This window comes from Ovis canadensis, chromosome X (assembly GCF_042477335.2).
Source record: "Ovis canadensis isolate MfBH-ARS-UI-01 breed Bighorn chromosome X, ARS-UI_OviCan_v2, whole genome shotgun sequence".
Classification (NCBI taxonomy): Eukaryota; Metazoa; Chordata; class Mammalia; order Artiodactyla; family Bovidae; genus Ovis; species Ovis canadensis.
Window position 1 is genome coordinate 100202574 of NC_091727.1, and position 72089 is coordinate 100274662.

At 43.3% G+C, this 72089-nt stretch overlaps 2 protein-coding genes across 3 annotated transcripts in view; both read right to left on the bottom strand.

The window, feature by feature from the left end:
- Window positions 1–24062: 24062 nt before the first annotated feature.
- On the bottom strand, window positions 24063–47377 carry VGLL1 (vestigial like family member 1). 2 transcript variants are annotated; one of them, XM_070290686.1, is made up of 5 exons: window positions 47158–47377; window positions 42659–42877; window positions 31502–31921; window positions 29646–29705; window positions 24063–24410 (listed from the first exon to the last, which is right to left on the bottom strand). In XM_070290686.1, the coding sequence occupies exons 2-5, from the start codon at window positions 42858–42860 to the stop codon at window positions 24367–24369; spliced, it is 726 nt and encodes a 241-aa protein (XP_070146787.1). In that variant the 5' UTR covers window positions 42861–42877; window positions 47158–47377; the 3' UTR covers window positions 24063–24366. The 2 variants fall into 2 exon arrangements, with proteins under 2 accessions (XP_070146787.1, XP_070146788.1); XM_070290687.1 differs by having other exon boundaries at window positions 47148–47348.
- A 17616-nt stretch (window positions 47378–64993) lies between these two features.
- The window catches only part of HTATSF1 (HIV-1 Tat specific factor 1), a 17308-nt gene continuing 10212 nt past the window's right edge, over window positions 64994–72089 (bottom strand). The window contains exons 8-10 of the mRNA XM_070290688.1: window positions 68715–68804; window positions 67805–67942; window positions 64994–67276 (exon numbers count right to left, since the gene is read on the bottom strand). Coding sequence (XP_070146789.1) covers window positions 66014–67276; window positions 67805–67942; window positions 68715–68804 — 1491 coding nt within the window. The 3' untranslated portion in view covers window positions 64994–66013. The remainder of the gene's footprint in view (window positions 67277–67804; window positions 67943–68714; window positions 68805–72089) is intronic.

Genomic DNA, 72089 nt, shown 5'->3' on the forward strand with positions numbered 1-72089 from the left:
CGTGCTGCAGTTCATGGGGTTGCAAAGAGTCAGACACAACTGAGCGACTGAACTGAACTGAACTGCGGGAAAGGCTGCTCATATCTTCCCTGTGTATTTCTTTGCAACCTCCTATGAATTTATAATTGACTGTTCGTACTCAGTCATGTCGATTCTTTGTGACTCCCTGCACTGTAGCCCACCAGGCTCCTCTGTCCATGGAATTTTCTAGATAAGAATACTAGAGTGAGGTGCCATTTCCTATTCCAGGAGATCTTCCTGACCCAGAGATAGAACCCGACTCTCTTACGTCTCCTGCATTGGCAAGCGGATTCTTTACCACTGCATCACTTGACCCATTTTAATTATTTCAACATAAAGCATTATTTTAAAAAACATATAAAAGTCTCCATATATGAAATCCTTAGCCAACTGAGAAAGGCTGCATGTACTGCATGTGCTTACTTAGTGGCTCAGTTGTGTCCAACTCTTTGAGACCCCATGGACTGTAGCCCAGACTCCTCTGTCCATGGGATTCTCCAGGCAAGAATTCTGGGTCGGGTTGCCATGCCCTCCTCCAGGGGATCTTCCCAACCCAGGGATTGAATCCAGGTCTCCTGCATCGCAGGCAGATTCTTTACCTTCTAAGCATGCATGCCTATTATTAGTGCTGTTATTACTCATCTACCTTCCTGGTCCCAACTTTTCTCCATGTATAACAGCCTCAAAGAGGGTTTCCCAGGTGGCACTAGTGGTAAAGAACCCACCTGCCAATGCAGGAGACATAGGAGACACGGGTTCGATCCCTGGGTAGGGAAGATGCCCAGGAGGGCATGACAACACACTCCAGTATTCTTGCCTGGAGAATCCTATGGATGGAGGAGCTTGGTGAACTACGGCCCATAGGGTCGCAAAGAGTCAGACACAAGCGAAGCGACGTAGCACACACGCACAACAGCCCCAAAGAGTATTGCCAAAGTAAGCAGCTTTGCCCATCATGGTCGCTCCAGGGAAAATCAAAATCTTTTTGTTAACCTAGCTAAGGCATACAGTCCTCTATCACTCTGCCTCCTTCTAGTCCTTCCTTGATTCAAGACAGCAAGATTTCTGATTGGACAATAAAATTTATTTTTATTAACACAGTAAGAAGCACTTCAATAAGGGTGAGCTTCATGTCTAGTAAGAATAAGAGTTAACAAGAGCACCAGCATCTTCAGCTTTATATAACTGTATATGTATTAAATATAACAAGTGTGGTTTGTCATTAATTTATAGTAATTTAGACATAATAAAGACCCTCTGTTCTCTTGCTTTGGAAATCAGCTTATTATTAATTCAAATCTTTCCCACTTTACTGGCCTAGGTTAAGAACATGGGCACTGACATGAGGTAAATAATGTATGTTTATGTCCCAGCTCTGACACTTACAGGTTGTGAGAATGTGAACAATTTGTGTTGAATCATATAAGCCTGGCTTCCTCATCTATAGAATGAGGTCTTACTCACAACTAACCCAGATGGTTGCTGGCGTGAGCCAATGAGATTTTGAAAAAGTGGTCATCATGACACCTCCTGACATATAAAGTGAAAGTGTTAGTCACTCTGTCGTGTCTGACTCTTTGTGACCCTATGGATTGTAGCTCGCCAGGCTTCTCTGTCCATGGAATTCTCCAGAAGAGAATACTGGAGTAGGTAGCCATTCCCTTCTCCAGGGGATTTTCCTGACCCAGGGATTGAACCCCAGTCTCTGCATTGCAGGCAGATTCTTTACTGTCTGAACCACCAGGGAAGCCCAATACACAGGAGTATTTGTAGTAAGTATTATCATCATCGTGATTATCACTTCACCACCCACCTCTTGTGGTGGCCAAGGCCCAGAACCCATGGTTTTAGGTGTCACTCGTTATTGTAATTCCAAGTGAGGCTGGTTCTTTCATTCTGCACCCTCTCAAAAACTTTTGAGAATATCTTCAGGCTCCAAGTAAACCTGTACTTATTTGGGGTCTACATTGTGGTTTTGACTGAGTTTCATTCTGATATTTAAGTTCAGCCAGAGGTAGAGTTCAAAGTGAAATCTAAAGAGGAAAGGCTCTTTTATGCAATTATAACTGAAAAAAAAGTTTCTACAAAATGGAAAGTGCTGAGTGTTGCACAAATCTGAGGTCAGTTACTTTCTCAGGCCAGACAACAATTAAAGCTTTAATTCACTCAGCACTCCCACCACCTGTTAGTCACACCATTCCCATGACTAAGGCAATGCTTTTACCAATGGAAATTCCTTTCTGGGGTGCCTTCTGGGTATAGCATTATAGAGACACACATTTTACATGTCAAACTAGAGAGCATTTTGTCTGGTGCAGTAAAAAAATAAACCCCTGGGTGAATGGAAGATCCAGGAACATCTAGTTGAAGGATCCTGCCAACATAAAATAAGTTTGGAGGATTAGTCTTCCGCCTTGTTTATGAGTTTCACTGTTTCAATTTCCTTGCAGATTTTGGGATGCATTGCTTGATAAGAGAATTAGGAAGAAAAGCAGTTACCAGATATGCCTCGCTCATCCCAACTAATGGCATACTCCTGAGTGTTTTCGATACCATTTCTTTAGGAAGTTTTCTCTGACCTTTTCTCCAGCTCCATTAGGTTGGGGCCCTATGGAATCTGTAGGAGAGCAAAATTTGCCACCCCCAAGATATCTCTTTGTAATGGGGATTATTTCAAGCTGAAAATAATCAAGGCCCAAAATGACTCAGGAAGAAGCTCCCCCTAACTGCCTAAAGAGTGTAGCTTGAGGACCAGTTCCAGGCTGGGAGCTACCATCATTGGTAACTATAGTGAGAACTAAGTGTGCACACAGGGCAGAACCCAGCAAAGTCTCTTACAATTCCTCTTTGTATCCTATTATCTCCACATAAAGCAGCAAACATTTGTTTACCAAATATTTGCTTTTCCAGCTCCATATGAATTGCCTTTCTCCCCTTTGAAGCCCCAAACCACTACCCTGAATATCCTCTTTTGTCTTTAGCTGAAGTTAGTATTTAAGGTGAGAGTTTCAATCATTTGGGGAGTTAGTTTTCCTGGGTCTCTATCATGTATATATGTTCTTAAACTTGGCTTGATTTTCTCCTGTTAATCTGCCTAATGTCAATTTAATTCTTAGACCAGCCAGAAGAACCTAGAAGGACAGAGGAAAATTTCTTCCTCCCCAGTAGATCTCACAGTGTCTTGTTCCTTTCTTTCAGAGTGCTCATCACACTTAGAATTAAATAACAAATCACGTACTTGTGAGTGTAGTGTGGTTGTTTTTTTTTTCCTGCTAGACTGTACACTCTCTGAGGACAGAGCCTGTGTCCAATTTGGCCACTGCTTCTGGGACTCCTAGCTCACCACCTGGCACATAGTGGATGCTCAGTAAACATTTCTGAGTTAATCTAGTTTCCCCTCCATCCTTGATCTGAACTAGCTTGATGAACTTCTCTGCCTTGCCAACAAGAAACTTGAATAGAATACAAAGGAATCAATGAAAACTCAAAGCTTAGCCCAGGTTTTCTGCAAAGGGATTCCTTCCGTTTGTAACATGAAGGGCCCACATTTCTTTCCCAGGGGCTTGGATGAACTAGATCTATTTCCTCTTCTCAGGGGTAAAGTGTTAAACTACTCCTTCTTTCCTCACCTCCATTCTAGTTTCATTTTTAGCTTGCTAATCTGACCTTTAGTTTAGTTTTTTTTTTTAAAGGCATCAAACACAAAGAGTAGGTATTGTCCCCCAGTGATATTAACAAAGTGAGACCACATCTATTTCTTAGAGTCTCTGTCGTTAGAGACCCGTTTGCTGTTCAAGGTTCCTGTTCCCCACGCATATGCCAGAATGTGATCCATCCTTATCCCAAAGCCATTTTTTCTTGAAAAAGTTAGGCTGTGATGTTTATATGAATGTAGATCACTGAGAAAAGAATGGTGTGGTTTAAGCTTTGCTCAGGAAACCCAAGGACTTAGCAAATGCCAGACTTCTAAATATACGACTTAGGAATTACTCCCCCAAATGAGACATTTGCTCTCATTTCGTTCAGAATTTAATAAATGCACACAATTTCCTTCTCCACCCGGCTAAACCCCTATAACATTCAGGCAAAAATTGGAAGACCTCAGGCTGGCCTATGGTCAAGCAAAGCTCTGTACTGGGTAGAAGGCTGTCCTAGAAAATGAGGCCCCCTCACACCCACAAGGCAACTTATTAAGAATTACATAAGTTCAAAAAAGTCTGAGACATTTCTTGAGAACTCCTTTTAAAAATAATTATTATTCTTCACTCTTTTGCAGAATATCTTGGCAACATATTTTAAAATATAAGAAGATATTACTTTTCTGCCTCAGTTTCCAAGAGACATGGCTGTTCCTAATGATCTTTTGATCTCAGCTTAAGATGCCCCACCAAGCAGGTGTCTTCCTCTGTGCTTCGAAACCTGTCCTGGTGGGTCTGAGCTGAGCACTTAACCATGTAGTCCCTTCTGCCTGTTTCCTCCTGTCTCTCCCACTGGACTGAGATCCCCTGAAGGCAAAGAACACATCTTTTCCGGTCAGTCAATTCTGCCCTGGGCATTCCCTGGCTGTCCACTGGTTAGGATGTTGTGCTCTTACTGCTGAGGGCCTGGGTTCAATTCCTGGTCAGGGAACTAAGATCCCACAAGCCTCACAGCATGGCCAAAGGAAAAAAAAAATCTGCCCTTTCTTGCTTCTGGGCCTTCACTCGTAATTTTCCTTCAAGGCTTTTGTTTAAGCTCTTCTCCTCATACTCCCCACCCTAGACTGAAATCCTGTAGCCATGTGGCTTCCTAGAGTTACTGAAACCATGGATTTGCTACTCTAGCTCCAATGGTTATGCTGGTCAATGTTTAATAACTGGTTTTCTGGGGGAAAAAAAAAAGATTCCTAGTTACAATGATCGCTGATTTCCATGGTATAAATACTTCTACCATGGTCAATTTCAAGCCATCAGTGTGAGGTCACTCAACATTGACTTGGGAAAAAGTACAATCAAAAATAAAATGATGAGGACGTAATATACTTTGAGTATTTATTGCCTGTCTTAACTAAGTATATTTGATTTAATTGTAAGTTTATATAAATTAATTTTTAATTTTAACTTTTATTTGTTTATTTGGCTGTGCTGGGTCTTAGTTGCGGCATGTGAATTCTCAGCTGTGGCATGTGGGATCTAGTTCCCTGACCAGGGATTGAATCCTGACCCCCCTCAGAGTCCTAGCCACTGGATCACCAGGGAAGTCTCTATATAATTTAATTTTTAATAGCAGTGTGTTTAGTAATCAGTTTTCTAAATTTTTTAACATTTATCCACTCTCCCAAGCCAGCAGGAGCTCATACCAGCACAACCAAGCTCCCTCTTACTTCTTTTCTAGAAGGGACAAAAGTATGGATTTGCTGGGCTGTCTCCAGTGAAAATGGGTGAGTGTCTCCTCTGAGCTCGGTTGTGCTGTTTTACCACAAAGGTGTTGGAGAGGAAGAGAGTTTCCTCTACCCTTCTTGGTTCTTCCAGCTGGCCTAAGAATTTAACTGACATGAAACTGATGAATATCCAAAAATCACACAAAAGTTTAATAAGACATATACATGGGAGAGACCCAGGCAAAATCAGTAACTCCCCAAACTTATGAAACCCTCACCTTAAATACCATCTTCAGTTAAAAACAAAAGAGGATGTTGGGGGTAGTGGTTTGGGACTTCAAAAGGGGTGGGAAGGCAACTGACCTGGAGATGGTCAAGCAAATGTTTGGTAAGGAAATGTTGGCTGGGCCCTGTAGATGCAAGGAGACACAGAGTGGACTTTGATCTCTAGGCCCTGTTCTGCCTTCCACCCCCAGCCCATATTCTCTGCAGATGTCTCTGCTGATAGCTCTATTCTGGAACCAGGTCTCTGAGTAAATTCTTTTAGGCAGTTAGAGAGAAGGTCTTGAGTATTTGGGGCTTTGATTATTTTCAGCTCAAACCCCTGACACCTCACAGCTGTATAACACCTCACAGCCAACTTCCTACCCACTAAGCTCATGCGTCACTCCCTGCTGAGAAACTGAACGAAGCTCTTCTAAGCACCTTACCCTGGACTTGAGGGGCAAGCACCCACTTTCTTCCTAAGGAAGCAAGCAAAATAGTGCAGGTTTGATATTAATGCCAAATTCACACCAAATCCCTTACAGCAAAAGAAAATTCTTGCCTTTCCAAGCCTCAGACATTGAGCCAATTATTTCAAGACCCATTAGAATTCATTGAATTCCAACCCAATGGAAGAATTTAGACCTTTCTCTGAGGTTTCTTGGAATGGTTTTGACTATCCTAGAGCACCAGACCAGCTACCAACAGGGTGTGTGTGTGTGCGCGCGTGCGCGCGCTCTCAGTCGTGGCCAACTCTTTTGACTCCGTGGACTGTAGCCTTCCAGGCTCCTCTGTCCATGGGATTTCCTAAGCAAGAATACTGGAGTGGACTGCCATCTCCTTCTCCAGGGGATCTTCCCAATCCAGGGATCGAACCCATGTCCCCTGCATTGGCAGGCAGGTTCTTTACCTTTAGCACTACCTGGGAAGGCCCCACCAACAAGACAGAACTACAGAACAGTCACAATGTGTTTGAGACCAAATCCCAGTCACAGTAGACCTACTTTTCAGGCACTAGTGGAATGTTCTGGAAAAGAACTTTAAATAATCAAAGCAATACCTCACACACAATGGATGCTTCCTACCTATGTGCCAAGCACAGTATAAGGCCATCCTCACAGACTAACTCATAAGGCCTCATGTAAAGACCTCAACTGGGCGCACCCTCATCTAAGTTGTCAGCATGCTGGGGCTGTTGCCAATCCAGTGACATCAGACTGTGGTTTGGATCAAAAGTTTCTGCTTCATTATGTGTCAGAATGATGTCGTGGCTCTCTAAGAATTCACAGCTGGGGGGAAAAGTCTCTCAGGGACTATTCCTTTTTTGCCAAAATGGTGCCATTCAGAGTTGTAGGAGAGGTGGCTTCCCCAACAAGGTGCCCAAGTCGCCTTGGCTCACTCCTTTGAGAAGCACGGCAGGAAGACATCCCGTGGGCTTAGCTTTGCCCCTCTCTGACATCCGTTCAGAGAGTTGAAATCCGTTGGCTTTTCAGGGCAGTGGGTGACACTACCCACGGTCCTTACAGATCTTCAATAAGTTGACATTTCGCATCATTTGCATAAATCAAAGTGACGGAGGTGCATGAAGTTGCTGAGTTTGGGAGATGATCATACAGAAGAGAAAAAGACATTTCATGTTCTTACCGATGAGTGAAATAAGTAAATTTTGAAAAGGAAGTGAGAAGCTTTGTGGGAGGAACCTCTCAGGGAGAGGGCTGCAGTGGTACCTCTGTCTTGTACCCCAGTAATACACTGCTGGGGAAATGTTTCAAAACCACCCATTATGTGCACCCTAAAACCCAACATGCAGAATCCACATTCTCCCTGGAAACAAGAGAGTCTTGATTAGCTAAATCCTGATCTCAGAATAAAAACTCTCTGTGTCACATGGAAAATTGATCTGGTTTCCTCTAAATGAAACTTGAGTCTTGGTCCCCTATGGCTGTTGATCTTTATCTTTTCCTGCAAAAATAAGTTTTTTTTTTCCTTACTGTTGGTGTGCAGAAACAGCCTAAATCAGCTTCCAAGCTGCTTTCTTCAAAAGGAGTTTCAGTGGCAGTAAACTAAATGTCCATAGACAGAGGAAGGATGAAGGAGATGGAGTACATCTATACAATGGAATACTACTCAGCCACAAAAAGAACAAGATAAATGCCATTTGCTGCAATATGGATGGACCTAAAGATTATCACACTGAGTGAAGTCACTCAGCCAGAGAAAGACACATATACATGATATCGCTTATATGCGGAATCTAAAAACATGGTACAAACAGATTTATTTACAAAACAGAAATAGAGTTGCAGATGTAGAAAACTAACTTATCCTTCCAGGGTGTAAGGGGAGGGGGATAAATTGGGAGACTGAGATTAACATACACACATGACTATATATAAAAATAAATAGCTAATAAAGACCCACTGTATAGCACAGGGAACTCTACTCAATACTCTGTAATGTCCTATATGGGAATAGACTCTTAAGTAAATACATGTATACATATAACTGATTCACTTTGCTGGGCACCTGAACCTAACACAACTTTGTAAATCAACTGTACTCCAATAAAAATTAAAGAAAAAAAAAAAGAGTTTCAAGAGTTCAGTGAGTGTCCCAGTTCTCAAGTGTTTCTTATGCACACAATAAATCATTGTGAAATACAAAAGAAAAAAGAAAAAAAAGAGTTCAGTGAGTGAATAGAAGAGGCAAGCAAGCAAACAAACAAACAAAAACCCCAAGTGGCACAGCAATTTGGGTCAGAAGTTGAAAAACACAATTGTTAGGCCTCATTCAGGAAGGAAGATCTTTTTCATGTTAATCAACTACTAATTATAAAATAGGTGAGAGCAGGCGCTGTGAGGGACTGAAAAGGCGGGGGCTGGGGCGGTGCTACTTCATAATTTACTCACCCTGGATTGGAGAGTGGGCGTTGTAAGATTTGGCACCAAACCCCAGCGAGTCACTCTGTAGCGTGGGTTTCTCTCAGTTTGGGCTTTCGGTTTGGATACCACAGGGTGGGGGAACTAAGGTCATTGTAAGACCAAGTTATCACATTGCTGATGTCCACTGCCCAGAACCAAGTCAAAGGGAGGGGATTCGTGGTCTAGGAAGTAAATGGAAGCAAAGTGATCTCAACGCTGCTTTTGTGTTAGAATTGCTTGGAGAGCTTTAAAAACTCTTGGTGTCCAGGCTGCACTGTGAATGAATTGAATCAGATTCTCTGGGAGGAAGAGTCAGGAATCAGTTTTTTAAAGTTAATTAATTTTTTTAAAAAGTTAATTAATTAATTAATAGTAAGTTACTGTTGATTGATTGTTTCACTTATTTATAGGTATTGGCATGTTTAACAACAACAAAAACCTCCCTAGGTTGGCTTCCCTCATGGCTCAGTGGTAAAGAATCCACCTGCCAATGCAGGAGACAGGTGATTTCAAGGTGCAGTTAAGATTGAAAATCAAGAATTAAATAGCAATAAAGCACAGCTAAAATAATCAAGAATTCTAATATGTTCAGAGTCTGTATTTTTTCTTACAGTTGGCATGCAGCATGTGCGGTTAGCATTGTTGCCTCCTATTAGCATTGAGACACGTGTAAACTGAATACCTAATCAAGGGGCCAAGTATGGGGACTGACTTTGAGCAGACAGTAGGCTGGCGAAGCTGATGCCGTCCTCAGAGAGATGGGCCCCTGTGAACTCATGGCCTTGGCACTTGGTATAGTTGGCCAATCAGTTGCTACCAAGTGATCAAGGTGGAGCAGAGATCCGAGAACTAGACATGCAGGCGGATCTGGGATTCTGAGGAAACAGCATGGAGAGGCATTAAATATGGAAGCCCCCGGACTTCCCTGGGGGTCCAGTGGTTAAGACTGCACGTCCGGTGCAGGGGGTGCAGGTTCCATCCCTGGTCGGGGAACTAAGATTCCATTTGCTGTGTGGTATGGCCCAAACAAAAGAGAAACAAAACCTATGGAGGCCCCCCGAGACGGGATGGTGCACTGGAACACAATCAGAGAGGGAAGGAGCTTCATTCTGCCCCACGCTATAGAGTTCTTGATTTAGGCGCAGGCAGTAGCCACCCTCCTCTTTGATGGGGGTTTTGGAGTTTGAGGGGATCTGCTAAGGCATCTGCTTCCTGGTAGGTCTGAGTTAGTTTCATTTTCAACGTGTTCGAGTCAAGAGCCACCTGTCAGATGGAGGACAAACTTTCGAGGTGCCTAAGACTTTCCTGGCTAGGAGAGCTGTGTGCTGCTCTGATGGGACTGGCACACCAGGCCATTCCTCCATGGCTGAAGTCCTTGTAGCCTTTGGGGTCTGCTTGTGAAAATGGCACCCAATAAATACTCTTTTGCAGCTCATTTGAGGACATTCAAGGGCTTCCCTCTGGGAAGGCAATGGCACCCCACTCCAGTACTCTTGCCTGGAAAATCGCATGGGCGGAGGAGCCTGGTGGGCTGCAGTCCACGGGGTCGCTAAGAGTCAGACACAACTGAGCGACTTCACTTTCACTTTTCACTTTCATGCACTGGAGAAGGAAATGGCAACCCACTCCAGTGTTCTTGCCTGGAGAATTCCAGGGACGGGGGAGCCTGGTGGGCTGCCGTCTGTGGGGTCGCACAGAGTCGGACACTACTGAAGCGACTTAGCAGCAGCAGCAGCAGCAGAGAAAGAAGAGTTCATGCAGGAGCCAGAGGAGCCTCAGGAAGATTTGAGGAGAAGCAGCCAAGTGGGAGGAGGGATTGTCATGAGATCCCAGGGCATTGAGATAAAAGATCCAATTTAAATACTATTATATAATTAAGTCTTTGCCCACATTCCTAGTACCAGTCTATACCGACCCTGCTTTGCATGTATGGGTAAGATGAATTTCATGCAATGATCAATTCTCTGTAGTTAAAAAGTTCCCTTTAACAAGAAAATTTTTTCCAACAGGAACATTTTTTAATTCTCTCCCCCAACCCTTTGCTACAAAATGCATTTACAGGCAGACCTCAGATATATTGTGGGTTTGACTGCAGACCACGATAATAAATCAAATCTCACAATAAAATGGGTCACGTGAATTTTTTGGTTTCCTGGAGGATATACAATTTATATTTACACTCTACCATAGTCTATTAAGTGTTCAATAACTGTATGCCTGAAAAAACAATGCCTTGATTTTAAAGTATTGCTAAAAATTGCTAACCACCATCTGAGTCTTCAGTGAGTCAGAGTATTAACATCAGAGACCACTGATCACAGTTCAGTAAATAGAATGACAATTTAAAAGTTTGAAATATTTCAAGAATTAACAAAATGTGACACTGAGACACGATGCGAGCAAATGGTGTTGGGAAAATGGTGCCGGGAAAATGGTGCCGATAGACTTGTTCGATGCAGGCTGGTCACAAACTTTCAATTTATAAAAAACCCAGTATCTTCAAAGCACAATAAAGTGAAGCCCAACGAATAGAGTTCTGCCTGTATTCTCCTATTGCATATATGGTACATATTAAAACATCCTTCTTGGATAACTGTCCTGCTAATAAGAGACATTTCTAACTATTAAAAAATGATGCTTTGGAGAAGGGAATGGCAACCCACTCCAGAATTCTTGCCTGGAGAATCCCACGGACCGAGGAGCCTGGTGGGCTACAGTCCGGGGGGTCACAAAGAGTCGGACACGACTGAGTGACTAACATGCAAGCTTGTACCAGACTGGAATTTAGTCTAATCTCTATGTTAATAAAACAAAGTTTCCTTAGAATGCAACTTTCAAAAAAAAAAATGATGCTAAAGCTGAAACTCAGTACTTTGGCCACCTCATGCGAAGAGTTGACTCATTGGAAAAGACTTTGATGCTGGGAGGGATTGGGGGCAGGAGGAGAAGGGGTCGACAGAGGATGAGATGGCTGGATGGCATCACTGACTCGATGGACGAGAGTCTGAGTGAACTCCGGAGTTGGTGATGGACAGGGAGGCCTGGCGTGCTTCGATTCATGGGGTCGCAAAGATTAGGACACAACTGAGCGACTAAACTGAACTGAACTGATACCAATAAATAAACCATAAAGATATATTGTACAGCACAGGAAATACAGCCAATATTTATAATAACTTTATTTTTCTTAATATATATATTTTATTGAAGTAGTTTACTTAAAATGTTTCAGGTGCATAGCAAGGTGATTCAGTTATACATATACACATACATTATTTTCAGATTATTTCCCATTATAGGTTATTAATAAGATATTGACTATAGTTCCCTGTGCTATACTGTAAACTTTGTTGCTTGTTGCATATCAATTTTTTAATTAAAAGTCTAGCATTCTTTTCATACCAAGTCAAACAACTGGAATCAAAACATCATAACATCATCACATCAAAACATCATGTTTTAACTAGGTAAAAATTCATAAGTTTTCAAAAATATATACTATAAGTACTTTTTATATATGCGTATACAAAGGCTTTTCTACTATGCTTAGAAAGAACATTAAAAAAAGTGAAACTGGAAGACACAAGTAAATGAAATGGGAGCACTGAATATGAAATAGAAACAGTGAAACAAACTAGATAAATAAAAGTAAAAGATCCTCATATAGTCCAGCTGTTTTCAAACATGGCTGCTGATAAACATATGTGGAGCTTTGAAGAAAAAAAGACATACTTGGGCACTTATATTTTATCTTATATTCCAAGATAATTCTGACACACATCTGGATTTGAAAAAGTGATTACAGATTTTTCTATTAAATGGTAGTTTTGCTGGTCTGGAATATAATAACTTTAAGTGGAGTAAAATGTAGAAAAATTTTGAATCACTATGTTGTACACCTGAAACTAACATTATATTGAAACTAAACTAAACCTCAGTAACAATTTTTTAAAAATACACATCAAATAAGCATCTTAGTCTCTCAAAACATGATTTAATTAAACTGCTAATGTAGAAGCCATATGTCTGGTCACTGATACGAGTGGTGTGACTCCAGAGGCTTATCAACACATCACTTGCAGATGAGATTGTTTTTAACAAGAACATTATAAGTTTCTCTTTTACAAGTCCCGGTGCCTGGGACAGTTTCCCTGCTGCCCCTGCCCCTAGAAAGGCAGAGATCACCTCTCCAGGGCAGAATTAGTTCCTCCAGGCTCAGCAGCCCTGTTATTCCTGTAGATCATCTTGGAAATAAGAGGAAGAGGTGTGGTCCCCAGAAAATTGAAAAGTGAGCTGTCAGTGTGGACTCAGCACACATGCCCTAAGTTGCCTGCCTCATGTTTTGACAGTGATATTGAACGCTGACATTTATTAAGTGTTAACTCTATGGATAGCATAAGCCTTTAATCATCTCGGTTCAGTTCAGTTCAGTCGCTCAGTCATGTCCGACTCTGTGACCCCATGAATCACAGCACGCCAGGCATCCCTATCCATCACCAACTCCCGCAGTTTACTCAAACTCATGTCCATCGAGTCGGTGATGCCATCCAGCCATCTCATCCTCTGTCGTCCCCTTCTCCTCCTGCCCTCAATCCCTCCCAGCATCAGGGCCTTTTCCAATGAGTCAACTCTTTGCATGAGGTGGCCAAAGTATTGGAGTTTGAGCTTCAGCATCAGTCCTTCCAATGAACACCCAGGACTGATCTCCTTTAGGATGGACTGGTTGGATCTCCTTGCAGTCCAAAGGACTCTCAAGCGTCTTCTCCAACACTACAGTTCAAAAGCATCAATTCTTTGGCGCTCAGCTTTCTTCACAGTCCAACTCTCATATCCATACATGACCACTGGAAAAACCATAGCCTTGACTAGACAGACCTTTGTTGGCAAAGTAATGTCTCTGCTTTTTAATATGCTATCTAGCTTAGTCATAACTTTCCTTCCAAGGAGTAAGCATCTTTTAATTTCATGGCTGCAATCACCATCTGTAGTGATTTGGGAGCCCCCCAAAATAAAGTCTGACACTGTTTCTACTGTTCAACCATCTATTTTCCATGAAGTGATGGGACCAGATGCCATGATCTTCGATTTCTGAATATTGAGCTTTAAGCCAACTTTTTCACTCTCTTTCACTTTCATCAAGAGGCTTTTGAGTTCCTCTTCACTTTCTGCCATAAGGGTGGTGTCATCTGCATATCTGAGGTTGTTGATATTTCTCCCGGCAATCTTGATTCCAGCTTGTGCTTCATCCAGCCCAGCGTTTCTCATGATGTACTCTGCATAGAAGTTAAATAAGCAGGGGGACAATACACAGCCTTGATGTACTCCTTTTCCTATTTGGAACCAGTCTATTGTTCCATGTCCAGTTTTAACTGTTGCTTCCTGACCTGCATACATATTTCTCAAGAGGCAGGTCAGGTGGTCTGGTATTCCCATCTCCTTCAGAATTTTCCACAGTTTATTGTGATCCACAAAGGCTTTTGCATAGTCAATAAAGCAGAAGTAGATGTTTTTCTGGAACTCTCTTGCTTTTTCCATGATCCAGCAGATGTTGGCAATTTGATCTCTGGTTCCTCTGCCTTTTCTAAAACCAGCTTGAACATCTGGAAGTTCACGGTTCATGTACTGCTGAAGCCTGGCTTGGAGAATTTTGAGCATTACTTTACTAGAGTGTGAGATGAGTGCAATTGTACGGTAGTTTGATAATTCTTTGGCATTGCCTTTCTTTGGGATTGGAATGAAAACTGACCTTTCCCAGTCCTGTGGCCACTGCTGTGTTTTCCAAATTTGGTGGCATATTGAGTGCAGCACTTTCACAGCATCATCTTTCAGGATTTGAAATAACTCCACTGGAATTCCATCACTTCCTCTAGCTTTGTTCGTAGTGATGCTTCCTAAGGCCCACTTGACTTCACATTCCAGGATGTTTGGCTCTAGGTGACTGATCACACCATCGTGATTATCTGGGTCGTGAAGATCTTTTTTGTACAGTTCTTCTGTGTATTCTTGCCACCTCTTCAGAATATCTTCTGCTTCTGTTAGGTCCATACCATTTCTGTCCTTTATCGAGCCCATCTTTGCATGAAATGTTCCCTTGGTATCTCTAATTTTCTTGAAGAGATCTCTAGTCTTTCTCATTCTATTGTTTTCCTCTATTTCCTTGCATCAATCGCTGAGGAAGGCTTTCTTATCTCTCCATCATTTAGTGTTCAAAAATAACCTTATAAATATGGTTATCCTTCCCATTTCAAAGATAGGGGAAACAAAGCAAAGAGAAGTAAAGTGACTTGCCTGCTGCCGTCTAGCTAGAGCCTAGTAAGACTGGCAGCACTTGGCCTTAACTGCAATCTACCGCCTCTCAGGAGGGGCTTCCCTGGTGGCTCAGTGGTAAAGAATCTGTATCAATGCAGGAGATGCAGGTTCGACCCCTGGAGTAGGAAATGGCAACCCACTCCAGTATTCTTGCCTGGGAAATCCTATGGACAGAGGACCCTGGTGGGTTACAGCCCATAGGGTCACAAAGTGTGACACAACTGAGTGTGCATGTGCGCACACACACACGCGCGTGCACACACACACACACATCCTGCCTCTCAGGAAGCAGGAGCACGAAGCAGCACCGTGAAGGAGTAAAGTGAGTGAATTCGAAGTCAGCTAGTCAAGTCCAAGCTCTGTATCCTAACAGCTTGGCTGTGCTACATTTGGCAACTTATGCACCCTCTCTGAGCCTCGGTTTTCTAATCGATACCAGGAGGATATGAATACTCGCTCTGCGAACCTCACCCGTTTGTTGGGACGATCAAATGAGATGTATTCTAAACGAAGGCTTTAAACGACAAAGCCTTGTGCAAACGCGAATAGGTGATAATATTATTTTCGCAGAACCTCACTCGGCAGTGGACGCAGAGTAGGAGCCGAGCACCGCTGAGGAGGGGATCTCAGCCGTCCCGGTCCATGCTCTGGCGACACGATCTGCACTGTGTTGTAACTCTGCTTGGGAATCTGTCTGAGACTTGTTCGGGACTTGCCAACTCTGTCTGCACAGCCCCTGGCTCAGCCCTTGGCCCTGAGAGAAGCCTAGGTCGTGGTACTAGTTTGTGGGGGTGACAGTGGGAGCGGCAAGAGGAGGAGAGGCCCTAGCAGCAGCACTTGGAAGAACTCACTTTCTGGGCGGCTACACCACCAACCTGTGGCCAGCAGAGGGCAGCAGAGACCCTTCCGAAGCCCAGACAGCGCAAACCCTGGTACCCCGCCAGGAATCCGTGCATCTCGGACCTTGCTTGAGATTTAGCCTCTCTCTAGGGAGGCCTGGTGTGCTGCAGTCCATGGGGTCGCAGAGTCGGACGCGACTGAGCGACTGAACTGAACTGAACCAAGGAGTGGAAATTGCGCTCCGTTTGACTAAAGTGTTTTCCGACCCTTTAGCAGTTTGCGAATTTCGGCCTGAAACTAGGGCAACAGGAGTCGTTTTAGTCACCAAGGCCAGACCCAACGTTCGCTAAGCCACCGCATCCGTGAGCTCTGAAACTCTCCGCGGAGGGACAGTTGTGCTGCCCGCTTCCTTGCCACAGAGTTCCATGCGTTTGACAAAACGTATTATCAAATTTGGAAAGAGTTCCTGGCTTTTGAAGGCTGAGAACTGGAAACTTCTGTTTTGTTTTGAATAGTGTATTCAAAGTCCCTTAGAGAGAGCTGCCATCTACATATTATTTTGATGTTCTATAGTTAATAGAAAGGCTCATAAGTCCACATTGGGAGTCACTTAAAGTGGTTGAATGGATGGTAATTATTTTAGCTAGCAATGGAAAGAAGAGCCCAGCATACTGGTAAAGTGGCCTGCTTCTACTAATTGATGGGCCAGCCTTATTATTTTTTCCATTTGACACCAAAAGGCTGCTGGGACTAATGGCCTTTCAAGAGAAGGCAAAAGCTTTCTATTTATTTACCTTATTCTCTAGCTTTTACAGGGTCCCATTTTAATACCCCTTAATTACTCTAAGGCAGTTGAGTGAAGGGGTTAAGAGTAATGGGCTTTGGAGTCAGACAAAACCGGGCTTGAATCCTGTCTCTAACAGCTGCCTGGGCTGGGCCACTTATGCTACCGCTCCGAGCTTTAATTTCCTTATCTGTAAAATGGCAACACTAATTCCTGCCTCGAAGGGTTATTGTAAAGATTCAATGAGATGATGCATCTAAAGCACTTAGCCCAGAGCAGGGACCGATGAGTGCTCAGTAAATCATAGCCCTTGATATTACTCAAATATTGTAAGAATGCTAAAACACACGCATACACAATTATGAATTCACATTGAGGATAGTCAGTAGCCATGATAAAATGCTCAAATCAGACCCTCATAAGGTAATGAGGTTCAGAGGGATGAGGTAATGCCCCAAAGTTGGTCAGAAACTGCTAGAGATGGACCTTAAGTCCTGTCTGTCTGAAGCTAGAATTAAGTTTTCCATATCGACTTTCTTCTGGAATGGCAATCAACTCTTCCCTCCAGCCTGAGATATCGCAGAGCTCTGGTGTAAGGGGCTGCCCTGAGTCTCCTTGGACAGCCATCCTAGAGCCCATGTCTCTAATTGAGGCTGTGTCCCAGGAAGCTGAGTTATTTGCCTAGAGTCACACAGTTGGCTGAGCAAGACCTGGAGAAAGAGTGGGAAATCCATTGTTCTTTAGCCTTGACCCTGTAGTTCTAGAACATAGAGTATAATTAATATTCCAGGCATCCAGTCATTCATAAATATGGCACTGGGAATATGGTGGTGATCAGGACAGACCCAGTTCACTGTCTAGTGGGGAAGAGACAAGGGGATAGTTACCTGGGATAAACATGGGGTGGCCAGTGCTGTGATGGCTCCCAGGGAGCCATGGGAGCTTAGAGGAGGACACCTAATCCAGGCTTAGGTGGAGGTGAGGGTGCAGGCCCAGGAAGGATCAGTTCTCTTCGTCGGCCAAGAATAACATCAACTGGCCAGTGACACAGTGCTATTTGCATTCATTTTTTGACCAAACATTTACTGAATGAGGTACCTGTGCCAGGCACTGTGCTAGGCACGATAAAACACAGAGATTACTCAGCCCTGGGTATTGCCCTTCTGAAAATTGGCACTTTCCGTTAGGAAGTAGGTGGCATGGTGCTTTTCAGTTTATTCAGAATTATCAACTCCCTCACCTTCAGGAAACAGGTAACAGTAAGTCTGAAAAATTCATTGGTTGGATTTCTGCCTGGTTAAAACATCTGTTGATTATTTGTTCTTTTTGCATCACAAAATGTGTTATTTTGTGAGCAGGAAAGCGCACCTGAATTTCTGGAACTTCCTGCACGGTTATAGGTTGTGATATTAACTAGTGGAGTCTTGAACACTGACCTTTGCCTTCTGAGGATGAAATCAAACTCAACGTCAGTGATATTAAAGCAGACATGTTAGCACTGAGGTTTGTCTTTTGGTTTTGGCTTCCATTTTTTAAATTCTAGTTTTATTCCATTTAGAACCATGACATTTTGCACCATAGGTTTGTTCTACCTGAGTATATAAATTTTTAAACTGTATATAAATGGAATCTTGCTACTTCTTTTGGAACTCCAAAGTATTTCTCTTTTTGGTAAAAAAAAAAAGGCAATATACTCTCAGGGTACCAAACTCTTCTGACCTAGAGTTGGAAATGCTTCTAATTTCAATAATTCTAGAAGTTACTGACATTAAGCCAGTTAGAGTGGACAGATTACCATTGCAGTCAGGTTTGGGGATACAAAATCTTAGCAAAAGGGTTGGGAAATTCTGAAAAATGTATCTCAATTATCTTCCTCAAAGTCCCTTTTCTGTCATTAGTAAGTTGGATGCAAACTAACAGAAAATGAGAATGTCATGTCATGGCCTATGTTATTTCAATGTATTTCACTTTCCAACTTCGCAAAGAATATACTGAGTATTTCCAATAAAATCCTCTGCTGTTGCCTTCACAACATGACCAAATCATAACCAGAAAACTAGGGGTTTGCACCATCTTGCAGGATCTTACTTCCCTAACCAGGGATCAAACACGGGTCCCCAGCAATGAAAGCTAGAGTTCTAACCACCAGGGAATGCCCTATAAATATATTCTAAGTGAATGATTCTTTAAGAAAATCTCTGTGGGTGCAGGTCATTGTAGATTGTTTCATAGAGAGATTTTAGGTGCAAGGAAATGGTCAGCTCCTGCATTCTGATATTATGATGAGCTCTGTGGCCTGATTTTCACCTTATCTGGAGATTCCAGATCTGCATTGACTATGGAGTTGGGGAGACAGCAACAAGTGTGCCCTGTTAGAGCATCAGTTTTCTCTTTCTTCTTTCTGGGACATCGTTTAAAAGTTCCCACGACTAAGAAAAATATTTTTTAGACTTTAAAAAATGTGATGGAAAGCACATCACTTAAAATTTATCATTGTAACTGTTTTAACTGTACAGTTCAGTAGTGTTAAGTATAGTCACAATGTTGTATTGCATATCTCCAGAACTTTCTATCTTGCGAAACTGAAATTATACCCACTAAACAACTCCCTGTTCCTCCTCCCATCTCTAACAGGTTTTATCAAGGGACCATCACCAATCCTTTATGGGTCAGTGCTCTCACTAAAGGGAATAATCGTTACAGAAACTGTTCTCTCCCTCTCCCTGTGTTGGGACCTAACAAACGCCATGATAGGCTTCAGGGACTAAGGTAGGACTCACGGGAAAGGCTGAGTCATTGCCCAGTGAGGTCATCCCCGCGGATGCCAGGACTTGTCTAATCAGCATACTCCCTGTAACCTGGTTTGAGTTTATCAGGACGTAAAAGACATCCCCCTGCAGCCAATAGCCAATTAGTAAATACCAGGAAACCCCTCCAGCCAATAAAGATTAGCCAATTAGTAAATATTAGGAAACTCCTGCAGCCAATCAGCCCTTGCCAACTCTCTGTTCTAAAGCCTATAAATACTGCTGTAAATCTGGGCTCGGGGCTCCTTGCTCCACTCCACTGCGTTGGATGTGGCGGGAGCCCTAGCTCGAGCTAGAAATAAAACCCCTTCAATGCTTTTGCATTGCTGTGGACGTCTTATTCTCTCAGTTTTGGGGACTCGGACTCTGGGCATAACACCTGCCCACTACTCGGGAACAAAAGAAAGATTCTGAAGTAGTGATGTTTTATCTTTTGTTAACTCAGATCTCAGAGCTGAGTTCTATTTCCCACCATCATTGCCCACAAGGGCTAGAAGCAGAAGTTTTAAGACCTTGAAATGCAGGGTTTTTGTAAAAACAAAAAGTTAAAATTAATTCTTTTTTAAAAAATTGAAATGGCAACCCACCCCAGTATTCTTGCCTGGGAAATCCCGTAGACAGAGGAGCCTGGTGAGTTACAGTCCATGGGGTCACAGAAGAGTTGGACATAACTTAGCCACTAAGCAATAACCAGGAAAAAATTGCAGAGATCCCCCTGGGCTAATAGAACATTTTCCTTAGAAAGGGGAGAGCTGGTTTGGAATTCCAGCTCTGAAGAACTTCAGGCTGTGTGACTACTACAGACTGAATGCGTAGCTCCAAATTTATATGTTTTGACCTAACCCCCAGTGTGGTATTAGGAGGTGAGGCCTTTGAGAGATTAGGAGGTCACGAGGGTGGAGTACTCATGAATGAGATCAGTGCCCTTATGTAAGAGACCCCAGAAAATACCCTCACCCCTTCCCTTACCTGAGGACACACCAAAAAGATGACTGTTCAACGCAGAGCACATCATGAGAAACTCTGGGCTGGAAGAAGCACAAGCTGGAATCAAGATTGCTGGGAGAAATATCAACAACCTCAGATATGCAGATGACACCACCCTTATGGCAGAAAGTGAAGAGGAACTCAAAAGCCTCTTGATGAAAGTGAAAGAGGAGAGTGAAAAAGTTGGCTTAAAGCTCAACATTCAGAAAACGAAGATCATGGCATCTGGTCCCATCACTTCATGGGAAATAGATGGGGAAACAGTGGAAACAGTGGCAGATTTTATTTTGGGGGCTCCCAAATCACTGCAGATGGTGATTGCAGCCATGAAATTAAAAGATGCTTACTCCTTGGAAGGAAAGTTATGACCAACCTAGATAGCATGTTGAAAAGCAGAGACATTACTTTGCCACAAAAGGTCCGTCTAGTCAAGGCTATGGTTTTTCCTGTGGTCATGTATGGATGTGAGAGTTGGACTGTGAAGAAAGCTGATCGCTGAAGAATTGATGCTTTTGGACTGTGGTATTGGAGAAGACTCTTGAGAGTCCCTTGGACTGCAAGGAGATCCAACCAGTCCATTCTAAAGGAGATCAGCCCTGGGTGTTCTTTGGAAGGAATGAAGCTAAAGCTGAAACTCCAATACTTTGGCCACCTCATGCAAAGAGTTGACTCATTGGAAAAGACCCTGATGCTGGGAGGGATTGGGGGCAGGAGGAGAAGCGGACGACAGAGGATGAGATGGCTGGATGGCATCACTGACTCAATGGACATGAGTTTGAGTGAACTCTGGGAGTTGATGTTGGACAAGGAGGCCTGGCGTGCTGCGATTCATGGGGTTGCAAAGAGTCGGACACGACTGAGTGACTGAACTGAACTAAACTGAACCAGGAAGCAGGTTCCCACCAGACACCAAATATACCTGTACCTTGATCTTGGACTTCCCAGCTGTGAAAAATAAGTTTCTGTTAAGTGACCTGTACATGTGTGTTCAGTTGTCTCTGATTATTTGTGACCCCATGGACTGTAGCCCACCAGGCTCCTCTGTCCATGGGATTCTCCAGGCAAGAATACTGGAATAGGTTGCCATTTTCTACTCCAGGGGATCTTCACATTTTAAAAAAACAAATGGGTTACAAAATTATTTTCAATTATGTCCAGCTGGAGAAACAGTTATGGAAAGGGCAGAGTTTATTGTTTATATGGGAGAAAGATGTGATACAAAGATAGCTACTTAGTTTTATCTCTGGAGGGGTTACTTGTTTTCTGTGTTACACTTGATTTTTAGAATGAAAAACTGCTTCTACACAAGTCTCAACTGGCTTTGCAAACATCCTTATTTGGAATTCTTGAGTTTTTGCTTACTGAAAAAAGGAAATTGTCACCTTTTGTTGTTTTTTTAACCCAGGTATCATTCAAGTGAGTTTCCAGCCCACTGGAAACAATTCCCATTCTTTCAGATCGTAAAGTTCAGGAATGGGTGTGTTTGGGGGGGAAGGGTCGCAGCCAGTGAGTCAGAGTGGATCAAGCCGCTTGTCAGTTTCTCAAAACTGTAGAGAAAAATGTGTTTATGGGCTCTAGCCCTATTGGGCTCGACTTTCCAGTTTCAAACCTTGATCCACCTGATTCCACCCCTTTCCCAGCTAGCTAGCATCTCATAAGATTATCAACTGGGAGTGTAGATTAAGCCCCACAGATAATACATGGGGCCGGCTTGTGTATGTGTGTGCAGTCAGCAAGAGTAAAATGCCAAAGGTAGTCAAAGAAATGCTTTTCAAGTTAGCTTTTTGGAAGTGAGGGGGAAAGTAAGAAAGGATGGTTCTAGACAGATGATCTGGGCAGGGACTTACTTGTATCAGAAGAGCTGGGGTCTTTCAGAGACAGGAGGCCTTTTCTTTTCTCTTTGTTAACGTGGGAAAATTGACTACTACTTTCAGCTTTATATGAGAGAACTTCCAGGCTGAGGGATTTTCGGGGAAATAACATCAGATTACCCAGGTTACACCAAATGCCAGGCCTCTTGGAATCTTTTTTTTTTCCCTAAATAGCATAATTAAGAGTTCAATTCTGATGGTACGTGTTACCTTCTAACACAGACGAATCTTTCTACAGTGAGCCAAGATAAACACCCTTGTATAATGATGCACACAAGTGCTAGAGTCAGCCTCCACCCAGAATTTTCCCAACCATCACCTAAAAAAGAACAGCACTTTCGAAGGAAAATAACTTTGAAGGAAAATGTACTGTTTTTTTTTTTTCTCTTAGTAAATCTCAGAAACACATGTAACACGTTGGAAAAACGATTGAGACAAGAGAATTGCTCTATTACTACCAAGGTCATAGATTCACTCATGTAAAAGCTGTGGTCTTTACACAGCAGATGGGAGAACTAAATATCTAACAGCCACCTTGATGGTAACCCTTGGTAAGTATTATGGTGGAGAGAAAAGAGCCCTGAGATCAGTCCTGGGATCTGGGCTACGTGACCTTGGGCAGGTCATTGGCCAACTCTTGAGTCTTAGTACCCACATGTATTGCTGCTGCTGCTGCTGCTAAGTCGCCTAAGTCGTGTCCGACTCTGTGCGACCCCATAGATGGCAGCCCACCAGGCTCCCCCGTCCCTGGGGTTCTCCAGGCAAGAATACTGGAGTGGTTGCCATTGCCTTCTCCAATGCACAAAAGTGAAAAGTGAAAGTGAAGTCGCTCAGTCGTGTCTGACTCCTAGCGACCCCATGGACTGCAGCCCACCAGGCTCCTCAGTCCATGGGATTTTCCAGGCAAGAGTACTGACCCACATGTATTACGTGAAGGTAATCATGTCAATAGCAGAGTTGCTGGCAAGTTTGCATGAAATCATGGAAGTGAAAGAATTTAGAATTAAGAATAGCTTAATCCAGAATTTTCACTTTATTATTAACCCTTTGAGCTATGGGAACAGGGGGTATATGTGTGGGGAGTGCTGAGGGCAGGGATACCGGGATTGTCAGAGCTAAGTACCAAGCTCATGCTGGACTGTGAGCTACCAGATTGGAGAGATGGAAGAATTTGGAGAAACTGGTCATTTCATCCAGAACAATCTGCAGGGAGGTCCCGCTGCCTGGTCTTGGACCCATGTGGGTATCCACCCGGGTAGCCCCAGTGGTTCTGTGCTGAAAATAAAGTGTTTTCTCGATGTCACTGACAGTGGAAGAGCTGTAGGAAAGATCCCGTGGTGATGGCAGTCAGGCGGGCCCCTGTGTGAGGCTGTCAGGGGCAGACGAGCACACGTGGGGTGTGGAGACCCAAGGTCCTCCTCGGGGGGACAGCAGCCGAGAAGTCACGGAGCTCATCTAAGAATGCTCTGGATACAGAACTTACTCTAGCCCTGGCTTGGGATGGGACAGTTTGCTTACTAATTTGTGAGTTACTTGTCAGATTGCTCAGTGATTAGAATCACTGTTTTGGAATTGAGTGATCAAATTTTTCAAGTGACGGTATCTCATTCATCAAGGCCAGCCTGAGACTTCTTCAGCTTCCCTTCAAACTTCAAGGATGCAGGAACCGTCCTGCCTCCCAGCCACTCTCTGTGGGTCTTGCCAGTGCCATTAACAGGGAAGCTGGGTATCATCTGGTTAAGGCTAGAAAGTGTCAGGCTGTTTCTGGAATCTCTCTATTCAGTTGGAAGAGTGGGACAACCCCATTGGGTACCATGTGGTCACTGTTGATATGGGCAACCATGCTGATGGAGGGCAAGTTGGCCAATTGCTAAGTAGGAGGGCAGTGAACACAGAGGGTGAAATTTGTCATTTTATTGGGAACAATCTACAGGTTTGCTCCCCACCACTAAACAGCTCTTTTAACCATCTTATATGCTCAAGATTCACTTAACAAGTTTAAAAAAAAAAAAAAAAACATGCTGCAGGGCATAGGTGCCAAGAAAAAGTATAGAATTTCAGAGAGAACAGAAACTTGCTTTGAACCCAGTGCTCTTTGGTGGCAACAAGAAGAAAGGACGGTGATGTCTCCAGACCCTCTGGATTCACAGCAGAAAACCAGAAGCAGGTTTGGAAAAAGGAATTCTCTTCTTTAAACCCATGTTCAATAAAAGAACAGATCTCTTCTTCTCTCTGGAGACTGGCTTCCTGAAAAATAGAATAAGCTTGATGAGATAGCAGCTGGCTTGGTGCCCAAGGAACCCAGGTTTGAGTCTTGACCTCACCACTCCCAGCTGTGTGACCTCAGGCAAGTTACCTAGCCTATCTGAGCCCCCCTTTCCCCACCTGGTAAATGGGAATACTAATGATACCCATTGCCTACATGAGTTAAACACATGTAAAGACCTTAGAACAGTGCCTGGCACAGATAGGCTCAGTAATACTTGTTAAAGAGGTAGTGTTCTTATATGGAGTAGAGTAGAATTAGCGTGTGGTCACACTGCAGCTAGCTTATTCGGTAAGACCAAGGACAGAAAACTGACCCTGGCACTTACCTTGACTCTGGGCAAGTTACTTAACCTCCCTAAAACTCCATGTTCCCATCTGTGAATGAGGATAAAAACAGCACCCATGGTGTAGCGAGCTATGGGTTCTTCTTTTACCTCATTTCTGTGGTTCTTGCCATTCTCTGTACCTTCTAATGACCTTTGGTTCACAGTGCCTCAGTCAGCCATTCGCTGTGGCCACACACTAGACCTTGTCATCACGTACACAGGTGGCACCCCTACCATCTCAATTCCAAACCACCATCTCCCGATGTCATTGGCTTAAGCAGTCTTATCACCACATTTTTATATACTCTCATCCTCCAATCCATCAACCTCTACTACCCAGCACCTTCCATCTGCCTCCATTTCCTTCTTTGAGCAGCTTACATAGCACGATCCCATGCTATGGGCCCTCATTCATCAGGCTCACTTGTCAAACTCTCAACCCTGGATGAGCCAGAGTTTGGCTTCTCTGTGAGTTACATTAACCCAACAGCCCTGGTGGAAAAAAAAAAAAAATCACACAAGTCAGCCAACTGTTTCCACTTAAACTCATGATGTCAGCCTTTATAGCTGATTCAAAATCATTTGATTAGTATGTTTCCAACTCCCCACAAACAAGCCTGCAAATCTAGTGGCATCTGTGTCCTTACTCCCCATCTTTTGTCTGCTTTCAATGGTAGAATGCCCCCTCCTCCTAGCAAATGCCAATGCTTCCCCACATCTTTGCAGTTGTCTCCAGCCATGAAGTTATTGTCATTGTCTTGTCATCCATCTCTTCATCTCTGTATAGGCTCTATTTTTATTTTTTTCTTTCTGGTCACCTGAGGGGTTTTTTTTTTTTGTTTGTTTGTTTTTTGTTTTGCAGTGGGGCGGAAGCTAATTACTTTTCTGAATAGGCTCTAATATTTGCCTTCTTTAAAAAATAAATAAATAAAAGACCCTCTCCGCCCCACTAATCTCTGTCGCTACTACCTTACTTTTATTCACCTCCCTCAAGGCTAAGCTTCTGCAAGAAGCTACTGCCATTTACTGTGTCCACTTTCTCAGCTGCCATTCTCTCTTCAACCTACCCCATCCAGCTTTCGTCCACATACTATTAACGAAAACTGCTCTTAACTACATTATCAAAATCTCTGATGCCACATCCAATAGAAATTTCTCTGGCCTTCTCTCATTTGATCTCTCGGAAGCCTTTGACACAGGTAATCACTCTCTGTGTTTGGAAATTTTCTCCTCTTTGAGTTCCTGTAACACCTCACTCTCTGGCTCTTCTCCCACCCAGGGGCTGTTCCTTCTCTGTATTGTCTGCTTGGTTCTCATATCCCCCAACTTCTAAATATTGGCACACTCCAGGACTCTGTCCTCTGTCCTTTTCTCTGCCTGGGTGATCTTTCAGTGGCTTGTAGTGTCGTTTTCATACCAAACAATCTCAAAAGTTTACTCAGGCTCTCCCCCGCTTCTGAACTCCATACTTACATACAACTGTTGGAGAGGGCCATCCGCTTGCATGTCTTATCATCACCTAGAGTGAATGTGGCCAAGGCCGAGCTGTGTTCTCCTACAATCTGCCTCATTTCCACACATGTACCAGCATCCACAGAGTTGCTCATGCAGGCAAATGAAAACCTAAACACCCCACATATTAATAGATCTCAAACACATTCACTTCATCCACCGTCCACAATTGCCATCTGATTCGGGCCACCATCTTGTGCTTCTGGCCTCCTAACTAGTTCTTTCTCCAATGCATCCTCTGCACAATAGTTCCGTGGCCTTATTAAATGCAAATTGGATCACACTTCAAACCCTGCCATACCTCACTGAGTCACTTAGAAGAGAAAATCAACCTCCCACCATGATCCAGAAGGTGCTGTGTCGCCCGGCCCCAGTTGACCTTTCCAGGGCTCACTCTGCCCACACTCATGTTTCTCCTAGTCCTCACTCACTTCTGGTCTGGGCAGGGCAGCCTCCCCCATCTCCATCCCAGCTCATCCTAAAGCTCCCGGCATCCCTCAGTCTATTTGGGTCCCGGCTCACATATCACTTCATCATAGAAGCCACCCTAGACCCCCTTTATCCAAAGCTGACCTCTGTTTTGCTCTGTTTCAACACTTGGTATGTTTCCTTCAGACTTACCGTAACTTGCAAACATTTTATTTTGTCCTTTTTTTTTTTTTGGTGGAGTCTACCTTCCCAACTAGACTAATAACTGTGGGAGCAGGGACCAAGAAGAGTTTTCTACACCATTATATATATATATATGTGTGTAAGTGTACCATGTCTGGCAATATTTTCTGTAGAGATTGAAGGAATGTACAGTGAACCACTGTCTGTTTCTGCAGATTAAAAAAAATCAAATTCACTAAATATTTTGGCACCAGTTTTGGGGAGTCCCTCCAGAAAGGTCCCTCCAACTATGCTTCCAGCAGATTGCTCTTCTCTCCACATGGTCTCTGCCTCATGTGGGTGTGTGGTACCCACTCAAGAGGACTAGACCATATTGGAGGGGCAGGAGGGAATTGCCTTCCTTCAACAAATATTTATCTGGGGCCTAACAGAGGAAATCTTTCAGACTACCAAAATCTTTCCTGACAGTTTCATCTAGCTCACTTCAAAATAAGGTCAATATATGAGAACTCCCTGGTGGCCCCATGGTTAGGACTCAGCATTTTCACTGCAAGGGCCCAGGTTCAATCCCTGGTTGGGGAACTAAGATCCCGCAAGCCACTTGGCATGGCCAAAACAAAACAAAAATCCCAAATCAGGTTAATATAAAATATATCAAGACTCAAACATATAAAGAGGCTAATGAGTTCCATGCCAAAACTACTCAACCAGGAAGTGATGGTGCAGAATCTGGGTTTCACAAGCTCCCCTCTGGTTTTCAGCATCAGGCAAGATGGGGAAATGGGCGCTGTGCTCTCTTAAGAATGTGGGCTTTGAGGGGTGTTCCTGGTCCTTTTTTCACCTAGAAAGTCACCCCCTTCCCACTCTCCATGTCCTGCTGCCTCCCTCTGCCCAGAGCCACAGTGGCAGAATAGCCAACAGGGGGCTGTTGGCATAGCCAGGTACCCATTCCACACTTCCTGTCAACTATTCTCCACATGGCCCCTTCTCAGGGTAATACTGCTCCTTTGCATGCTTTCCAAGTTTCTGTGACCCCTCATCTTACTCAGGATACTGTCCTGGTTCACAGATGGACAGTGAGCCCATATACAGTGAAGCAATCATACCGGTTGCTAGTCTTCACTGCTATACACTTGGTTTAAGTTGGAATTGTTTTTGATGATTTATGTTTAATGTAATTTATGATGTTGATGATTATGACACTGTGAGAGCAAAGAAATCATTGTACCCCTGCCACTTGCTGTATGATCTTAAGCCAAGTCCTTTCACCTGTTTGAGACTCAGTTTACTCATCTATAAAATGGCTATATTCATTTCTTCACTCATCCAACCTCTACTTACTGCATGCCTCATGTAAGGCACCTAAGATGTCTTCATACATGAATCATAAGGTCATTGTGGGGACTGAGCTCATAGCCACCACCGATACATGGTGTTGCTGTTAATTTGGGCCTATGAGCAATTGAAAGCATCAGGCTTTTGGTAATTCTAAGGCTTACAATTTTTTAAATGTATAAGCTAACAAGTACTTAGGAGACTAGATAATCCTGATTTCATACATTAGAAGGTGAGCAGAGCTCATCCCTTCAGGAAGACTTCCATGAAGCCTGATAAAACTGCTAAGGCTCTTGGATCAGCCCTTAATCTATCTTGTCACTTGGGCACAACCAGTTCCTCACGGGGGGTGATTTGTGACTTGCTTGTTTCACTCAACGGCATCAAAAAAATTTAATTTATACTCTATCAATAGGTAGATTTTTACCATTTCCTTTTTTGATGTTCTTTTATTGTTTCCGGCATCTGCTCACTCATTCATTAGACACATATGTTCTGACCTCATGCCAGGCACTGCCACAGGTGCCAGGATGGGTTAGTACACCTCTCAAAGTCTTGGCCCTCAAGGAGTGGACATTTTAGGGAGGTCTATATATTTTGCTCACCCCCACTCCACAGCAAACTGTAAAGTGCCAGAGATCCGAGGCTGCGGTGGCAGCTCTTCCCTTGATGCCTCTCAGACACACAGAGTGAGAACAGCTGAAGGCACATGGATGCCCTCCCTAAAGGCACTTTTTGCTGCCTTACCATGTGCTGACTTACTAGAGTCTCATTTCCATTAGAATTTACATGTCAATACATATATGTGAATTAATCCTTATCAGAAATCTGATGAGGTGGGCATTATTTTAATCCTCTTTTTATAAAGCTACTGAGGTATGGAGAGATGAAGAAATGTGGTTAAAGTTCCTGAAGCTAGTAACTAATGAAGGTGGATTCAACCCTGAGCCATGAAGGTCCTCATGTCCAATCAGAGATCGCCCTCATTGGGCGGTTCTTACTAACACCACTTTCATATTGAATGTGGGGCCCAGAGTCCTAGCCTTTGGTATCAGGTGGCATTTTCTGACTGCAGAGTCCTGGGGTGGCCCTATGTTCTAGGCTGAAAACTGAACATCTGGGAAAGAGCAGGCTAACCTTCATGAATTTGTTCATTTTCCTGCATCACCTTGGTTACCTCACTAAATCCAGCTCAGATAAAAGAACTTAATAAAATTGCTTTCACAGCCAAATTAGAAAATGGGCAAACCATTTTACAAGATACTAAGTGCATGGGCTCTTTGAGACTTAAAGGCAGCCAATTCAAAGGGTAAAAACACTAAATAACAGAAATGAGAGTCATTCAGTTGCTGGAGATCCTGGTTTTTCTGCTAGAAGTTTGTTTTCAGGATGCGGAGACAAGATATCAAAGACAGAAGCAGACACTCACTTTCAACTGCAAAGCTGGCACCGGCAGGTCCACCATCAGGGGGGAAATAGATTTTCTTAACTAGAAAAGAAGAAAATATGATTGGGAATGAAATCAGGGACTGGGTTAGAAAGTGCACAGTAGCCCCCCAAGGAACCCTAAATCATATGCTCCTCAATTTTGACATTTGACGTGTTTTCTTTTATCAGATGCTACAAAAAGAGACACTTCTGTTTTGTATGCCCTTAGGGTTTTGTTCCCATATTATGGGCAGTGTTTCTGATCAAAGGTTGCTGACTTCTTCAACAGATCCTGGACTGTCAGCCACTGATTCATCCATTGGATATCAGCATTAGTTGGAGAGTGTAAAGAGTTGGCAACAGTTGAGAGTTTGGTGATGAATATTTGTTTGAGAATGGATCTAGAACTTTCGGGACTATGATAATGCTGGCATTGTGGTTTTGCTATGATGTGCCTGGCATATACTAGATGCTTGTTAAATCTTTGCTAAATTTCATTTGAACTGCATGGGCTTGTTTTGTTTGGGACGCGATGATTTGAGCTGTATTCTAACCATCCATCAAGATAGGGTTCCACTGTGTGCGCACAAGCATATACACACAGTTGGCCTCATTTTCCCCTCTGAATCCAGCAGGAACAGATTTTTGAAAAAGAGGACAAGGGTGGGAATGCTCATAGGTTTCCCAAGCTTGACATTTTTATGATTTACTCTTTAAGTACATTGCTAATCAAACTCTGCAAATGATGGAATGGTATTTTAACAGAAAATTTGTTTTTGACATTAGGATGGAACACAGCATCTGACTTTAGACCTCGGTGTAACATAAATATACTTAGTTCAGAAGTAAAAGCAGCTTCTGGCAATTTCTTTCAGGCACAGACCAGGGAGCTGTAAAAGAAAACTCATCCAAGGTGCAGAAAGCCAAAGATGGAGCCCCAAGAAACTATGAAGCATCTATTATTACCAATATTTCATGTGAAGGGCAAATCATGCAGGAGAGTCACTTGTTTTTTTTGGTCAAAGTAAACTTCAGGCCAGTTCTTTCCCATCCTTTTACAAAGAAGGGAGTCTTTTTTCTCGATGAGTATTTTGCATCTGCTGCTGCTGCTGCTGCTGCTGCTAAGTCGCTTTAGTTGTGTCCGACTCTGTGCAACCCCAGAGACAGCAGCCCACCAGGCTCCCCCATCCCTGGGATTCTCCAGGCAAGATTTTGCATCTAGTAGGTGCTAATTAAATATGTCGGGTAAGTGAGTAAATGGAATAAAACAGTGAATGAGCATTAAGGAGGTTTTTGCTTGGATGAGGAGTAGGGGTCAGGGAGCAAAAGCCCCAGACAGCCAGGCACCATGACGGTCTCCACGCAGCAAGGGGGTGGCCTCCACTGTTTCTTTGAATTTTAATATGTGGAGCAGATGGTTGGTATAGACGGCCCTTGTTTCTACCCAGGAGTCTGGCATTATTGCAAGTTGCCAACCTGTTTGGAGGATAGTTTTGAGCCTATAGGTGTATCACTGAGCTCTGTTTTACACATGGGTTATCTGGCAGTTCACAGTGAGGTGAATGCAAGACCCTAAGATTTTAGGCAGCAGCCCATCATTTTTCTAAGCTAAGTCCGAGTCAGCAGACCCGGGTGAATATTCTGGGCCAACTGCATCTGGCTGGCTATCTATGCAACCCTGTAGTCATTAAACAGTGACTATCGATACAGCCTAGTGAAGATAGATGTTTTGTCCCTCAGGAGCCCCACAGCTGGAGAGGCAGCAATTAGTCTTCCCATCCCATCTCATGCTAACTCACTCTCAACCACAACCAATCAGAAGCAACCCTCCAACCGTACTTGGAGGCATTTCCTTACAGTGGGCTGAGCTGGGAGGCAGGTTGAAGAGCAATCCTGTGCTTCCGGCCATCTGGGCAGAGTTGCCATCCTCCCACGAGGCAGATTCTTGAGGATGGGTTAGGCATCTCTCTGGCTGGAGGAGACTTAGGAGGGGCTCATACTTCCCCTCAGGCTGGGGCTCCGGAACCAAGTGCCCAGTGGAAAAAGCATGAGGGTAGCCAGGCTCTGGGAAGCTGGGGCTGGCGAGGGAGGAGAAATGCCACAGCTCTCCAGGTTGAACGGAGGGGCCCCCAGTCAGGGACAGTGGGTACTGATCCATAGGCATGAGACCAGATCCATTCAAGCTGCAGCTGGCAGCGCCATTTGCAAAAGGTACTTCCGGCTGTGGCTTTGTCCACGGAGCAGAGAAACGCCACTGATTTGGAGGCATGTCACTATCTGGGAAGGAAAGATTTAGAAGACAGGTTTGTTTATTGTTTTCAAAATGGAATTAGCTTTTTTTATGGTTAACACAGGGGCTTCCCAGGTGGCTCAGTTGTAAAGATTCCATCTGCCAATGCAGGAGATTCAGGAGATGCCAGTTCGATAGATCTCTGGGTTGGGAAGTGCCCTGAAGGAGGAAATGGCAGCCCACTCCAGTATTCTTGCCTGAAAAATCCCATGGACTTACAGTCCAAAGGGTTGCAAAGAGTCAGACATGACTGAGCAACTGAGAATGCACACACCTACTATGTATGGTTAATATAATGTATTTTTAAATGAGAAAAATGTAGAGAAGGTTAAAAAAATCACTCTAAGCATAATATCAGAGACTATCAGTGTCTATTTTTAGGTGTACTTATTTCCAGGATGTTTCTATATATGTACACATTGTTTTTCCAGTTGTTCTCATGTTATTAAAATATCACAAACATCCTGCTATAGCAACAAATAGAACCAACACCAGCTTTTCAAATCACTGCATGACATGCCGTCGGAAGGCAGTAACATGACTAACAAACACAATACTTGGGCAGCTCAGTTATTCCATTTTTTCAATTAACATTGGGATAAGCATCTTCATATATATATCTTTATATACTCATCCAACTAGGCCCTCAAGGAAACTTTTCCAGAAGTAGAATTACTTGATTAAAGGTGATTTATGTTGTTTGTTGCCATTGTTTGACTTTTATTTTATAGCTGATGTTTTGAATACACTGAAGAGAAGAACCCTTCATACAGTTTTGTGAAGCCTTTCCTCTTCAATGTATTCCAAACACTGGTTGCCAGTATCATACAAGTCTGGGGATGAAACTTCATTTTCAAGAACAGTCTGGGCCATGGGGATGTTAAGAGACTGGACCAAGTTAGCAAAGCAGATTAGCCAAGTAGAGATCGGAGCTGGAGGGGGTCAATGATGGGTAGGAAAGTGGTTGCTTCGTGGGCTCAGTCATGTCTGACTCTTTGTGACCCTATGGACTGTGGCCCACCAGGCTCCTCTGTCCATGGGGATTCTCCAGGCAAGAATACTGGAGTGGGTTGCCATGCCCTCCTCCAGGGGATCTTCCCAACCCAGGGATCAAACCCAGGTTTCACACATTGCAAGGCTGATTCTTTACCATCTGAGCCACCAGGGAAGCCCAGTTTCTTGGACTTCTTTCTATAAAAGCAAAATGTTCAAGGTCAAGTGGTCACTCAGGTTCTTCTTGTAAAATTCTTGTGGACTAGCTAATGGGGATGGAGTCTCCTGTGGTCTCAGAGACACTATTCAAATTGTGCCTCTAACAGCAGCTGAATTGGAGTTCTCAAAGAGTCTTGGGCAGCTTGACATGAACGGATGTTTTCCCCATTCTCAACACCCACTCAGGCAAGAGGGGAGGTGGGAGAGAGCCCTGGCAGATGGTCCTTAAAGCCTAGAGGTTCCCATCTATCCAAGATAATGAAGGGGGCATGGGTGTGAAGACAAAGGGAGACTGGAGGGCTGGAGAGGCCGTCTGGCCCCCTTCCCTTCCTCGTGCACCTCACCCAGCGCTCATGAATGTTCAGTTTGCCTGGATCTTTTCTGATAGGTCTGCCCAGTGATGCTGGAGTATCTTACCCACCAGCACAGCTTTTCACGTAATATAGATGGTAAGGGCAAAACAAGCCCTACCCTACATGGCAGATATTCTGCTCAACTTTTTACATTGTTCAGGAGACGGTCGAAGGTTGGCTTCTTTTAGTGAGGTCAAGGGCAATGAAACAATTAGCAAGATTTGTTCCTGAGGATGACTGCTACTTTTGAAAACTGATATCTGCTGGGTAGTAGCAATTCGAGGCAGTATCTATGTGGGGTAGCAGCAATTCAGGGCCACTGTGTAGCACAAATAGAATGATTAAGCTGACTTAGGCTAATCACTGTTCCTGCTTCATATTGAATGAGGGTACTGCATGTCCTAAGCACAAATGAGAAACAATGTTTAGCCTCTGACAACTGGGCAGTTTCCATCTGAACTGGCCTTCCAGATCTCATACATAGGACCAAGGTTTGGAAGGCTTGAAATGTGGAAAGCAGGGCCCCAGCTTGTTTTGAATATTTTCTTTAACTGCTTCCCTTCCAGAATTGTCTGACTGAAAGGTTAAGGGGAGTGGGTGGATGTGCCTGTCCAAGGTCCCACTTGGTCACTGAGTGCACCAGAGCACAGTTTGGATGGGAGTATGTGGGAAGACACAGAGAGTCCCAATCCTGAATTCACAGTAACCCAATTGTAGGCCTTGGGGAGCCCAGAAAAGTCACCTTTCCAGGGCAGGCTTGGGTGTGGTGTCCCATGGAGTGGACACCCTGGACTTTGGTGGTCTCTTTCTCAGGCTTCTTGGACAAACTGCTCCAGTAACCACACCCATCTAGTCGGAGAACCACTGGACTGGCTCATGGTGGCTGGTGCAAATAAGTGGCCCTGGTGACACTTCCTTACCCGAGTTCCCCCTCTTAGAACCCCAGGCAAGATTCCACTGCCTTCTCAAACCCCAGCCTACACTAATGAATGGAGAGCAAGCAAGGAACACTTTGGGGACATTTAGGGAAGGCTAGGTTTTTCATATTCTATTTTTTTCCTTCAGATGTGAGTCTATACTAGGCAGTGTTTATGAAATATTAACCACTCCATATCTTATAATGTCTTAAAGTGGATGCAGCTTTAGTCTTTTTTAAAATTGAAATATAATTGGCTTACAATATTATTTTAGTTTCAGGTATACAACAGAGTAACTCAATATTTTTAGAGATTGTACTCCATTTATAGTTATTCTAAAATATTAACTATAGTCTCTGAACTATACATTACATCCTTATAACTTCTGTCCATAGTAGTTCGTATGTCTTAATCCCCTTCCCCTATTTTGCTCCTCCCCTCCCCCCCAGGCTGGATCTTTCTTTCAGTAGGAATACAAAAGGCTTCCAACCCCTGGACCCCTATTGTGAGCATCTAGCCCCTGCCTCTTAGTTCCATCCATGCCTCTAGCATTCACGAAGCCCCTGGTTCTAAGACCAGGTCCTGTTCAGAGAGCACAAGTCCCCATTTCCTCCTTATCCCTTTAGGATGAAAATGTCAAGCTACTCTCCCACCTGTTAAGCAAACCCAGAGACATCACCCATGACCACCATAGATGCTTCTGAGAGCCCCAGAACCTTCTAGAAAGCACCTCTAAGCCTCAAGGAGTTTGCTTCTACCCCAGAGGATCCTCCCTACACTCTGTCCTTGCATGGTGGCCCTGACACCCTGTTCCAGGCTGGCTTCTGGACACACCAACTTCAATGTCAACCCCTCAGAGAGGCTTCCCCTTAACAGCCAATGACAGCGAGCATGTCTCCTCCCATGGATGGAAGGGGACAATCCATGTAAAAGGTTTAGCATGGTGCCCAGGACCTTATAGGCACTCAAGAAGTGAGAGCTGCTGCTGTGGTTAATATTATTAATTATTATTTTGGTTTAGAAACGCAGCGTAGGCTCACATTCACGGGTTTCTCTCCTGGCTTGCGACACTCTACAGGATCAACCAGGAAAAAAAGCCAAATGATAATGCGGGGGGCCTGAGGAGTCTCTTTGCCCTCAGTCATCACAGAAGGGAGGGGAGGAAAGGCCAGCGCCAAGGAGCCTGGGAAGCAGCGGTGCTTCAGGGCTGATATGGAGGATGGAGTAGATACTGGCTATAAAAGAGAGATTTCTGGGGCTTCCCTGGTGGTCCAATGGCTAAGACCCGCGTTCCCAATGCAGGGGGTCCAGGGTTCCATCCCTGGTCAGGGAACTAGATCCCACATGCCACAACTAAAGATCTTGCCTGTTGCAACAAAGATCGAAGATCAGTGCATCAACTAAGACCTGGTGCAGCCAAATAAATAAAATAAAAATTAAGAGAGATTTCAGAAGCCTTTGCTCCGTGTGTCAATTCCCAAAAATAATCCATCAAAGGTGGGCAGGAAAGATTGTCAATCTAGAGGAGCTTTTGTTTACTAAGCACTTACTATGGGCCAGGCTCTTTGTCTAGCATTCTGGATGCATCTCAGGAGAGCTTCACAACCGTCCAGATGAGAAAATAGAGACTCAAAGTGGTTAATGTAACTCGCCTAAGGCCACAGAACTAGCAGGTGGAGAGCTGGCTGAGTCTCAGCTTCACGCTTGGCCGGCTCTGCCTCCTATTATCTTGAGGATGCACCCACTCCTGCAGCTGGAAAGGTGGCAGATGAGCACAACGGGCCTAACATTTCTGGCAGCAATTTATCAGCAGATATCAAAACCCTGAAATCTGAGTGGACTTTTTGATATAGTCATTCTACCCACAACAATATATTTTAAGAATATAATCAATGATGCTTGTAAAAGTTGAGCTGCAAGGATATTCAATGTGATATTTACATATAGTGAAAGACTGGCAACAATCTAAATGTCCAAAAATTTTAACAGATTTGAAACACCTATAGAAAAGGATACTCTTGAGGCATAAAATGATGTCTTAGTAGAACATGAAATGGCAGTAAAGATATATATGGTTTATTACCTGTTAAAACTCCAAGTGACGTTAGGTTGTAAAACTTAGTATGGGCGCCTAGATGTGCATGTGGTTTTGTGTCCTGAATGCTTCTCTGTGTTTTGTAAAGTTTCAAAACTTAACACAGTATCTTTGTAATTAGAAAAATTAGTTTTAAAGTAAAAACTTAAGAACCCACTTGACTCAATGAACCTGAGTCACAGCTGTGAAAGGCCAGTGCATAATTGCCTGGTTGCCTTCCATCTAATCTTTCCTTCCTTCCTTCTTTGTTCCATCTCCACCTTTAATATAAATGCTGCTTTACAATGGAGTCGAAGCCGAGAACCCTCTGAACACACACACATATCTTGCCCCATGAAGTTCCCAACTTTGGCCTGACCGATGTGCACACGCTGACACTCCCCTCTCTGCCATTTTGGCTGGTGGCACTTGTCTCTGATGTATTCACTCCAGAAACAAAGAAATATTATTTGTATTAGCTGAGGTTGAAATAACACTAGGACAGAGAGACAGCTTGTGGGGGACAGCTCTGTTTCAGGGCACCCCATGTGTGTGTAGGGGGGAGACTTTCCTACTCAGTCTCACCCCCTCCTTCACAACCACCTGTCTAGGTCCTTTGCTGATTAGCCAGTTTCCCTTTCCCAACTGAAAATGGAGATAAAATACAAAACATGTGCTTGTATTTTGAAAATGGCTAAGAGCTCTGTGCATGCATGTTCAATTATGTCCGACTTTTTGCTACCCTATAGGCTGTATGTAGCTCGCCAGGCTCCCGTTTGTGGGATTTTCCAGGTAAGAATACTGGAGTGGGTTGACATTTCCCCCTCCAAGGGATCTACCTGACCTAGGGACCGAACCCAGATCTCCTGCATTGGCAGGTGGATTCTTTCCCACTGAGCTACCTGGAAAACCCAGTATGAGCTCAGTATCTAGAATCAAATGATCTGGTTATGAACAGCTGCTCTTATGAGCTGTGGGATCTTGAACAAATCACTTGATTCTCTGAGCTTCATTTTCCTTATCAGGAAATGAGCACGGTGAGAGTTAACCAAAAGGTTACTGTGAAGATTCACTAAAATAATTCATGTGCCAGCCCCTGGGAAAGGGCCTGGAACATAGGAAGCACTCAATAAATGTTGGCCATTAGAAACACTATTAGTGAGAGTGCTAATGGGCAACAGTGTGGATGACCTAGAGATTGTCCTACTGAGTGAAGGAAGCCAGACAGAGAAAGACAAATATCATTATAATATTGCTTATAGGTGGAACCTAAAAAGAACTTATTTATAAAACACAGACTCACAGGCACGGAAAACAAATTTATAGTTACCAAAGGGGAAAGAGGGAATATAAATTATGAGTTTGGGATTAACAGATACACTCTCACAAGGAACTATATTCAGTATCTTGGAAGAATCTGGAAGGGAAAAGAATCTGAAAAAGAATAGATACATATTATATACTTACATATAACTGAATCATTTTGCTGTACATCTGAAACTAACTCAACACTGTAAATCAACTATACTTCAATTTTTAAAATTGAAAAAATAAAAAGAAAGAAAGAAACCCAGCATTTCTTCCCCAACCCCATTGGATTCTGGAGGAGGGGAGGGGAGGAGACTGGCTATGAGAGACCTCGGAGGGCTCAGGTTGTGCGAATACCTTCTCTCAGCAGCCCTTGAGGGAAGGGAGCCAGCCCTGGGGCTGGGCTCATGGCTGGGACAGGAAGAATACAGGGTGGGTTGTGCACCAAGACAAGCCCCCAGAAATGGTAATTTATGAAGCTTCTCCGAGTTACCTACTCTGAAATGGCCAGTGTCCTTTCAAAAGGGAAACAATTCAGATACTTTCAGCCTGTGTTTTCTTTTCTACCAGTAGGGCCAGTATAAATTATACCTAAGTAAATAAAAAAACCAACTTGGATTTGAAAAAAGCAGCCAGGAAATTCAATGGCATTTCCTAGCCACATGGGCCTGTCAGAGTACCCTTAAAATGTGGGTGAGCCCGCCATGGGAGCCCATGAATGGGAGCCTGTTCTCAGCTTAGCTGGGGCCTCGCTGAGGCCAGGCAGCCTGGGGCAGGCCTGCAGGGGCTGAGAGGATGCTAAGTGTCGGACGAAGAGCCACTTTATGGATTTCCCACCATTTTCGAAGCTGCGTGCAGTTCATAGAACACCTCCAGTGAGAACCACTGGGGACACGTCTTCTTTCAGGGGACCCTCCCCAGAGGCAACAGAGCTTATGAGAAATTTGACTCCTAACTGTGTAAGAGAGGCCTTGAAGAAAAGAGGCTTTCTCCTTCATTTGTTCAGTCAGCTGGACAAACACCGGCCTAACCCACAACACATGCTGTGAGGGAGATTTCTTCACAGTCGGGGGATCTGTGAGACTATCACACGGAAAATGTGACAACACAGAAGGTAGGCAGAGAAGAAAGCCGCCTCTGTTTGGCCAGAGAAGGCTATCTTGGGCCAGATACAAGACCACGTCCAAGCTTCCTTGGTGGGCAGGGGCTTCATAGAATACAAAGTGAAGTCAGGAGAGTTAAGAAACAGGGCAGCGGCCACCCAGCAGAAGCCAGTGGACAACTTGGAAGCTGAGGGGAGGGTCCTGCTGGTTTGAAGGCGGGCCCTCACATCCACTGTAGACATTCAAAAAACCTGCCTCGAGCCCTCACACACCCCAAAAATTAACTACCACCTCCATGGCACTTGCTATGTGCCACTTGACATGAGTAATCTCACGATTCCTCCTTTAGTTCAATGATACTCAGTTTTACAGATGAGGAAACAGAGGCCCAGAGAGATGAAGTGATGTGCCCTGAGGTCACATGGTTAAACAGCAGAAAAGCTGACCAGCCCCAGGGTGCCTGGGTCTAAAGCCATATACCAAATGATACTGTCTCTCCAGTAACCCCATCAACGACAGACATCAGCACCCTGTGATCCAAATCACAATGTCATTCATTCCCTAAATATTTATTGAGTACTTTCCATGTGTTGGACATTAGGGTGGGTACTTGGAAAACAGCACTTAACAGACCGACAGCGTCTAGGGGGTAGGAAGAGATAAGAAACCCGTAAAATACACAATATGCCCCATGGTGACGCATGCTAAGAGAAATAAAACAGGGTAAGACAGTGACAGGGTGGAGACTTCTATGTTTTAAATAGACTGTTCAGGAAGGCCAGTCTGAAAGACGACATTCTAACAGAGATTTCAATAAAGGGGAAGTCTCGCAGTTACCTGGGAAAGAGCATTTCAGGAAGAGGGGAGAGAGGAAGTGCAAAAGGCCTGAGGCAGTACTGTACCTGCCACACGCTATGAAGAGCAAGGAGGCTATGCTGGAGTGAGAGGATGATGAGATCAGAAAGCTGACAGGGGCTCAGGCAAGTGAGGGCCCCCTGTAAGGCCTTGGATTTGACTCCGAGTAAGATGAGAAGTGGAGAAGGCAATGGCAGCCAACTCCAGCCCTCTTGCCTGGAAAATCCCATGGATGGAGGAACCTGGTGGGCTGCAGTCCATGGGGTCGCTAAGAGTTGGACACAACTGAGCGGCTTCACTTTCACGCATTGGAGAAGGAAATGGCAACCCACTCCAGTGTTCTTGCCTGGAGAATCCCAGGGACAGGGGAGCCTCATGGGCTGCCATCTATGGGGTCGCACAGAGTTGGACACGACTGAAGTGACTTAGCAGCAGCAAGATGAGAAGTTACTGGAGGATTTTGAACAGAGAAGTGATATGGTACAACTTTCTGATTGCTACTTTGAGAACAGACTGAAGGGGAGCAACAGAAGCAGCAGAGAGACTGATGAGGAGGCAAAAATCCAGTGGGGAGAGGATGGCTTTTCAGACTAAGGGGACAGGAGTGGAGGTGGAGAAACATGTTCAGAGCTCAGACAAACTTTGAAGGTAGAACTTACAGAATTGTTCAAATTGGATTGGGTTGGATGTGGGGTATGAGATAAAGAGAGGAGTTAAAGATGACTGCAATTAATTGGAAGGATGCAGCTGCCATTCATTGAGACTATGGACAGAGCAGGGTGAGGGGAAGATCAAGAGTTCAGCTTGGGGGACATCCCTGCTGGTCTGGTGGTTAACACTTAGCCTTCCAGTGCAGGGAGTGTGGGTTTGATCCCTGGAAGGGGAGCTCAGATCCCACATGCTTCTCAGTCAAAAAACCAAAACATAAACAGAAGCAATACTGTTAACAAATTCAATAGACTTTTGGTCCACATCAAAAAAAATCTTAAAAAGAAAATTTAGCTTGGGACCTGTTTGGTTTAGATTCCTATTAGCTATGTGAAGTGAAGATATCAACTAGGCAGCTGTGTAGATAAATCTGAAATCCAGTCTGGGTAAAGATATGATATTTCATCAGCCCATAGGTGGTGTTTATGTAGATGGTATTTAAGACAAAGAGACTAGAATAGATCCCCCAGGGCATGAATGTAGAGAGAGAAATTGAGATCAAAGTCCTAGGGCCCTCAAATGTTTAAGAGATGAAGCCTTGAAGAGAAGAGGACATTCAGCAAAGGAGACTGAGAAGGAGGGGTAACCAGGGAGAGAGGTGGAAAACCATGAGTATGATATTATGGAATCCAAGTGAAGGAGGTTACTTCCAAGAGGCGGGAGCAATCGACTGCAGCAAATGCTGCTGATGAGTCAGCTAAGACGAGGACAGAGAAAGACCATTTGCTTTGGAAAGTGGAAGTCTCCCACGAGCCTGGATAACAGTGTTTCAAAGAGTGATGAGGATGACAGCCTGAGGGGAGCAGATCTGAGAGAGCAGAAGAGGAAGAGGAAAGAGCATGCATGGACACCTCTTAGGAGTCTGGCTGCGAAATGAAACCAAGAAATGGGACAATAAGCAACCAAGAATTGGTTATATCTCAGGTTGGGTTTACGAGGCAAGGAGAGAGAAAATGAGGGATGACGAATTGCTGGTGCTGACAAAGAAACGATTGTCATATATTCAAGGCAATGTGTTTAGAATTAACTCAGAGTCAAATCGCCAAAGTGGACAGACTTAGCTATGCATGAAGAGCCTGGGATTTTGACCCTTCCTAGGAGCCAGATAGAGCCTCTGAATCCCATTGACCGCATGGATGGGCTTTTACCCACGCATCAATTCCCCAAACGACTCAAGAGCAGCCATTCCTGCAGCTGCTCTGAAGTACTCAGCACACCCTTAGACAGCACCTCCATGCTCTCCACCCAGCCCCTGGTCCCCAGTGTTAGCTTTAGTACCTGCTCCTACTATGCTCCCCTTCCACATGTTTCCTGAACTCCAAAGAGTCTCTGAGAAAACCATCTCACCTGACTGGAAAAGTTATTTCTAGGAGAGAAGCAAATCTGAAAGGCTAGAGAGGCTAATACACCAATTCCCTATCCAGACCCAGAGTCTAGCCAGTCAGAGTGATGGCTTCTGAAAACCAGTGAGCTCTTCACCCACAGGCAGAGGCCCCCTCCTGGGAGGCATGTCCATCCTCCAACGGGAGCAGGGCATTCAATGCATAAGCTCAGCACCTTTTGGCATTGTGCTCTTGAAGTGTTTTGAGATGAGACAATGCTTTAAAAAAAAATCACCCAATAGTGTGTGCAATAGACACTGGTTAAGGGTAGGGAGACGGATGCGGAGAGACAATCATTTTATCCACCTCCCTCTGGCCCCACTCCACCCACTATTAACTGAGAGAAGCCTGGGTGTTTCTACAGGGGACACATGCCCAACTCCTTTGGTGTTCTTGCCCTGTCAGACCAAGGTAGTAACAATAATAACGGTGCTCTCATCGCATACTGAGTGTGAACCTAGCATTTAACCTAATTGAGGACACAATGAAATCCGTATATTAATTTGATTAAAGTGCGTTTTTTTTTCCTTTTTTTTTGCCCACGCCATGTGGCTTGTGGAATCTTAGTTCCCCAACCAGGGATGGAACCTGTGCCCCCTGCTGTGGAAGCGTGGAGTCTTAACCACTAGCCAACTAGGGAATTCCTTAAACAGTGTCCATTTTCAAGCCGAAACTTCTGAGAAAGGGGTGTGGCTTCTCACGGAACAGAATGATGTGCCTTTAGCAAATATACACACGTCTCAGAACATCAGAACTGTTCTTTGATGATAGCCTGATAGGGAATTCCAGCCCCTCCCTCCCAACATGCTCACCATTCCTCAGCAGCACATCTCCGCTCGGGCTGGAAGGGTTCTGTCCCTGGGGGCTCTTGACATTGCCCAGAGCTCTGGAGAAGTGTTCATCCACCACACTGCTAATGTCCCCTTGGAAATAGGTGAAAAGGACACAGCGGGAATTCCATTCAGTTTTAATAGGGCTCTGTGTGTGGACGGTGGTCTTTGTCACGTCTTCCATGGTGACTCAGGGGAGAGCTGCAAAGCAAACGCAAAATGTTACTGGCGCTCTTTTTCCAAGCGGTTTGGCTAAGTTGGCAGAAGTGGCTTCCTTGAGGACAAGCAGTTTGTGCCTAAGGTTCAGGTTCTCTCACTGGGGCTCCCAGGAGCTGCGCAGCTGCTGAGCAGTCTTCAGGAAAAAAAGATAAAGTGCTGAAGGGGTCCTCTCTTATAAATGCAAAAGAGTGCCTGGGAACGTGATTAGAAGAGCATCATTAAATGAAAAAAAAAAAAGGGGGGGGGAAGAAAAAGGACACTGAAGCCAAAGACTGCAGTATTGCCAGCTGGGGAAGTGCCTGCCTCCCACTAGATTCCCCTGAACAAGGGCACGAGTCCTCCAGTAGACCTTGACTAAGCAATCAGTGGATACCGACAATTTGTTTCCCTAGCAAGCCTTGATTTCCACCTTGCCCACTTCTGTGCAGAAGCACCAAACATACCAAATTCTCCTGCTCCCCCTGACATGGTAATTCGTGTGGGATGGGGTCCTGTACTCACCCCTACCCCATCTTAGAATTAGCAATTACAATCAAGGCCTCCAGACAGACATACTCTGCCCAGAGTCACTTAGAAAATGTCAGAGCTTTAAATCCAGGTGCATATTGTTTTATTTTTATTTTTTTGGCTGCACAGTGTGGCTTGCAGGATCTCAGTTGCCCAGTGAGGGCAATGAACTCGGACCATGGCAGTGAAAGCCCGGAATCCTAATTACCAGGCCACCAGGGAATCCCCAGACAGACACTCGGCACCCAATGCAGCTAACATTTTTCACACTGATATCTGTTGGGAAAGAGCACTCTGTTCACCAGGCTTCCTGTGCGCCTAGAGTGGTGCCTGCTCAATATTGAGCAAATGCTCCAACAGTCATTTGCTGAATTGCCTTCAACTTGGCCTCAATGGGTCCTACCTGTGAGCTCCCTGAGGGCAGAGGCTGTCCTTTTTTGCACCTAGGCAGGGACCAGGCACGCAGACGGCACTGCAGAGAGAAGCCATGGCTTTTCTTTACCAGGGAAATAATAGTTCTGGGTGCTTCGTCACCTCTGGCCATCCAATCCAACTTGCCCAGAGTTCTGGCTAAAGACATTCTAGTCATTCTGATGCATATAATGCAAATGACTAGAGTTGAATGGTCTCCTGGTCTAGTCTCCGAGATCCAGGAGGATGGGGGCCATTTCTTATTCATTTCTTTATCTCTAGCACCTAACACTAAGTAAACAATGGCTGAGTGATGAAATGCCATTTCGTGCAGAGAAAGCACAATGCAAGGAAATCACACCAATTAGGGCTCAGAGGACCTGGGCTTGCCCTTGACTGGGTGTGTGCCTTTGGGGAAATCACAGGGCCTCTCTGGCCTTCAGATTCCTCTAGGGTAAAATGAAGAGGTTGGAGTATATGAATTCTCCAGCTTATTTTATTTTTCTGCCAGAAGTGTCAGTCAATTATCATGGGAACATTAGGAGGGAGTCTGGGAGTAAGCAGAGGACCCTTATTTAAAAGTGCTCCTTTCAGAATCTTAGCCCCAGTCACAGCTGGATTCTGCTGTCTCTAGAAGCCTTTGATTGAGCACGTCAGTCTGTTTCCCCCTGGGTGATAGACATGTTAAGCATCACCAGGCACCACCCTAAAAAAAATGAATCCACTGTATTCTTATTTCAAAAACACATGGGAGCCACCACGTTGAAAAAACCGTCCAGCGGTGTCTTCTAAAGCTAAGCGTTCGCTTACCATAAGACCCAGCAATCCCACTTCTAGGCACATAACCAAGAGAAACGAAAACAGATGTGTGCGCAAAGACTTCTACAGGAGTGTCCGTAGTGGCTTTGTTTATAAAAGTGAAAACAGCCCAAATGTCCATCACCAGGAGAACAAATAAACTAACTGTGACATTTTCATACAATGGAATGTTCTTCAGCCATAAAAAGGCACAAACGACATCCACCCAACAGCATAGATGAATCACAAAAACATTAACCTGAGTGACAAAAGCCAGACACGAAAGACTGCATATTGTATGACTTCACTTACATGAAACAGGCACAAATAATCTATGATGATAAAAATCAGGACAGCAGTTGCCTTGAGGTAGAGCTTGGAAAAGAGTGAGAGTGGACTCACAGGGGTGCTGGAAATGTCTTACATCTTGAAGAGGCTGAGGGTTACATATGGATGCAGATGTGTCAAGACTCATCAAATTGTCCAGTTCAGGTCTGCAAGTTTCACTGAAGGCAAATTATTCCTCAGTGAAAAAGCACATGATATCTTCAGATACTTGGGACTTCGAGCAATAAAGCAAAGGTGTAGTCCTTGAGCATATTATGGCATCTCAAAGTATAATCTCACTTATCTGTGGAATTTTCAAGAGCCAAACTACAGAATAAAATGGTCATTCCCAGGGGCTGGGGGGACAGAACCAATGTTGTTTAAGGGAATAAATGTGTAACAAGCAGTGAACAAGCCCTAGAAATCTACCACACAGTGCAGTGAATCTAGACAATACTGCCTTCTAATCATCAAACTTGCTAAAAGACTAGAATTTAATTATTTGAACCAATGAAAAGAAAGGGTAATGATGCATCATGATAGAGGTGTTAATTATGGCCATGATGGTAATTGTATGACAATATATAAATTCATCACATTAACATGTTGTACATGTTAAATCTACACAATGTTATCTATCAAATATATTTCCAAAAAATAGCAAATCAAATGACTAATAAAGCGATGGTATTATGAATGACCAAGTAATGATAAGCATGGACGAAGCCTTTTTGCTAAAGCTGCAGTTCACAGAAGACCTATTCTGTCCCAGAGGCTCCAAATATATTTTCTCCAATCTTTATAACCCTCAGACTAGGTACTATTATCCCCATTTCAAAGATGAGCAAATCTGGGCTTAGAGAAAGAGGAAATCAAGGGCCCAGGCCATGCAGCTAGGTGGTGGCAGAGCTGAGGTTTGAACCCAAGTCTCCCTGGCTTCGGTGTCTGGCCTTTTCTCACCATCCCTTTCTACCTGTCAGGGTGAACAGCCCCTTCCCCTCCATGGGACCCTCATCCTGATCTAGTCCTCTGGCTCCCAGTCAGGCCGGCAGACGGTCTGTCTGCACATTCTCATGGTGTCTCCTGGAAGCCTTCACCTGCAAGGGCAGCTTAGCACCTTTGTGTGTCTTGCCCTCTTACCCTCTTGCCAGTGGCCGGTGCCACTGGCTCAGGTATGACCCAGCCTGCCATCTCTCCTTGCTAAGTCTCCCTGAAGCCATGAGAAGCAGCTGGCCGGACCCCTGAGACATCAATGCCGTGAAACACGCTCCTAGCCTCCCTGGGCAAAGACCATATGCTAGTTCCATAGAAACAGAGCAGATCAGAAAATACCGTCTCGGTCCCCCTCACTTGAGGAGCTCAGACCTCACACAACTGCGGATCCTCAATAAATCTTAAGTCCTACGCATGCCCCTCTTTTCCTTGCCAAACACATGGACACATACTCTAAAGGAAAGCCCTGGAGTACATCTCTGGATCACATCTCATGAGCAGTTCCCTGGCTGTAGTCAGACCTCAGGGGATGAGGGTCTGTATTTGAGGGCTATTCACATCTGTGAGCTGTTACCTGGTTTAATCCTTTACAGAATCGCCTCCCACTGGACCTCTGGAGTGACTTGAGCGGTTTCATCCCCACACGAACCCTCCTTGAAGAGTCTCTCCTCAGGAAGTGAAGTGGTGGGGTGGGTCTGGCTTAGAAGGAGGTGCCGCAAAGCTGGAACCGAGGGTAGGACTTTCCTGGCCAAGATGCTGCTGTATTGGCGCCTGGCTTTGTAGCAAAAGCCTCTTGCAGACAAAACCCTTGGCCTTGGCCAAGCTTTGCCAGGTGTGCAGTTCAAATAGTGTAATTACAATATTCCCCAGTGCTCAGAAATTTAAGACACCAAGTAGGCATCGAAATAAAGCCTGGTTTTCGGCCCAAATATTTTGGGCCAAGAGGAAAAGAGCAATAGTTTGGCCTCCATTCTACCAGGATGCCTACCTGCACACGCTTACCACCCTTCTGAGAAATGGTACCCAGCACCCCTGGGCTTGGGATGGGGAGTCTGAGAGGTTGTCACAGTGATCACTTGGAACAAAGCCCCAAGGGCACCGGAAGGCATCTCCTTAAGCAAAGCGTGTGATGCCCCCTACCACTACCACCTCCCCCCCAGCCCCAGTTCCGTCTCAGTTGAATTCCCATCCCTCCTGCCTCCCCCAGAGTTCCTACCTTCTCTCACCTTAATTCTCGACCATCGGCGGCGGAGACACAGCAAGATGCTATGGCCGGTCGAAGGTGTGTTTTGCTGGCTGGAGCTGCCTGGCCTGCTTTAGAGCAGCTCAGTACTGGTCCGAGCAGGGCCTGGCGATCTTGTGCCCTCCCCTCGCTAACTTTCTACCCCTCTAGCTGAGCCTATACGAAGCATTTCCTGCTAGCTATCTATTAAGAATGCAGAAAATGTACTCCAACAAGTCAATCGGGTTGGGCACCTGCAGGAATGAGGAAAATAGGTAGTTCTTTTTTTATTTCTTTCTTTTTGCATTAAAAAAAAAGTGCTTAGCGATATTGTCTCTTAAAGTGGGCAGCCAATTGTTTGCCCGGAAACCACACACAGAGTAGTAGCGTCTCCAGCATCAGTGCTGGGGCTGGGATCCAACCGATGGGACTTTGGCACTGAGAGAAAGCTTGGCTGGTCACTAGTTTCTTCCTGTGGGAAGAGAAAGGGAGCTCAGCCCTCTAGGATTCTGGACTTTCTCAGGCTTCCATGGGCCCGGAGGGATCGAGGACTTCTCCAAACCTGCAATAGATGAAGCAGTTCAGGACTCCAGCTTCAGGCTCATAGCAAAGGAGTCCCAGTCCACATTCTGAAAAATCTGCAATAGCACCATCATTCAGACCCCAAAGCCTGGAGCCGTTCTTTGCTTCTCCCATTCTCTGTTTCAACCATATTAATTTAACAGATATTTATTAAACACTTACTATAATGCCAGGCACCATTCTGGGAATTTGGTTCCATAGTGAACAAAACAGACCAAATCCCTGCCTTCGGGGAATAATAAATATGTAACATGTTTTATGTTTGCCTATAGTATATGGACTTGTCAGGTGTCAGTAAGTACTATAAAGAGAAATTAATCAGCCAGGGAATAGGAAGTGTCTCATTTATCTAGGATGTTCACGAAAAAATTTTCTGATGAGGTGACATTTGATCAGAACCCCGGGTAGTGGGGGAAGCATGTCAATACCTGCTTGCCTGATATCTGGGGGAACATCTAATACAAAAGATGGGATCACACCCAACCTGTTTACAGAAGGGTGAGGAGGCCAGCATGGCCGGAGAGGAGGGGAGAGGAGAGATGGGGCCATGGCACAGAAAGCCTCCTCGGCCATGCTTAGGCTGTGGATTCCTCCTGTAAGTGAGAAGGAAACCCATTGGAGACGTTGGAGAAAACCATCAGAAATCTTGACACACAGAGCGTCAAAACACATTCCAGTCCCATCCTTTTCTTGGTCACCTCTGTCCTTTGTCACCACCTCAGCCCTGCTCACTCTCCTGCAAACCCCCATCATTTCTCTGCAGGACCACAGCTTCAGAACTCAGTACTTCCACCTTTCACTTTTCTAATTCTTCACCCCAAGACAGCCACAGTGATCATTTGAGGATGTGCATTAAACACTGTCACTCCTTGTTGAAAAGCTTCTAGTGGTTGTTTTTTCCTGACCTTGCCCCAACCTTGCTTCACTCCAGCCCCACTCATTGCTGACTAGTCCTTGACCCAGGATGCTCATCCCCCAGACCACCTCCTGACTTGCCCGCCTCTTCAATGAAACCTGGGCTCCGTCACTGCCTCTGAGAAGCCTTCCCTCACCATCCTATCCAAGCCAGCAGCCTCTCATACTCTTTGTCCTCTTCTCGCACTTCCTATTTCTTCAGGGTACTTTTCACCTCTGGATGTCATATTGCAGAGCTCTTTGTTTATAGTTGGTCGCCCCTTCTAAAATCATGCCTGGTATATGTATTACTAGGATTTCAGTAAATATTTGCTAAATGAATGAGTGAGTAGTGAGGGGAGAGAGAAATTATTCAGGTATTCACACAAATAAATAGACGACAACAAAGGTAATGAATCAGTATCTGGTGCCAGGCGAGGCTGTGATAAGGATGCTTGGATTCATCAGCGAAGGCCAAGTTGTCTTCCCTGTGCAAATAATGCTCGAGCTGAGATCCCAGAGGCTGAGAAGGAGTTAACCACGCGAAGAGGGGAGAGATGACTGGTCCAAGCAGAGGAAACAGTATGTTCAGCAGCCCTGTGGCGGGAGGGGCCTGGCAAATATGAGTCACAGGGAAAAAGGTAGGGAGACAGCGGCAGGGAGTGCCTTGCAAGGTGAGCTGGAAAAGTAAGCAGGGGCCAGAGCCAGCAGGGCTTTTCGAGCCCTATGGAATAACTCTATCTCTTTCCTAAGAAGAAGAAGAAGCTATTAAATGGTTTTATGGAGATGTGTGTTAAAAATGGGGAAGGGGAGAGAGTTAGAAGCCCCCGATAGTGAAAGCGCAGAGTCCTAACCACTAGACTGCCAGGGACGTCCCCAGACACGCATTTTGAAAACCTTGGTCTGACTGCAATATCAAGAAAGAATGGAGGGAGCACGTGGCCGTGAAGAGATCACTTTGTGGTCTAGGGTACAGAGGATGGTAGCTGCATCTGGGAGTTGAGGTGAAAGCAGAGAGAAGTGGATGGATTCAAGATGTATTTAGAAAACAAATTTGATACTGGATTGGACACAGGGAATGAGGGGTCTCAAAGATGATAACTCCTAGGTTTGGAGGGTGCATAACTTCATTAATTGGTGTGCCTTTCAGAGCTATGAAATATCACTAGTGTGTTTTCTTTAGGAGAGGAAATCAAAGATTTCTGTTTGAACATGTTGATTTTGAGGAATTTTTGAGCTGTCTAAGAAAGGATGACAGTAGTCCATAGGCAGATAGGTCTGAGTTGGAGATAGAAACATGGAAGCTAATGTTATATAAACTGTCATTAAAGCCTTAGACTCTAACTCACCCAGGAAGAGTAGAGACTAAAACATAGAAAAGAACTAAAGCACTCTAAAAAATAAGGGAAAATAAAAGAAGCAAGACCTGTTCATGTAACTGCAACCTTTACCAGTCAGGTGGAAGTGACAAGCCAACAGACATTACAGAGAAAGAATGGCAAAGGAGAGAGGATAAACATCATGAATGTCAGGACCCTACAGCCCAAAGAGGACCATGTTTCAAGATGGTGGAACCTATCACCTGGGTCCCATATGCTGAAATGTCGGAGAATCTGATGCCTGAAAATTGGATTTAGTAGCATGGAAGTCATAAGTGATTTTAGTGAGAGATGCTTGCTGGAGGCAGAGGCAGGCTCCAGTGGGATGGGAGAAGAAGAAAGTACCCACAATGTAAAGAGGAGTTTGCAGGAGTTTGGAGGTGAAAGAGAGTGGAAAGATAGAGCAGAATCCAGCAGTGGGAGCATCAGGGCTTGAATGACTTGGGATAGATTTCAACATGACTAAAGACCAGTGGAAAGGGTCCAGTTCAGAGCAAGAGATTGAATCTACCACAAAAAGAAGGCATGGTTAATAATAAGAAAATATTAGAGAAAGCAGGAGGAGAGAATGGGATCAAAGTCCAGGTGGAAAGATGGGCTTTAAATACAAGGAAGGACTGTTCTGTTTTCACAGGAGAAAAGGGACATAAAATGGTCACAGACATACATAGTTTATAACTTTGGTATCTCTGGTAAGTATTTATCTACTTATTTTCAGTAAGAGAGGAACTGGACTAAGATGCAAGAGATCTTGACTTTTGTATAAGTTCTTCCCCTAAATAGACTTATAGCCTTGGAGAAGTTCTTTCTCATTTCTTTGCCCATTTTTAAAAGGAGCGTGCTCTATTAGATGATCTCTAGGATTTCTTACAACTATACTTTAAGTAAATCAAGGGAATGTGAAATTCAAATAGCACAGTGGTAAAGAATCCACCTGCCAAGGCAGGAGACACAAGAGATGGGGGTCAGGAAGATCCCTTGGGGAAGGAACTGGCAACCCACTCCAGTATTCTTCCCTAGGAAGTCCGATGGACAGAGGAATCTGGCAGGTGACAGTCCATGGGGTCACAAAGAGACATGACTGAGCACAGCACACACACATACTTTCAGCACTTCCAGTGGGCCAGCTATGCACTAAACAATTAATGTGTATTAAACCACTTAAATAATTCTGCAAGGCTGGCACTATTATTATCCAATTTAAAAACGAGTAAACAGAGCCACAGAGAGGTTAAGAGCTTGTTGGAGCCAGGCAGGCCGATTCTATAGGACTATACACTAAACCACTGTTATCTGACCTTTCGGAAACAATAGGAAATTTCTGGAAATTATACTCTGGAACCCACATCCTGCTCACACAGGAATGGAAGAAGGATATTGGAGAAATGATTATGAATCTTCCAAATAGAGCCCCTGAAAAGCTCAGAATTCGCAGGGCTTAGGAGCTAGAGTGAGTCATGAAACAGAAAGTAGAGAAGATAGGTAAAGGTCTGCCAAAGTGGCTGGGCCATTCTCCAACTCTGTGCACAGTGTCTTGCTGTAGTGTTTAGCCCTGGCCATGGCCAGTGAGAGAAGCTTTCTAAATAAAGCCCTTCTTGTGCACAGAAAGGGAGTCCAGCATTGACTCTGTGGTTGGAGAGATAAGTGGGGATTGTCCAGGTAATTTGTAGACCACCATAAGGCTATGGAGAACAAAGGACATGTTGGAATAGCAGTTAAGTCCTGTAAACCATGATACATTCACTAAGACACTTTCCCCACCTCTGATTGCCACCTGTTCCCCACCCATGCCTCATAAACAGGAATCCTCCTGTTGGCACATCCTAACTGTTCACCTGCATAGCTCTGTCACATTTCGAGAAAAAAACCTGTCTGGTGAAGAGTGATTCACAACTGCTGTAGACTACAAACCAATTAACCAAAATGTAGCCACCTCAGTCCTTCATACGAATGGCCTGTCAGTAGACGTTTCAGGAAAACCAACAGCACAATGGAGAAACACTAGAATGAACAAGAAAATAATTGACTTCTGAGCGGAAAGTTCATGTGGAAAATGCTTTAAAAATTCTACCTTGCATCCTGAGAGATGTCCAAGAGAATACTGCATTGCTGGAACAAAATTAGTCTGCTAAGAACAACTGCTGAGATAGAACAGGTCAATCACAATGGGCATAACTTGAAAATGGCCTTAGCAGCATGGAAGCCAGATCATGGAAGAACAGTAGGACAGACTATGGAGTACAAAGGAGTATTTCATATTTTTTAAGGTTCCATATCAGCAGGGAACAAATGGATGAATCAGTTGATGGTATCAAGACAACAGGTTATTCATTTGGAAACAAATTAACTTAGAGGCATATCTTAGAGTTCAGTTATCCCCTTTCTCTCCCACTTGAGTTTCTCGATCTCTATTGGATCATTTCCATCATTATTCAGATATGCCCATGTATCTCCCATTTTTAACACCTCATCCATCTCCATTTCCATTCTTTTGTTCTTCTTCAAAGCAACATTTCTTAGACTTGTGGTCCATGAGTAGTCACTATCTCTACTTCTTACCTTTCCTTTCCCTCCTAAACTCAATCCATGGGGGTGTCCATTCTTACCACTCCAACATATCTGCTCTTGTTGAGGTCACCAATCATCTCAACATTACTAAATTCAGAGACATCTCTCTGTCCTTTTCCTACTTGATCTCTTACAGGTGTTTAGCAGGGTTGGTCACTTGCGTTCTTCAAACATCCTCTTCTGGGTTTCCATGGCACCACTCTTTCTTGTTTTCCTCTGACTTTACTGCCTCTTTCCCCCCAATCTCCTTTGTTCAACGGATTGCTTAGTTTTGGGCTCTCTCCTTTGATTCTATAATCTCTTGTTTGATAATCCCACCTCCAGAGTCATAAATATCTTCTATGTAAAAATGACATTACATTACTTTGCCAACAAAGGTCCATCTAGTCAACGCTATGGTTTTTCCAGTGGTCATGTATGGATATGAGAGTTAGCTATAAAGAAAGGTGGGCACCGAGGAATCAATGCTTTTGAACTGTGGTGTTGGAGAAGACTCTTGAGAGTCCCTTGGACTGTAAGGAGATCAAACCAGTCCATCCTAAAGGAAATCAGTCCTGAATATTCACTGGAAGGACTGATGCTGAAGCTGAAACTCCAATACTTTGGCCACCTGATGCGAAGAGCTGACTCATTGGAAAAGACCCTGATGCTGGAAAAGATTGAGGGTGGGAGGAGAAAGGGACGACAGAGGATGAGATGGTTGGATGGCATCACTGACTCAATGGACATGAGTTTGAGTAAATTCCAAGAGTTGGTGATGGACAGGGAGGCCTGGCATGCTACAGTCCATGGGGTCGCAAAGAGTCGGACATGACTGAGCGACTGAACTGAACTGAGCTGACACAAATTTACATCCCTAACCCAGACCTCTCCTCTAATATGCACTTCAAACATTGCATGTTGAAAACTGAACTCTGAATTCCTTGTGCTCCAATTGTTTCTTATGTTTTATGAAAAGTAAATACTAGAAGAGTTAAAGATAGAAACATAAAAATTAAACTATTAAACTACAAAAAGAATATGTAGAAATGGATTTAGGGGAAATATATTACAGTAGGTATCATTTGAGATGGGGGAGGTCTTTCAAGCATGCCACAAAGCTCAGGAGGTATAAAGGGAAAGATTTTTCCATTGAAACACAGAAAACTCCTGCATACCTAAAACGAACATAGAGTTACAAGACTAAGGACGGAGAGAAACTTCTTGCAGCACTTATCACAAATGGCTACTATTTAGAATAGAAAAAGAACTACAAATCTTTGAGAAAAGCCAAGCAAGTCAATAGAAAACTTGACAAAGGATATGAAGAAGCAAATACAAGAGCCAACAAGAGAGAATAGATGTTTCACTTCCCTAGTTATTAGGGAAATATAGATTAAAAAGAGACCACTTTCAACTATCAGATTGGCAAACATTTTAAAGATTAACAACACTTAGTAATTAACAAAAATATGGGGAAACTGCACACTTTCACACACCATTGTAGTGACTGGTGGTGTGAGCTCAACATTTTTGGAGAGCAATTTGGCAAAATTTTAAATATGTACATGATTTATGATGCAGCATCCTTCCTTTATGAAACATATTTTAAAGAAATACTAAAAGGCATTTAAAACTCAACTGGCATTTCACACAATGTTCTGATTTATAACAAGATAACTACAGGTCAACTGTGATCGTTTGAACGTGAACACTGTTCATCTGTGTAAACCTCCGGAGAGACTGATAATAACTGTTAGTCTTTGCTTAATTTAAAAACAAAACAAAACTAAAGCGAACTAAAGAATGTCAATCTACAGAGAGGTACAGTAAAAATTCCCTTTTTATCAGATGGGTAGAGCCTGCAGCTATTAGATAGGCACCGGTATTCTGCGGGTGTGGGGGAGGGGAGACAGTGGCTATTTATCTAAAGCATTTCTTAAAAATTTATTATAGTTTATGGTAGGAAATGAAACACATTTGTGTCGCCCCTCTTTCCCTCTTTTAAAAGTGAATTGCTTCCCATAATCTAAATTCACAGTTTAGAAATGGTCAAGTGTTATTCAAATCGTTTCCTACCATATTTATTTAGTAAAGCTAACACCTCATGAAGACTGCATTATCTAAAATCAGTGTCTCATTGTAATGCTTGGCAGCACAGTGGATATGTTCATTACAGCTGTGTTAACAATCAATGTCGATCGCCACGTGACCTTTTTAGTTTCTCCTGACACCACCAGAAGTGCCCTCCCTCTCCTTCTGTTCTTGGTGTGCCTGACTTAACACATCTTTGCAGCTCACATACTTTCCTTACGAAGCTTTTCCTGACTCCTGCCCCCCTCCCCCACCATGGAGACGGGATCAGTGTTTATTTGTGGCCCCACTGCTTCCAGGCCAGCCTTCTATCAAGACTGGCTGCACCAGCAGCACCTGGGAGCTTGTTAGAAATGCAGAATCTCAGGCTCTACTCCAGATTTAGGGAATCACACTCTCTGGGGGTGGGGTCCAGTGTTTTAACTAGTTTTTCTAGTTTTATATACTAAAATTTAAGAAGCACTGACCTAGGGGTACTTGACCAGAGTCTCATCAATCTCTGGGTACAAATGAAATCACACTGACATCACTGCCCAAATGACACTAGCTCCCTTGGTCACCCCCATTTGCGGGATTCTCAAATCCTTTCCAGGTCTGCTCCTTTCCCCACCAAATATTTCTGGGAGTCCCTAGGGTGTGTTCACAAATGCGCCTGAGTTGATCAGGATGGCTGCTCACCCCCGCTGTGCCTGATCTCCACTGCTGCTCAAGAGGAAATTTTTTTGAAAAAATAAATTTGTTTATTTTTGGCTGCGCTGGGTGTTCGTTGCTGTGAGGGCTTGCAGAAAATGGGGGCTACTCTCTAGTTGTGCTGCATGGGATTCTCACTGCGGTGGCTTCTCTTGTTGTGGAGCATTGGCTATAGGGCACGTCGACTTCAGTAGTGGTGGCCCCTGGTCTCAGCAGTTGCAGCTCAGAGGTTCTAGAGCACAGGCTCAATAGTTGGGACGCATGGGCTTAGTTGCTCTGAAGTATGTGAGATCTTCCCGGATCAGGGATTGAACCCATGTCTCCTGCATTGGCAGGCAGATTCTTTACCACCGAGCCACTAGGGAAGCTCAACAGGCATCTTTTAAGCTGATAGTTCTACACAATCCACTCAAGAGCTAGTTCAGTTCCTCAAGTGAGCAAAAATATAACTGTGTTTTGGCCTGGCGGAGTTAGATGTGAATAACTGCTGGTCACAGCATAAGGCTAAATGTGTTATCTGCCCCATAACTTGCATGGAGCAACTGAATTGCCCAGCCAAAGGTAACTTGCTTGCATCTCCAATTGAAACATCCTACTGAAGTGTTTTCCTGGTAGTTCAGATGGTAAAAGCATCTGCCTACAATGCAGGAGACCCGGGTTCGATCCCTGGGTGGGGAAGATCCCTGGAGAAGGAAATGGCAACCCACTCCAGTATTCTTGCCTGGAAAACCCCATGGACGGAGGAGCCTGATAGGCTACAGTCCTTGGGGCCACAAAGAGTTGGACACGACTAAGTGACTTCACTTCACTGAAGTGTTTCGACCTGTAAGTACCCCCTCTTTTCTTGCACATCCATTTCTCTGCAGCATACCATCTGCATAGTGTCACACACTGTGTGTGTGTGTGTGTGTGTGTGTGTGTGTGTGTGTATGCTCATTAAAAAAAAAAAGACTTCCAGTTCTGGTCTGATCTGTAAGAAACTTGGAAGTTACCAATGCATCCTAACAATAAGTAAAAAGCTACAAACTTAAAAATCAACAACTCTTCTTAGATTCGTAAGACTAGTGAGGTCACAGGGCAAACTGCTGCCCCCAAATAGAAGAGACTGACAGGGGAATACAGAGAGCCACAATTTACTGGAGCAGAAACCACTGAGGAAAGTGGTGTTCGGGCAGGAAAACCTGAACTGTAATCAACAAATTGCTGGAGGATCAGTATGGGCAAGTCTAAGAGATAAAATACTCCAGGGGGACCTAGTCAGCAGTGAGTGTCCACATTTTATGAGTTTTACCTCCAGGAACTCGACCAGGTTCTCACAGTAAAAATTCGAGAAAAATTCCCTTGTGCTTCCAAAAGGGGGAGGGGAAAAGGAACCATTTTGAAAAACACCAGAGCACTCTTTTTTTTTTTTTTTAACAAGATCTACCCTCAAGAGAGACAAGAGAGACTAGTTAACCAGAGCCTAACCTACTAAGGTTTTTAGTGGACCCTTTCACTTTTCACTTTCATGCACTGGAGAAGGAAATGGCAACCCACTCCAGTGGTCTTGCCTGGAGAGTCCCAGGGACAGGGGAGCCTGGTGGGCTACCGTCTCTGGGGTCGCACAGAGTCAGACACGACTGAAGCGACGTAGCAGCAGCAGCAGCAACTGACCTGAGAGAAGGGAAATACTCAACTCTAGCCCCCTCTAGCCTTCCTCTCCCACCTAAGGAGGGAGAAAAAGCTGAGAAACACTTGTGAGTTCATATTCCCGAGGCAAAGTTTCATTAAAAGACTGAGACCTAATCCTAGGACTGTAAAATGCCTCCCCTTCCCCAACACCTTATCTGCCTATCACTAAAGTTCTGTGTATCAGAGTTCCTTTCATCTCATACATTGCGTCTAAATTTCATGAAAAAATTCCAAGGCATACTAAAAGACCAAACGCATATTTTCTTGTTTTTAAATGATCCTTTCAGTACAGAAAAAAATTTAATAAATTTCAACACATATTCATACACATTCATTCTGAAGCTTTTATAACTTCAGGAAACTCAGAATGGAAAAGAACTCCCTTAATTTGATAAAGGGCATCTGTAAAACACTGACATAATAATAAATAATACATCAAAACACAAATTTGAAGAAACAGAGCAACCATCAGAACCAGATGTTGGAATTATCAGACCAGAAATTTAAAGTGACTGTGACTAAGTTGATAAGAGCTCTAATGGATAAAGTAGACATTGTGTCAGAACAGATGGGCTCAGTAAGCAGATAGATGGAAAGTCTAAGAAAGAATCATAAAGAAATGCTAGAGACCAAAAGTTCTGTAACAGAAATGAAGAATGCCTTTGGTGGGCTAATTCATAGACTGAATACCACTAAGGAAAGAGCCTCTGAGCTTGAGGATATCTCAGTAGAAACCCCTAAAGAAAACAGGAAGAAAAGAGTGGGAAAAAACCCCAGCAGAATATCCAAGGACTGTGGGACACCTACAAAAAGTGTAATAATACACACATAATGAGAATATCAGGAGAAGCAAAGGAACTGAAGGATTATTTCAAACAATGATGATGTCCCCAAATTAATGTCAGACACCAACCTACACATCCAGAAAGCTGAGACAACACCAAGCAGAATAAATGCCGACAAAACTACAGCCAGCTGTATTAGTTTCAAAGGACAGAAAATCTAAGATAAAGAAAAATTCCTAAAAGAAGCCAGAGGGGAAAAAACACCTTACCTGCAAGAGGTACAAAGATAAGAATGATATCTGATTTCTCAGAAACCATGCAAACAAGGAGAATGTCGAGTGAAATATTTAGTGCTGAGAATAGAATTCTACCAACCTAGAATTCCATAGCCTGCGAAATTATCTTCCAAAAGTGAAAGCACAATTCCTTCACTTTTTGTTTGTCTAAGAAGGTCCTCACTGCTTTTTCACTTTTGGATAGGTCATTCTTGATTCTTCTCTTGCCCTCAATCCCCACTCTATCAGCAAACGCTATCACCTCTCCCAGAGAATTATATCCAGAATGAATGCAATCATTTCTCACCATCTTTACTGCTATTTTCCTAATCGGAACCACCATCACCTCTCACCTGGAACAGTGCAATAGCCTCTCCGGGCATTGTTTGTCCTCTAGGCAGTCAGCAGGATCTTTCTGAAGCAGAAATCAGATCACATCACTCCTTCGCTTAAAAGCTCCAAAAGCTTTCTTTTGTATAGCCTCTTTCTGACAGTGTGTCTTTGTGTGTTGGAAATTACTTACTAAGTAATAAGGGACTGATATTGGGATAACACAGAAATTGTGCTGGTTAACACACCGTTTTTCTAGTGCATTAACATTTTAAAGTGATCTGTGGCAACCATCCTATTACAAAGGCCTGGGCAATGTACAAAGACCCTAAGCAAAAAGCAGGAAATCTACAGAGAGACTTTCTATGAGTACTAGTGTGCCTGGTTTAGTGCTCTGCATAGAGGCTGTGGTCTTTTCTGTGGTAAGCTATCTGTCCAAGCAATGAGTACAGATGAAGATGCTGCAAAGGCATTTCTCTCATGGTAAAATGACAAATAAAAAGGCTATGCCCTGGATTTCACTGGTGGTACAGTGGGGAGGAATCTGCCTGCCAATGCAGGAGACATGGGTTCGAACCCTGGTCTGGGAAGGTCCTACATGCAGTGGAGCAGCTAAGCCTGTGTGCCACTACTGTTGAGCCCACGAGCTGCAACTACGGAAGCTTGTGCACCTAGAGCCCATGCTCTGCAACGAGAGAAGCCACTACAAGGAGAAGCCTGCACACTGCAATCGAGAGTAGCCCCCACTCATTGCAACTAGAGAAAGTCCCCGCACAGCAAAGAAGACTATGTTCTGATTCATTTTATTTAATTTCACTGTGTGTATGTGTGCTTAATTACGTCTGACTCTTTCTGGCCCCATGGACTGTAGCCCGCCAGGCTCTTCTGTCCATGGGATTCTCCAGGCAAGAATACTGGAATGGCTTGTCATTTCCTTCTCCAGGGGATCTTTCCAACCTGTGTCTCCTTTGTCTCCTGCATTGCAGGCGGATTCTTTACCACTAGAGCCACCTGGAAACCTGAGGATGGTCTTTATTAGAAGTGAATGCCCTCAAGAACTCATGTCTTGGAGAAAGAAGCTGACTCAGGGATTAAGACTGTGAAGGATTAACTGGCTGGGCTACAGAGCATAAATGCCATCAAGGCATAACTCTACTATTACCATAACTGGAATTTTTTGTGTTAGTCGCTCAGTCGTGTCCAACTCTTTGCAATCCCATGGACTGTAGCCCACCAGGCTCCTCTGTCCATGGAATTCTCTAGGCAAGAATATTGGAATGGATTGCCATTCCCTTCTCCAGGGTGTCTTCCCGACCCTGGGATCGAACCCTGGTCTCGCGCACTATAGGCAGATTCTTTACCATCTTAGCCACCAGGGAAGCCCATTAGAATTGGTATTGCTTTTTAAATGTTCTGGTTACCATGTTCCTTGGGTTTTGAGTGGTTTGCCCTAACGTTACATTTCCCATTGTTGATTGTTCAGTCACTCAGTCACATCCTAATCTGTGACCCTATGACTGCAGCACACTGGACCTCCCTGTCCTTCACCATCTGCTGGAGTTGCTCAAACTCAAATTCATTGAGTTGGTGATACCATCCAACCATCTCATCCTCTATTGACCCCTTCTCCTCCTGCCTTCAATCTTTCCCAGCATCAGGGTCTTTTCTAATGAGTCAGCTCTTCCCATCTGGTGGTCAAAGTATTGGCCCTATTATTTTTAGCACACATTTTCTGCAGAATGTGAGGTTTTTCAGGGGCATCGTTATAACATTAACAGAAACATCTATATTTACATAATCAAAACTTCTTACCACCTTCATCCCCCATGCTAGATCTACCTCCAAAACATGTTCTTAATCCAATCACTTCTCACCTCTTCCATAGCTACAGCCCAGTCCAAACCACCATCTTTGCTTGCCCGGACTACTGAAATAGGCTCCTTTCTTCTCTCTTCCTTCTAGTTCATTCTCTACGTAGGAGTAGAGGTCTCTGAAGAGATCCCTTTAAAACACAAATCAGGTGGCACCAACACTCTGTTTAAAAATCAACTCTCTGGGTGGGGGGAGGGGTGATAAATTAGGAGTATGGGATTAACAGATGTGCAACATTGTATATAAAATAGATAACCAAGGACCTACTGCATAGTACAGGGAACTATATTCAGTATCTTATAATAAACTATAATAGAAAAGGAGAAAAGAATATACATAAATATGTAGAACCAATCACTTTGCTGTATACCTGAAACTAACACAGTATTGTAAATTCACTATACCTAAGTCAAAACCAAGTCCAAAAAAAGTAAAAGAAAACATCAACTCTCTAATGGCTTCCCATTATATTCCAAATAAAACCCATTCCCTTTCCTTGGCTCTCAAACCATGCTTTAGAGTCTGTTTGTTTCTCCCTCTTCCTGGAACTGTCTTCTCCAACTCTTCATCTGGCAGGTTCTTTCTTATCATTCGGGTACTGGCTTAGATGTCATCTTTCCAGTGACCTTCCCTCTTTACCACACTAAAGAATTTTCTCCCCACCAAATCAACTCTAGCACATCATCTTGGTTTTACTTGCTCCCAGTATCTACCATCTGAATTTATCTTTTAAAAATATATGCATTGTCTATCCACCCTCCAGATTCCCCTTGTTCACTTCTGTATTCTCAGACCTAAAACAATGTTTGGGCCATAGTCTCTATCCACTGAATGAACAGATTAACTAGTACTTCTGAAAGCTGTATAAGTAAACTCCTGATTACATGGGACTCAGACATAAAAAGTTCTAAGATTTATAGACCTGTTCTTGTATTCTATGGATATACTTGAATTCTCCTACTCATTCATTTGAAGAGATTCCTTGACTTCACCATTGTCTCTGTCATCATTCTGGGTGATTTCAACATTGAAGTGGAACTGGAAATGAAGCTCAAAATCTTGGTATTAAGGCAGTGAGTTTGTAACAGAGATATTGGTATATATGGAAATGAAATAGAGTCTTCCCACCAACTTGCCCAAACCCCTACTCTCTTGCAGTGATACTGGCCTTTGTATTTGAATCTGGCTCTTGTTTCTTCATTTTCATTAAAGATGGAGCTACTTCTACTGGTTGGTGATGATGTGCATAGTCAGATTGGAAGAGACCTAGTTTGTAAAGAACAACATTTTGGTAAAGTTTCCAGCTGTCTGCAGAGCCGGTAGAGAATAAAATGACAGGGAAGAAGAGTGTCAGGAAGTCAGAGAACGAGATGAAAGGGATTTTACAATGGAAATATTCCACTGTTCATTTGCAAAAGATACTTTCTACCCAGTAAGATTTCCAGAAATGAGGAGTCCATAAGCTCCCTAGAGAGAGTTCCTAGTGATTAACTGTCAGAATGCTTAACCTATCTTAGCAAGGCCTTTTGCTATAGTTCAAATCCAGTTTTGTATGAAGATGAAGAAAAACAATGTGATAAAACTGTAATAATGAAATTTTTCATGTTCCCCAATAGAGATTAACTCTAACCATGAACCTTGTGTTTACAAAATCTTATCTCATTGGTGTTACATTACAGATAACTGTTGCCCTACTTGAAGTTCTTCACATTTTTCTAAAAATGTGGAGATTCTCACAGAACACAACATTCTTGATTATGATTCCCAGCCCTGAAAAAATATTTGATTGTCTATTATGTGGGAGAAAGCTGTGGCTGTTACTGAGCGTGCAGGCAGCTGGGTCTGGCGGGGGTGGCAGATGGGAGGAGGGGGATAGGGAAGGCAAGTAAACAAAATAATCTGTTGCTGTGAAAGGGGTTCAACAACAATAGTATCAAGGGGGAGAGGAGGGTGGGTTACAGAGGGTCAGGATTTCTAGGCAGGTGATACCTGATGGGAAAGGCAAACTCACTGGGAAAGATCCTGATGCTGGGAAAGATCAATGGCAAAAGGAAAAGGAGGCAACAGAGGATGAGATGGTTGGATGGCATCATTGACCCAATGGACATGAGTTTGAACAAACTCCAGGAGACAGTGAAGGGCAGGGAAGCCTGGTGTGCTGCAGTCCACAGGGTCACAAAGAGTCAGATATGACTGACGGACTGAATAACAATACTTAGGCAGCCTGAAGGATGAGATCCAAATTGGCCGGGGAGACAGCATCCCAGGCTGAGGCGTGTGCAGAGGTCCTGGGATAGGAATAAGAACCCAAGGTGATGGCAGTGTGAACGAGTCTGGAGAGGGCAAGATCACTCAGAGCTTTGTGAGCAGGCCACAGTAAGCAGTTTGAACTTTATTCTAAGTGTGAATGGAGCATTTTAATAGAGACCCATCAGGGCACTGTGCGCAGTAAGTGTGGTGGAAGTAGACATGGGATGAAGTATTCAAATGTTGGGTATATTTGGAGTTAGAGCCAACATGGCTTGGACATGGGAGGTGGAGAGAGAAATCAAAGATGATTCCTAGATGTGGAATTTGGAGAGTTGGGCTGCTGAGGTGGAAGGACCAGGGGGAGAACAGGATAATTTATTTTGATATTGAAAATCATCAAGAATGATGATGAGGTAGTGGAAAAGCCAACAAACGTCTTCAAATGAATGAATGACAGTGTGCAAATGTATCCGTAGAATAAATTCATTCATTCAACAAATATTTATTCGAGCCCTTAAGGGCAAGGCTAGGGTCTTAGCAGTAAAAGAATCCGCCTGCCAATGCAGGAGATGTGGGTTTGACCCCTGGGTCAGAAGATCCCCTGGAGAAGGAAATGACAACCCATTCCGGTATTCTTGCCTGGAAAATCCCATGGACAGAGGAGCAAGAGTTGGACGTGACTTAAGTGACTAAACAACTGTGCAAGGCTCTAGAAATGGTTCTGATGGATCACTGCCACATTTGCTTTCCTCCTCCACACTGCAGGGCATGTGGCATCTTAGTGCCCTCAACTAGGAATCAAACCTGTGGCCCCTGCATTTGGAGCTGAGTCTTAGCCACTGGGCCACCAGGGAAGTCCTGTCACATTTTTTTTTTCTGTCTTATCTAAACATAGATTACAGCTGCCTATTGAGGAGGGTTCATGCCTCATGCTGCCTCTATTCTCACTGCCCCTTCTGTCCCACTCCATCTAGTATATTAATAGATATACATTGGCCCAATCTATACTTATTAATGGACTGAATCAAATGAAATAGATGCTACAGTGAGTGTAAATATACCAAAACAAGTCTAAATTACTTGTATGTTAATATGGCCCCTAGTAAAAAGCATTAAAATGATATACAAATTTTGATTACCCTCATCTGTAATTTCTTAAGAATCTCCTGAAAACCAAAGCTTATGTTACTGGAATATAATTGTTTTACAATATTGTGTTAGTTTCAGCTGTACAACAAAGTGAATGTTATACGTATATATATATTCTCTCTTAAACCTCCCTCACCCCCCACCCCCAGCCCACCTCTCTAGGTCATCATAGAACACTGAGCTCAGTTCCCTGTGCAATATAGCAGCTTTCCACTAGCTATCTACTTTACACACAGCAGTGCATATACGGCAGTGTTATCCTCCCAATTCATCCCACCCTCCCCCATCTTGTTTATTTAAAAGATAGTTTTGTGAGATCAGTAATATTCTAACCTTCTAACATGGATTTTCAAGTTTATTCCTATATAAAGTAGTTGAAGACTCAGAGGGCATGGTGCTCAAGCCTTTCAAAGGCATTCCTGAAGCAACTTTTGGTTCGTGCACTCAGAGTGGAATACATTATAATACTTATAGTTTTAAGAAGCACTACTCCTTAGAAATTGTCAGGGAATTGTTGAGCATTGCTGTGCTTACCACTCACCCTTACATTTTAATTTTCTTTTGATAACAGGATGTACTGCTGCTTAACAATAAATTCTGTTTTTAGGACCAATAAAACCTGATTACTTGGAAAACAGGTGGGTGCTTCATGACTCTTAATGTCCGCTCACCAGTATCACCTCATAAATTATTTACCATTTTACAGCTGTTGGTGAATTTTGCTTCCAGGATGTTTATGTGAAAAGAGTATGAGTATTTGATATAAACCAAATTAATGAGCAGGGGAAAAGAAGTTAGAACGAAAATGGCCTCCTTCTAAGTCTTAGAGCTAATGTATATTGTAGTTACGTGTTCCATTGTGTACAGAAAATTAAGCATTCTTTCCTTTTTGTTTAGAAAAACAATTCTCCAACAAATTACTATAAACTGTGAAGTGAAAGTGAAATCACTCAGTCTTGTCAGACTCTTTGTGACCCCTGGATTGGACAATCCATGGAATTCTCCAGGCCAGAATACTGGAGTGGGTAGCCTTTCCCTTCTCCAGGGGATCTTCCCAACCCAGGGATCGAACCCAGGTCTCCTGCATTGCAGGCGGACTTTTTACCAGCTGAGCCACAAGGTAAACCCATAAACTGTAGTAAAACGCAATAAATAAAGTGTTTAAATACTTCTGCCTTATCTTTAAAAGGAACACTATTTTGGTGAAAAGCCTGAAGATTTTTAACAGATCCCAGACATGAACTAAAAATTTCTCAGAAAGTTGGCTTGAAGTACAAGTCTTTTCTGTCTGAAGAGGGTAATGATTACACTGACAGACGGTATAATGAAAATGCACCAATGCAGTTTATTTTAATTCTAATTTATGAGAATAACTTCTTAAGTGCAACATCAGAAGTCAATTCATCAATACTGAATTTGGAAAGCGCAATCAAGAAAAGAGCCACATTTTTTTTTTTATTGGAACTACACAATTTCCATAGTACTAGGTACCACGATTCTAGAACAAAATCAAAAACAAAAATCTGAAGTATGTGTGACAATAGTTCTTAAACTCCAGGAGATCCACATGAACTGCCCCAAACTGGATACAGAAGGTTGCGTAGTGTACGTACAGATTTTTCTGGGGAAAGGTCCTGTAACTTGAATCACCTTCTAGAGGTGTCCAAACAGTAAATGGTGGAATTCTAATCTCCTCCATATTTTCAGTAATGGAAACTGTGGACTTTGGGAAGTTCACCTTTACACATTTAAGAGTGAATTTTCATGGGAAGAGGGTAGAAAAAAGTAACTTGTGAGGACTGGGGAGCAAAAAACTCCGAAGAGTTCTTTACTTCATAAGTTTTAGTAACATGTTCTGGTTTAGAGAGGGGAAATGGGGATGTCAGTGGTAACATCATAAAGTGGAAGCAAGGAGACACCTACAGGGATTTTTCAAGGCCTTAAAAAAAAACCAAACGTTAGTATGAATAAAGCAAGAGCAAGAATTAAAAATGCAATTTAACTCAAGTACAATTTTCTGTTTCTGCATATCAACAACTTTCTTTATTTCTGAATGTCACAAACTTCAATCAGAATACTTTAAAAAATATTATTTTGCATGCACTTAAGAAATCTGACAAAGGACGAGGAGCAAGTTAACTTGCATTATGCTATGGAGTTTGAACTGAACAGCCAATGAACACATATTTAAAATCATTAGGTACAGGTAACCATGAACACTTCACTGCATTAATCGGATGGCATCCTACCTCTATGCACACGTTCATGTAACACTACGAGTAATTACCCTGCAGCAGAGGCAAAATGGAGATGGAATCTCCCTAAAAAGCAAGTTTAAGGGATTAAATAGTGTCGTCATCATCATCATCATCACTACTGAGAACAAAGCTGCTGCCTGTGGACAAGGGCCCTTCCTCCTTAACATTCCCTAGGCCACCCACAGTCCCTCTCTCATCCGAATCTTCAAACAATTTGTCACTGGAGTCGTCATCAAACAACTTCTCGTTGGAATCATCATCTTCAAACACCTTTTCATCTATGTCTTCATCTTCCTTTACATCTCCATCTTCCTCATCTTCTTTTCCGTCCGAATCTTCAAATACCTTTTCATCTGCATCATCTTCTTCGTCTTTTTCATCAGCATCTTCAAGTTCCTTTTCTTCTGCATCTTCTTCGTCCTCTTTCTCATCTGACTCATCATCAAATACCTTTTCATACGCATCTTCCTCTTCTTCCTTTTCATCTGACTCTTCGTCTAACTCCTTCTCAGAGCCTTCTTCATCAAACACTTTTTCAGAGCTGTCATCTTCGAATTCTGATTTTTCAGACTCATTTTCGTCTAACTCTTTTTCCGGAATGTTTTCATTAAATTCCTTGTCAGAGGCATCTTCCTCAAAACCTTTCTCAAGGCCATTTTCTTCTAACTCTTTCTCAGAGCCATCGTCAAACTGCTTTTCTGAGCAGTCTTCAGACTCTTGTTCTGAGTCGTCATCTTCAGAAGCCACCTTTTGGGGGCTGGCCTCCCCCTCAGACTCCTTGCCGGGGCCTTCTTCTTCAGACTCCTTCTCACGGCCGTTCTTGTCAGGATCCGTTTTGAGTTTCTTCTTTTTGGATTCTCTTTCAGGGACAGTCTCTTTTGACTCTTTGTTAGGATTACCCTCGTCATGCTCTTTCTCAGGGCTGCCTTCTCCAGACTCTCTCTCGGGGAAGTCTTCTTCACGCTCTCTTTTGGAACAGCCTTCCTTAGACTCTCTTTCAAGGCAGCTCTCTTCAGATTCTTCTTGGGGACCTTCAGCTTCTTTCTCAGGGCCACTTTCTTTAGCATCTTTTTCAGAAGCAGCTTCTTCAACTTCTCCCCCATCTTCCATTTTCTCAAACTTCTTTTCATCTATAGGTTCTTCAAATGCCATTTCAGTTGCAGCTGCTTGAACATTTGTTTGAGATGTGCCAGGGTGCTCAGAAAAATGCCTAACTCTAGAAGGCCCTGCCCTTTCTGGAGCACGGATGGAATTTGAACGCTGTAGGCCTCTGTTGGCCTCAGGAGCATTGAGGAAAGCCTCCCATCCTCTCAGCCTTTCCTCCCTTTCTCTTGTGGTCTCCTCCACCTGTGTACACATGGAAACTGCTGTTAAGAGGTGTTTTAGGCCAAAAGAAGTAACAACGTCTTGGAACATTTCTAATATTGCTCACAGTACTCTGATTTTATAAGGTATCACTTCTGGGAAATGAAAGCAATTCCCTATCTTCACTTTCCAAACTTTACACCTTAATTTAGCAGTGCTGATCTTAAGATCGTTTAAATAAATGCCCAGTGCCACAGCACTGCAGAAATGTCTCATCAATTAAAAAGTTAATCATTGAACTGTCTGTACTTTATAAGACAGAAAAGAAGAGAAACACTTTAGCTTAATGCCTTCTTTCCCTATTGCTGTTCTGAGCAAGCTCAACACTTCAGACTTATAAACTGAAAGAATGAAACATTTTTCTTTCCATACTCTCAATGTAAAGGGTTATTTAAAAGTACTGTTACATTAAACAGATTACACATAACTGAAAACTTACATGAAAAACTGCTAGATCAATATCTGTTGGAATGAAACAATTCATGTGCCCTTGACAGTTGCAGAACTCACCTGATAATCCGTAGTTCCATCCCATGCTTGGGCAGTGATTTGACGCCCACCAAACCACCTTCCATTGAGGGTTTGAATACAATAATCAGCTTCCTCTGGATCCTTAAAGGACACAGAGGCCACACCATCGGGGTGTCTCTAAAAAAAACAAGGAAGATAAAAGAAGGAATGAACGAGAAAACTGAAAGAGAAATATACACATGTGGCAAAGTAGGGCAGTAGTATTTTTTCTGATCATTTAAGCTAAAGATTTTATGTATGAAGTCTTTCTTTCCATTTACTCCAACCAGTGACAAGCAGCTAGCTACTTCTTTAGCCTAACTTTGTCTAGCAAAAACCAAGCATGATATACTTGGAAATGTTCCTGCTCATAACAGTGTCAAAGGAGAAGCAGAACAGCATGGTTGTTAAGAATGTGGACTCCGAAGCTGAACGGCCTTGGGATTAAATCCTGGCTCTGCCATTTAGCAGCTAAATGACCTTGGGCAGGGTGCTCAATCTCTAAACTCTCTCATCTGTAAAATGGGTAAATAAATAAAAAATAGGTAAAATAGCATGTACCTATCTCAGAGGATTAGGAGGATTAAATGAGATAACATGTAAAGTAACTGTAGTTTGCAATCAATAAATGTTGACTCTTTTACACTTTCACCTGGCCATACACTCACTCGAGAGTGATGACAAAGGAAAATAACCAAGGCATAAGCAAGTCTATCAAAGTCTTGGCTTGTAATCCATGTTCATCTAATTATGCTATCTAATACTGCTAACAGACCACCACCACTAGAGAGCAGACCTACTACATAAAAACATTAATATAAAAAACTTGGAGGCATACTGACATTTGGTAATAACTTAAAATGGAAAAAAAAATTGCTTTAGGAATCATTTGTTCAAGCCACGAACTTACATCAAAGAGAAGGAGCTTCCTAATTTGTCCGAACTTTGAACACTCTACTCGAAGGTCTTCTCTGATTTCATTCAACACCAGTGGATCATCCTACAAAAACACACTCAATGAAAAGGGGTTTTCCCCTTTATAAATCCTGAGAATGAAATTTATTGCTTTGACAAACCAACAAACAAAAGTTTTGCTTAAGGTTATTAGCTATGTTTGCCTGCAGTCTACAAAATTAAAAAAAAGTCAAAGTCTAAAGAAGTTAGACTATCACATCTGCTGCTGCTACTACTAGTCTGCCTGGCTTTAAGATCAGGAATGGACAAGTATGGTAGGCAGCAATGGAACGTGGTAAAGGAGAGGGAAGAAACATGTCAGTGAAAATCCCAAATACTAGCAGCTGTAGCAGGTGAAGTCCTGAGGCATATATTAAGTCAGAGACTAATAATTCTTATGTTCTGCATCGGCGTCACAATGACTGTGAAGATGAAAAACCTTTGCTTTGTGCTTTGCATAGATTCCTATTTACCAAAATGTTGCAAGGAGGAGACATATATCCTTTTCATTGACTGAAGTGAAGTGAAAGTTGCTCAGTCGTGTCCGACTCTTTGCGACCCCATGGACTGTACAGTCCATGGGAATCTCCAGGCCAGAATACTGGAAAGAGTAGCCTTTCTCTTCTCCAGAGGATCTTCCCAACCCAGGGATTGAACTGGGATCTCCTGCATTGCAGGCAGATTCTTTACCAATTGAGCTATGAGGGAAGCCCTTCACTGACTGAGTGTCCTACAATCATTCTTTGTGCTTCTGAGATTTTATTTTAACTCATAGGGTAAACCTCCCCTATAAGGATTCCTGTTCATCTTGCTTCCTACCACACTGCAATAGAAACCCACAAATAAGGAGCTGCTGTTAACCACACAATAAAAGCACGCACTTAACTACTGCTTTATTGCAACTATGAGTCTATTAAGAATACTCAAACACTGCTGCTTCTAGTGGTCTTGAGTCCCCCCTCCCCCAACAACAAAAGGATTTAAGATTTCTTGTGGGAATTAAATTTTCTTCAAGTTCCAAAGCATGAAAAAGGCTCATAAAAAGTTATATTACCAACTTGAATTTCAACTACATAAAAACATATACAAGGGTATCCTATCTACTAATTTCTATTGAAGCAGACCTAAACACTTTTTAGGAAATATTTGAATCCTCACCAACTAAAGAGAACAGCAAAAAATGACAAGTGGCTTCTCCTTCCTAAAGTTTGTCAAAAGGCAAAAATAAACAACTGGTAGGCAGTTACTGAAATCAAATTTAAAATTAAAACTGTAAAAATCCTATAAATCTGAGGCTTCTAAAACTATAGCTGGCAGGACTCTGGATTTCTCCCAATTATAAAATCTAACTCTGGAGAATATGCCAATTTGTTTTATATAAAATTCTCAAACCTGAGAGGAATGGGGAATGGAACATAAACTCTATACTCATTTGGTAAAGCCATGGGGTGGCTTCTAGGGATGTGTGTGTGGCAGGTAGCTCCTATCAGATTGGGTGCTTTCTGCAAACAGGAATCTCCCTTGACTGAATTTCAAATACTTCATAGAACACAGCACAGTTTTTTCACACAATGAACAGTCGATAAAAACTTTTTCAGTTTGATAAGCTGTTCCTAGTAACTATTTTCTTTACCAAAGGAAATCAGAATTATATTAAAAAAAAACTGTTTCAAAATATTTGATGAATTTAAGCATGATTCCACAGTTCTACTGTGGAAGGGAGGGGTGCATCACTGTCTTTGTTTCTTTTTTAAAAACTTTTTTATTTTTATTTTTGGCTGTGTCAGGTCTTAGTTGCAGCATGCAGGCTTAGTTGCCTGGTGGCATGTGGGATTTCAGTTCCCCAACCAGGGACTGAACGAGTGTCCCTTGCATTGGAAGGCGACTGTCAACCACTGAAGCGCCAGGGAAGTCCCTGTCTTTATTTCTTTATCAAAGCCTCAGTGCCCTTCCTAAAAGAACATCAAATTTCAGCCAAAGACTTCCCAGACTTCTGTTTTCATTTTTACCAGCTTGAAAAACAAATATGTCTTTACTGCTATAGTATCATGAGACTTAAAGATAATAACCCCTTCCCCTGGTTAAGTATCTTTAACTTGGCTAAGCATGAAAATTTTCCAAAGACAGCTCTTCGCAAGCAACAGACCTGAGACTAAACTCAGACTGTTAAGCCAAAACCTTTCGCATGCGACACTCATAATTTTTTTCCAGAGTGGTGCTTTGTTTTGCCAGGAATAAACCGTATTTCTCATTCCTTTCCAATCTAAACCTATTTAAGACAGCAGCCAATAACCCCATGTAGCTACTGAGCCCTTGAAACGTGGCCTGTCCAAATTGATGTGGGCTGCAGGTGTGACGTAAATACCAGATTTTGAAAATTTAGTACCAGAGCGGGGGGGGGGGGGGGGGGAGGATGAAACATAGCTTATTAACATTTTTATGGTATATGCTAAAATTATAATACTTGGATATATTGGGTTAAATAAAATTCATTATTAAAATTTACTTCCCCCATTTCATGTTGTATTTATACTGTGGCTGCCAGAAAAATTTAAGTTACACATGTGGCTCAGATTAGACTTCTATTGAACAGCCCTGGTATACACAATGAGAAACCCACCTCTGCATCTGAGTTTCAGTTTTCCATCTTTTAGTATTCAGATTTGCCAGGCATGATTTTTTTTAAATAAGGCTTTGAATTAAACACTGAAAACCCCCTAAAGTTACATTTAAAATACTAGCCTTCACTGTTCACCCTGATACCAAAAAGTATTTCTAGGTATTTTGCTTCTAGCACTAATCAACTGTTTGGAATAAAGACATACAGGCATACCTTGGAGATACTGCAGGTTCGGTTCCAGACCAGCACAATAAAGCAAATATTGCAATAAGGCAAGTCACATGAACTTTTTTGGTTTTCCAGTTATGTTACACTATACTGTAGTCTATTAAGTGTACAAAAGCATCATATCTAAAAAAGATATGCCTTAATTTTAAAAATACCACTAAAAAATGCTAACCATCATCTGAACCTCCAGCAAGTCATCATAGTAACAAAGATTACTATAACAAAGACTATAACACAAATCACCATAACAAATATAGTAATAAAGAACAAATATGAACTACTGTGACAATAACCAAAATGTGACAGAGAGAAAGAGAGTGAGAAAATGCTACTAGAAAGATGGTGCTAACAGGCTTGCTCCACACAGGGTTGCCACAAAAACTTCAATTTTTTTTTTTTTTAAAAAGGTTCAACCCCTGGTCAGAGATCTAAGATCCCACAAGCCACATGGTATGGCTAAAAAGGAAAAATAATAATGATAAA

Excerpts from the sequence above, each read along its gene's own strand:
- VGLL1 (XM_070290686.1), bottom strand. The coding sequence starts at position 42,860 with ATGGAAGACGTGACAAAGACCACCGTCCACACACAGAGCCCTATTAAA. Across the intron at positions 31,922-42,658 it reads AGATGTGCTGCTGAGGAATG|ATAGTGACATGCCTCCAAAT; the intron begins GTGAGCATGTTG and ends TTTCCTTCCCAG. Across the intron at positions 24,411-29,645 it reads TGCCAGCTTTGCAGTTGAAA|GAAGCCAGTCTCCAGAGAGA; the intron begins GTGAGTGTCTGC and ends TCTATTTTTCAG.